The sequence below is a fragment of the Astyanax mexicanus genome, chromosome 19 (assembly GCF_023375975.1).
Source record: "Astyanax mexicanus isolate ESR-SI-001 chromosome 19, AstMex3_surface, whole genome shotgun sequence".
Lineage (NCBI taxonomy): Eukaryota > Metazoa > Chordata > Actinopteri > Characiformes > Acestrorhamphidae > Astyanax > Astyanax mexicanus.
In genome coordinates, this window is record NC_064426.1 from 38,512,644 (window position 1) to 38,582,716 (window position 70,073).

Consider the following 70,073-nt stretch of genomic DNA (forward strand, 5'->3'; position numbering starts at 1 on the left):
TGTCTCATGTGCACTTTGCAATCCATTGCATTTCAATCACATACTGTACACTGCTGCTTTAAGCTTGATTTCCTTTATGTAGCATCATTCTCTAAAGAATAAAAAACAAACTGAATTATTTCACGGACTCACTTGTCACATTTCTGTATCACGAGGATCATGCACTGCTAAAACTTGTGTAAAATAAAAATAATAATAGTAATCAAATAGTGTTGGGCGGTATACCGGTCAAAATTCCAACCTGAATGCATTTTTCACATACTTCCATACCACTAGAGGCGCTGCAAACCACCATGTAGAACAGCACTGACAAAGAAGCAGACACAGCTCGCTAGCTAACGCTGGCCAGTTAGCATAACAAGCTAACACACTGGAGTAATGGTAGCTCAGCTCTGTAGAGTCAAACGATTGTCTCGCTCTGTCCTGCCTGGAGCAAAAAATAAGACCAGTACTTTATCTGAGGAGCTCCTGCTGCTGTTCCTTGCAATATGAGTGATTTTATCCAAGTAAAATAGAAAAACAACAGCACACAGCAAATACTCACTCAGAAAAGAGACTAATGGAATTACACATCGATTCACAGCTCAGAAAAGTTTCCCTCGTCCCCCAGACGAGCCCAGAAACGATCCTGGGAACAGAAATATGAATATTTAAAGTTTAAATATGATATTATGGTAGCATTTTGGAGTAATGGGAAGTCAAACCTCCCAAAAAAAAGGTCTGTTCTGTTTTGCATAAACCAGATTCTTTTAAGAGTCTTTTAAAACCAGCAAATCAAATAAATGAGATAAAACAAATTACACAATTAAATCTATAAAGAAGATTACAGCTTTTTACATGTAAAGCTATGGGGAAAAAATAAGAGACCACTTAAAAATTATGATATAATGCAATATAATCAAGAGGAAGATGGATGATCACCAACCATCACACCAAGCTGAACTTGAACTTGCATTTTAAACCAGGAGTAAAGGCATACATTTATCCAAAAGCAGTGTGTAAGACTGGTGGAGGAGAACATGATGCCAAAATGCATGAAAACTGTGATTAAAAACCAGGGTTATTCCACTAAATGTTGATTTCTGATCTCTTAAAACTTTATGAATATGAACTTGTTTTCTTTGCATTATTTGAGGTCTGAAAGCTCTGCGTCTTTTTTTCTTATTTCAGACATTTCTCATTTTCAGCAAATAAATTCTCTAAATGAGAATATTTTTATTTGGAATTTGGGAGAAATGTTGTCTGTAGTTTATAGAATAAAACAACAATGTTCATTTTACTCAAACATGAACCTATAAATAGCAAAATCAGAGAAACTGATTCAGAAAATGAAGTGCTAAATGGCTAGTGTCGGCCTTGAGCATCCCCCACAGTTCCCTTCACATTATATGTAGATGAGCATTATCCTGTTAAAAGTAAATACCAGAGTGTGTTCTAATAAACGGTAGGAAGAGTGAGATAAATAATGTAAAACATGGTAAAAAGTCCGAACGGTAAACAGGAAGACACTGATAATGTCAGGCTACAGGCCAGTCGAGCTTTATCACAATGTGCACAATTGGAAAACACCAGCCATAATTGATCTACAGCTGGAAACCTAATATCCTCTTCAGTCCCTGAACTACGACACAGTTTCTACTCTTCCTCTACCTCACACACTGATAGCTAATCTCTCACCAACAACACATGCTTAGCCATCACTCAGACAACACATATTGGGACCTGTCTTACTATTTTCTACCATTTAAAATTGCGTTGGAGTTACTTTAGAATAAATCTACACAAATCTATTGTTCGGGTACATTTCTGACATGTTTCTGTCTTAGCAATGAAAAACACAGGTGCGCCACTGACTGATTAAAACCCCGACAACAGTCAATCGTCAGAGTCCATTTCTATCTCATGTAACAAAGGATGCAAATCAACTTTTAACTCAACAATAAACAGAATAAAGAATAAAATAACATTGCTGTTCTCTTAAATGAGCTGCTGGTGTTTCTTCACAGCAGGTCAGTATCTGTCTCTGCTGAGAGACACAAAAGCGCCGCGCTGTTACGATACAAACGCACCAAAGTCCGAGCTTACCTTCTTCTTAAAGGGAATGACGACTGACACACTGAATGACTTTATTTCACATAATGCCCAAAACACACCCGTGATTAATAAAAAAAAAATAGTTCATGCCTTTTGCACATTTTAAGATGCCCAAGTCATATTTTTGCGCCCTCACAATATCAAAGACACACCGACACGCCCTAAATCCAGATGTGCAGTGCACAATTGACATTGACAGGGCCCACACTCTCACACTGTATAATTCAAAAGGTCAATTACACAATCCCTGTTCTTAAGAACTAGGAGAGTGTAGGGTGTAAGAACAGGTCAGGCACACAGCTTTGAGAAGACCATGTTAAACATGTTAAAACTGTACTTATAATGTTTGAATAAGAAGCTGCTGATGATTTTATCATTTCTGCCCAAAAAGGTTTCACAGTCTTGTGAGTGTGAACTAGCTCGTTTACGTTTTACCATTTAGCACAAGCTAAGCATAAACATGGCGTTGACTGCAACAACTTATTTATTTGAATAAAAGTTACAGAGCCCTTAAATACGACCACTCTTAATTTTTTTTTACGTTTACTTTAAGAATAAAGTTGTAATATTGCAAGATTAAAGTCGCAATATTACAAGATTTAAGTTGTAATATTAAGAGATTAAATTAGTAATATTATGAGATTAAAGTTGTAATATTACGAGATTAAAGTTGTAATCTTATGAGATTAAAGTTGGCTGAAAATAGTAAAAATAGAGCTGATGAGATCTTTATCTTTATGTGATAAAGAACTTGAACATGAACATGTTTTGTACAGACCCTAGACCTACAGTACTCTAATTTAAAGTGTAAAAATAGCTATAATTTGTCTCCTTTAATAGGACAAAGTTGGGCTCCCTAAATAGGCCTCATTGCTCTAGCCAACCTTGATCTAGTAGTGGATAAACCATGTTTAACCCCTCCTGATGAGTTTTTTAACTGTTTTTTACCTGTGGCTCCTAAATGGACCCAAACAGACCCCACACAGGCATGTTTTCTGGGTAATATAATACATATGATGGAATTTAGTATGTGATTCTCATAAACACACACTCACACACTCACACACACACAAAGATGAGGCCATACAGAGCCATTTCTGCACAGTCAGCAGATCAGGGACAGCGATGCTGCTCCTGCTGTTACTGGTTGATCTTCACAGAGCTGCTGATCAGCAGAATTTAGAGCTCTGAGCTTCATGTTTCTGTTCTTTATGACCTTCATGCTGGTCTGAGTGTGTAATAAATCCACTTTATTAGAAGCGTAGTGCAGCCTGTGTGTGTCTCAGTGTCCTGTTCTGAACTTCGAGTTCACACACACACACACACACACAGACACACACTGAAGGACATTTAGTATTAACTCTATTGAATCCCTGTTCATTTCAGACACATCACAGTATTTTTTAAGCGTTTTATTTTGACTCTCAGAATTTTATTTCTATTTTTTTCCCATTTTCTCCCCAATTATTAGGACTAGTGATGCCCCAAACACCAGGAGAGTGAAGACCAGCACACGCCTCCTCTGATACATGTGAAGTCAGACTCCGCCTCTTTTCGAGCTGCTGCTGATGCAGCATTGCTGAGTAGCATCAAAGCGCAAACACTCGGAGGAAAGTGCAGCGACTCTGATAGTTCTGATACATCAGCTCACAGATGCAGCCTTATACTGATCCACATCACCCTAGAAGTGATGAGATGAAAGAGCACCATCTACTGTACCCACCCAGAGAGAGAGCAAGACCAATTGTGCTCTCTCAGGGCTCCGGCAGCTGATGGCAAGCTGCATGAACAGGATTCAAACCGGTGATCTCTTGATCATAGTGGCAGCGCTTTAGACCACTGAACCACTCGGAACCCCCCTGGTTAATCATTCTTCATCGTTGTTGTGTCTGCATGAATTAGGTCTGGGCAATACTGTAAAAAAAAAATTATCTGGATATTCTTCAAATATATAATCAAATTTGTTTATGATTATTATTTTTAGTTTTAGTTTTTACATAACAACTGAGCTCCACTGGCTACTGGTAATGTCAAATAAAAAAGGTAAAATTATTTTTTAACACACTAAAAATTGAAGTACAGTATATTAAAATATATTTGTATACCCAACAATGTAAACTAGAAGTGTGCTACTTACAAAAGACAGGAACAAGAAGCATATTTGTACTCTAATGAAAATATATTTAACATAATTTCTTAGTACATTTCTAATATACTCGGTGTATAATTAATAGTGATACAGTTGTAATACTCATTAAATGTATTATAATTTTACTGTAAGCATATTTAAAATATGGGGTTTCATACATGAAGTAGTTTAAATGTTTAAATGTTACTTATAAGTATATTTAAAATAGTTCCATTTTAGCACAGTTAGGTACACTTAGCACAATTTAAGTAAGACTTTTGTACTATTTTTATACTGTAATTAAAGTATAATAAGTACAAAAAAGCTGTTCCATTTTAGCGCTCTTTAAATATACTGATTAATAATAAAGTGGCTACAAGAACACTTTAGTGCACTATAGCATAATAATGCTTAGTATACTTTAATCTGCTTTTTTTTACTAGGGGAAAAAAGTACCAGTGGGAAACTCTGATTTTTAGATAAGCCCCTATTAGCAATAGTTTAAGCTGTACAGGTTGTTCTTAAGTTTAGTTTTCAGGGCAACTTGCACTAATTTTATTAAGGAATAGCAACAAAGCTAATTAAAATGACCCAAAAAGTGTTACTTTGTGAACATATATTGATTTTATGTGCAGATACTTTTAAAAAGTTTTTTTATTTTTATTTTATTTGCTTCATTCTCTTGAAGTAGGGCCGAATAAACCTCCAGTTTTTTTTATGATAATAGACCATAAGTATAAACTAATGGAGTTTTCCTAATATCGTCCATTTTCACCTGAACAAAAAGTCGTAATTATGACCTCCGACCTCGTAAGCAGGAATTTCCGAGGAGGACTTGAAGGCAGCACATGACCTGTAACTTGGTTTCAGTAATAACAGAAACTGCTGAGTAAGCCTGAAGTGTACAGCAGCAGTGCTGATCAGACAGTGCAGTAGATCTACCTCAGGAGGGCAGTACAGTATAAGACTTCACTCTGAGACTGAACCACATGTATTTCATTTTTGTGCACCAGCTTAAAAAGCACTGTGAGAACAAACTAAAAAAAGGCTACCACACTTTTAATGGGTATTTTACATTACAAGAGCAGACAGTGGTTAGTATGATAGTGTAGCTCCTGTCAGCAGAATGTGAGGAATAACAGAACCAAACTGACTATATATACCACTTTAGTTTCTGAAACCATTTATCTGATTTTGCTATTCATTGGTATATATTTGAGTAAAATGAAAATTGTTGTTTTATTCTAGAAACTACAGACAACATCCCAAATTCTAAATCCCAATCCCAACTCCCAAATTCCAAATAAAAATATTGTCATTTAGAGCATTTATTTGCAGAAAATGAGAAATGGCTGAAATAAAAAAAACATGCAAAGAAAACAAGTTCATATTCATTAAGTTTTAAGAGTTCAGAAATCAGTATTTGGTGGAATAACCCTGGTTTTAATCACAGTTTTTATGCATCTTGGCATCATGTTCTCCTCCACCAGTCTTGCACACTGCTTTTGGATACCTTTATGCTGCTTTACTCCTGGTGCAAAAATTCAAGCAGTTCAGTTTGGTGGTTTGATGGCTTGTGATCATCCATCTTCCTCTTGATTATATTCCAGAGGTTTTCAATTTGGTAAAATCAAAGAAACTCATTATTTTTAAGTGGTCTCTTATTTTTATAGAGCTGTATATACACACAGCATCAAGCACACTGTATGTTTGGGTATGGAAAAAAAAACAGCACTGCAAATTTATAATAAACCTAAAGGCATGTACAGAATATTATGCTAAATACCAACTTCTATTTTCATTTAATTTAATTTCTTTTGCATTTAGAATTGAACAGTATGCGCTGAAACACTGCTTCAGTTATGAAACATAACTTCAGTGTGAATGGGTGGGCCTGACTTGCTATAGGCTGAATATATACATAGTTAATATAAAATATAAGTAAATATATAAAAAAAAAATATTTTATTTAAATGTTCTATAGGTTATGGAAAATACAGATATTTTTGTTGGTCAAAAAAAACAACAACATATCACTAGATTAAAAGAAGAATAATTAAAAATACCTTCATAATTATATAGCCTAATAATTAAAGAAAGTGTTGCTACAAACCAAGCTGAACTGCTTTTTTTTTTTTTTGCGCCAGGAGTAAAGGCATAAAGTTATCCAAAAGCAGTGTGTAAGACTGGTGGAGGAGAACATGATGCCAAGCTGCATGAAAACTCTAATTAAAAAACAGGGTTATTCCACCAAATATTGATTTCTGAACTCTTAAAACTTTATGAATATGAACTTGTTTTCTTTGCATTATTTGAGGTCTGAAAGCTCTGCATCTTTTTTATTTTGTTATTTTAGACATTTCTCATTTTCTGTAAATAAATGCTCTAAATGACAATATTTTTATTTGGAATTTGGGAGAAATGTTGTCTGTAGTTTATAGAATAAAACGTCAATGTTCATTTTACTCAAAGATAAGAAACGGAATAACTACTATTAAGCCAGTCTACTGGAGATCCCATCAAATCAAATTAAACCAAATTTATTTGTATAGAGCTTTTTGCAACTGGTGTTGGCACAAAACAGCGTTACAGAAACATGATTACAGGACAAAGAATCAGGTAAAAACATTAAACATACAAAATACAGAATACAGAACCCCCAGTGAGCGCGAGAATTAATGTAGTAAATGTATGGTTTTAATAATGCAGAAGAACATGAGCTAGATCAGAACTGGAACATATAAAGGTTGAATTTGACCAGAAGGTGGCGGCATAGCCATTAATCTTCTTCACTCTGGAGGTTAAATAAGATTAACAAAGCACCTCTTTGTAGTCTCTGCAGATGATCTACTGCTGTATTCCCTGTGTTTCAGTGTTTCAGTGTTTCAGTGGGGTTATTACTCGTTTCAGACGTTTTTACCGTTTGACGATCTTTCGTTTGCTTGTTAAAACATGTGGATAGATGCTGCTGCTGGTTTTACTGTCAGGGTTAACCCAGGTCATCCTGAGACAAAGAACCGACAAGACAGAGCGAGAGAGGAAGAGAAAGAGAGGGATGGAGAGAGAGAGAGAGAGAGAGAGAGAGAGAGACACCCTCATTCCGCTGAGATCGGTGTGTCTGGTTGGAAAGGCCTGACTCATTTTCTGGCAGGTCAGTGGGATTTTTCAGGCCACGCTCTGAGCCAGACAAGGCCAGTGCAGCTCTCCCACCTCAGAGAGGCCCGGACTGGGCAGCCTAATGGCCCAGTTCAGGCCAACAAGTTCATTCAGACTCTCTGAGTTCACTCCAAATTAGGGCTGCATGCGGTTGACAATAACATCCCACACATTTCCAGTCGGGGATGGGTCTGGAGCTGCAGCTGAGTATGATGTAGAGAGCTTCTGTGTCTTCATTCAAGGCAAACTCTTGATACAGCAGCAGCATGTGGACGAGCATTGTTCTGCTGAAATATGTATACAACATACAGGGGTTGGACAATGAAACTGAAACACCTGGTTGTAGAGCACAATAATTTATTGTGGTGACGGACAGTCCTGGTGGAAACAGGAGAGTTGAGGTGCACATTGAATTCTGCCGTGATTTGATCAGCCGTGGTTTTATGTTTTTTAGATACAATCCAGGTTAGCACCCGAACATCCCTTTCAGACAGCTTCCTCTTACAGCGTCCACAGTTAATCCTGTTGGATGTGGTTGGTCCTTCTTGGTGGTATGCTGACATTACCCTGGATACCGTGGCTCTTGATGCATCACAAAGACTTGCTGTCTTGGTCACAGATGCTCCAGCAAGACGTGCACCAACAATTTGTCCTCTTTTGAACTCAGGTGTGTCACACATAATGTTGTGTGCATTGCAATGTTTTGAGCAGAACTGTGCTCTTACCCTGCTAATTGAACCTTCACACTCTGCTCTTACTGGTGCAATAATGTGCAATTAATGAAGATTGGCCACCAGGCTGCTCCAATTTAACCATGAAACCTCCCACACTAAAATGATGACAGGTGTTTCAGTTTCTTTGTCCAACCCCTGTATAACTAATGCAAGCATGTGATTAGAAAAGGTTTAGAAAGGTTGCAGGACACCCTTAACCCTCTGTAACCATTTTGACCCCATTCAATGTTTAAAGTCTCTGTCTCTGTTTAAAGTCATTGTCTTGCTGGAAGGTGTTGCCCTGTATTTTGCTCCATCCATCTTCCCACCATCAACTCTGATCAGCTTAACTGTCCCTGCTGAAGAAAAGCATCCCCACAGCGTGATGCTGCCACCACCATGTTTCACAGTGAGAATGGTGAGTTCAGGGTGATGAGCAGTGTTAATTTTCTGCAACACGTACGTACCATGTACGTATCACTTTTGTTCCACTTCACAGTTTCTGCTCTGGAAAAATAAATAAGAAACCACTTAAAAATGTGAGTTTCTTTGATTTTACCAAAATTTAAAACCTCTGGAATATAATCAAGAGGAAGATGGATGATCACAAGCCATCAAACCACCAAACTGAACTGCTTGAATTTTTGAACCAGGAGTAAAGCAGCATAAAGTTATCCAAAAGCAGTGTGTAAGACTGGTGGAGGAGAACATGATGCCAAGATGCATGAAAACTGTGTTAAATTATAAACCAGGGTTATTCCAAATATTGATTTCTGAACTCTTAAATCTTTATGAATATGAACTTGTTTTCTTTGCATTATTTGAGGTCTGAAAGCTCTGGATCTTTTTTTGTTATTTCAGCCAATTCTCATTTTCTGCAAATAAATGCTCTAAATGACATTATTTTTATTTGGAATTTGGGAGAAATGTTGTCTGTAGTTTATAGAATAAAACAACAATGTTCATTTTACTCAAACATAAACCTATAAATAGCAAAATCAGAAAAACTGATTCAGAAACTTAAACTTAAAGTTTTGATAAAATACATTTATGTTTTTGGTTGTAAGGTGACAAAATATAACAAAGTTCATATAACAAAAATGATCTTGACTGAGAGCCTGACAAACATCTCCAGCTTATTGATCATGTGACGCTCCAATGTAGGCTATATCCTTACTGGTATCACCTAGAAACACACATTCCAGTTCCTTGATAAACACACACAGAGGGCTGTGACCTCAGAGTTTTATAGTTTTATGAGGTTTTCTCTCGTAGGAAGTCCTTCATGACTCTGCAGGTCTCTGTCCGATATTCTACTCTTCCTGTAATCACTGTGTTGTTTTGCTCTTCCTCTGAAGCACAGGTGACATTACGAGGTTTACTGGCCTTTTACCTGGAAGTGGAGGAGAATGTGTGCACACAGGGCAACGTCGTAAAACTGCACCCCTGCAGATAACAATAGCTCAAACATCTTTCACCAGTGTGCAAACACACAAACAGCCCTTCCCCACACACTCGTTTACCATCACACCATCACCGCTTCCACTCCTCTCACACCAGCTTACAAAATACCGCACGAATTCTCGCTCGCTCACCGAATCTGACGCCTCCTCTGAATTAGGTCAGCTTCCTCTTTTGCGGACTCGCCTGCAACGACCCCGACTTCCATATTTCACAGGTCGTCACACCCTCCACCTCTCCTCCACCTCTCCTCCACCTCGCCGGCTTCGCCTTTCTGGGAGCTGAAGCTGAATAACTGTAGAGTCTCGTGCACAAGTTTGGACACAAGTTTAGCAGACATCCCAAGTTGCAAAAGTTTAGGTTACCCTACCACTACCCCAACCCCCCACCCCCCCACCCTCCCCCCGCCAAAAAAATATAAACAATTGCACACTCACCAAAGGCTAACGAAACTTTAATTTTATATTAATAAATTTTTTTTTAGTTTTTTTTTTTTATTTAGAGCATTCAGAGGTAAAATGAGTTTTATCTTTTTTTCTTTTTGGAAGGCCCTGCCTCTGCTTTCCCTTTTTTTTTTTTTTTGGAAAAAAAGGCTTTATTTGCCAAATTGACAGTTACAATATCACAAAAAATTGCACAACATCACAAACATTTGATATCATATTACAATAATTATTAATATTGCCTCCGCCATGATCTGCTTTCTCTCACTCACTGAACAAATCCCGTCCGGGAGGGGGGAAAAACACTGCCCGCCCACACTAAAAACTGATTGGCTGTCTCACAGACTCTTCGCAGAGAACAGGCCAATCAGAATCCTCTCTGTTTTCTCTCTCTCCTTCCCACACGTGATTAGAGAAAAAAAGTCAGTGGCCTGTGTGCGCGTTTGGGGTGCTCGTTCTGAATTCCGGGAGATTATATGTGACTCGCGGGCATCAGGGAGCCACTGCCGAAATGCGGGAGACTCCCGGTTTGTCTGAGTTTAGTAAAACTGCAGGTGTTTGTCATTTTTCTAAATCCTTGGTAAGACTACAGGACTTTTAAACATGAACATAAACTGGACATTTTACACTAAACGAATCCAATATAGAGCACACACTACACGACTGGGCATGATACACTACCAGTGCATCACCAGATTCCTGACCCCATGCACCACCATATGCACATAACTCACATTACCTACGAGATTCAGATTTAGTTAACATGAAGGTGTGGTTGGTGTGGTTCAGTGGATAACTCCACTACCTGCCAGTTAGCTTAACACCACATTGTGCTAAAAACTCATTTAAACTAAGTATAGTACTAAATTCTGGCAACATCCACAACATCCAGCTTCTAGCTAACTGGGTAGCTAAATACATTTTTTGTTAATTATAGCTTACAGTAAGTCCTGCAATCCTAAATTAATAAAAACAATTTAAAAATGAAATAGTTATTGGCTGATCAGGTACAACAGGGCAAGTTAAACATATATAGTTTTATTTTCTCAAACCTTGACAAGTTAAGCTAACTGTCCGTCACAGGCTGTAATTTATTAAGCACACAGTGGGTTTCATCTGTGAATGGAGGGCTTCTGTACTAGCCCACCACGCTCCTCAAAACCAGCAAACTGATTGGCTGTTTCTCCTGAAAGGCAGAACTTTAGATAGATAGATAGATAGATAGATAGATAGATAGATAGATAGATAGATAGATAGATAGATAGATAGATAGATAGATAGATAGATAGATACTTTATTGATCCCAAAGGAAATTTAGCAGCCAGTAGCAGTTACACAACACAGTAGAAACAAACAATAAGTGTAGTACAATATGAGAGCACATTGAGGGATAAAAGACTCTAAACTATAAAATTCTAGACTGACACTTAAAAATATATAATATAAATACAAAAAACTATAGAAAGTGTGGAAGTAATCAGTCGTAGATATGAGGTAGTGCAGTAAAAGAATAAATTAATTGTAGGAGATATCAGCAGATATGATAATATTAAACATAAACCTGTGCAGGTATTGTATTTAAGTTAGGTGCGTAGAGTAGTGTCCAGGGGTGCAAATGTACAGGATGTACAGTAAAGTGACAAGTGTCCAGGGGTGCAAATAAACAGTATATACAGTAAAAAAAGTAAAAGAGTTGCAGGGTGCAGATGTGTAGGGTGTGTTTCCAGTGCAGATAAAAAGGCTGTGATTAAGAAAGCACATATGAGACTTGTTCCTCATCTGTCTTCTCTTTATCCTATTCACACAGCGTACCTGTCTCCTCAGTAATAATACAGCTGAGCTGAGCGAAACGATTCAGGGCTACTGGAAAATTATTCGGGGCTAAAGCCCCGGAAGCCCTGGAAGCCCAGGCCTGGCGATGTCCCTTTGGGAGACTGTGGTTCAGTTCCCAGCCTGGGTGACTGAATGTTGTGCCTTGGGCAAGACTCCTAACACTACGTTGGCTCGCCTATTTAATAGAAATAACCTTGTAAGTCACTCTGGATGAGAGTGTCAGCTAAATGCCATAAATGTAAATGTAAATGTGCATGAGCTTGCTGCAGTGGTTGATTGTGCTGCTAGTTTTGCAGATGCAAATCTAACAACAACAAAAAAAATGTAAAAAGCTCTGTTGGGTAAAGTGGTGGTTTTGATAAAGTGGTGGGTTTGATAAAAGTTTTGGGTTGGGAGTTGTGATTAGCATGGTCTCTACACATACATAAAAAAAAAAAACACTCAGCAGCTACAAATGTTACAGCATTAGTGACTCCAGCTGCCGTAGTAATGCTAACATTAAATAATGGAACAGAAAATTAGAATAATATTAAAAAAACAGTTTGTAATTACCTTTTAATTTAGGCACGGTGTGGCTTTTGTTATAGATAAACAGTTACTTCACTAATATGCATCTAGTAATCAGTAATACACTACATGACTGTCAGCTCCGACTGTCAGCTCCGACTGCAACTGGAAATCAGGGTTAAAATCGGAAAGTAAACTTTTTTCTGCTGTAATATTAATAAAGCAGATTAAGCATTTACCCACAGAAGAGAAGCTTTTACACACAACACACTGAATTTATGAGACTAATAAAGCAATAATGATCTGTTTTTGTCTGGAGTTGCCAGATTATTCAAGCAGTCACATAAACAGCTTGCTATGATATCTTATTCTGATATCGGATTAAAGTTTTTATCGGATTTGGTATAAGAATTTGGCTGAATAATCGGGTTATTCAGCACATGCGTATGAGTAATTCTGTCCTAAGTCTTAGTGGCACTCATGGCTTGAGTATCAAATTCATTCTGTCTATTTACAGAACCAATCAAGTGTTATTTCTCTTAATATTAGTTTGAGAGCATCAGTTGTAAAGTAGTGAAGAGGTAGAGTTACAGGTATACAGTGAATAGTGAATATTTGAGTAATGTTCTAATCCTGATTATGAGAAGCAAGAACTACTCAACTACTCAATACTAAGTAAAGAAAAAAATCATTTAAAGTTCTCATTCCACCATTTTTTCATTTATTTTAAAATGTCTAGTTGTGGTGTCTAATCTAAATGAATTCCATGTAATTCCATGTGTTTTTTTTGTGAAAAAAGTGCTCCGGTGATCTGAAATAACCCTGTTTTAGTCTGGTGGAGGAGTGTGTTGGGGGGGGGGGGGGGGTGTACGGGAGGATTTTGGCTCTACTCATGAATATTCATACATGAAACATATCGCCTCTGATTGGCTAACAGCACTGCGAGGCAGTGAGTCGGACAACAGTTAGTTTTAACAAAAATAAAGACATTTTTACACTAATAACAGTCTTTGCAATGTCATATGTTACTTTACAACATGTGCAATAATGCTCTGCTAAGTGCAGTTCAGCCACTGACCTAGTCTTAGAGTCTCTGTAAAACACCAAATCCACCGGAGATCCTATTTAAACCTATAGTTACTTACACACAGAGGTGGGTAGTCCAGGCCCAGAAAATAAAAATCCAGCGTTTTGTTGGCTGAGACGCAGCAGAGCCGCCCAGGCAGTTGGAACAAACAAAACCCGTGGGTGGATTTTTTTCTTATAACTAGTGTGAACAGAACTATTTGTACCTCACTGGTGGTGTTCCTCCAAAGACACATTCTAACCATTTGTTCCTTAACTCTGAATTACTGGGTAAAGCATATAACACTGATGTGTTATTTTCACAAATACAACAGGAACAAACTGCCATGCTGTTCCTAGCGCTGACAAAACAGTATCACTACCCGGCTTCAGCGCTGCCTGTGGGCGTACCCGAGCCAAGGTGGTCGAGGTTGAGAAAGAGTTTCATGTGCAGCATCATATTCAACTCAGAGAACCCACTGTATTTCACACAGAACAAGAAAAGTGATGATTTTAGTGGAAGGAAACCTCTAAAAGATGAAGGTCCTTTAATCCAAACCATTTTATGAACTTTGAAATTATTCTCAAAGGCCATCAAAAATGTTATGATGAAACTGGCACTCACCAGGACTGCCCCAGATCTGCTGGTCAACCAGCTTAGTGATGCTACACACTAAGAAATGTAAGTACAGATTTGTACTTAAAAGAGTACAAAGCTTGTCGCTGGGGCTGTACCTTATATTGAGGTACAAAAAAGTACCATTTAGTGAAAGGCCTCTTTTGTACCCATGGTTTTTTTGCCAGTAAAGATTATAAAAATGATAAACATTATCATCAACTGAATATGGCTCAAAAACTTGATGATCGAAAATTGTCTGGCTTTCAAATAAAAAAATGTGCAATTAAAATATATATTGTTTATTAGTACAATGATGCAGTATACTGAATGTACCCTTTGGTTGGTTAAATGGTACAAATCTGTACTTATTGCTGTTAGAAATGACTTTGTACTTCAGAGGGAACAAATCTGACCCTGTAAAGACCAGTATTGTACCTTTGAGGGTACATTTATGAAGAGCGTACCTTTGAGTACAAAAAAGTACTCATATCGTACCTCTGTTTTTTAGAGTGTAGTCATGTTGGTTGACCAACTTGGTGAGGGTGTCCATCAAGCTTGGTCTTGCTAATTAAGGTTAATGTGTGACATAATAATGGTTTACATAACAATGTTATTAGAATGTTTTTTAATCAATAAAAATCCATCAAAACTCATCAATACCACATTAATCCAAACGTAAGATATCTACCCCCTTTTCAGTATGAGGTGTTCAGTAATACAGCTGTAGTTTAAAGGGTTAAAGCTGCTCCTGTTAATGAGATTAACACTTATTAGTATTACCAGTATATCTCCTGTACCAGTGTTAGTTCTGCTGCTGCTAATGCTAATGCTAATGCTACTGACCCACAGTGTACTCTGCTGTTTGTGTAGCTCCTGCTAACGTTGTGGTTAGATTACTGCAGTCTGGCCTCGCCTGCACTGACCTGTTGATTCTGCTGGATCTGTGATCTTTCCCCCACTGACCTGAAAGAGTGTGTGTGTGTGTGTGTGTGTGTGTGTTTTGCTGGACAGACACAGTGTTGTTTTTTCCGCTCTTCTTTTCAATATTCGCTCATTTTGTTGATGGCTTAATGCGTTTTCCATCATGCTGTGTGTTTTCGTGTTCATGTTCGCGAGTGTGTGTGTGTAGCTGTGTGTGTGTGTGCAGCTGTGTGTGTGTGTGTGTGTGTGCGCAGCTGTGTGTGTGTGTGTGTGTGTGCGCAGCTGTGTGTGAATGGAGAGAGCTCCTTCAGTATGACTCAAATGACACACACACGCTTGCTCAGAGCACATGGCCTGAAGACAACACACACTCTGCTTTCACGTGGTCGCCTCTCTCTCTCTCTCTCTCTCTCTCTTTCTCTTTCTCTCTCTCTCTACACGTCTTTGTTTCTCTGTCTTTGAGAACAATGCTGTCCATTTTTTGATTTGGCCTATTTTACTCATCATAACCCAGTTTCTTGTCAGTAATTTAGCAGGGCTTTGACCAAGCTGGTTTTCAAACTGAACTGCTTGATTGTTTTTTTGCACCAGGAGTAAAGTTATCCAAAAGCAGTGTGTAAGACTGGTGGAGGAGAACATGATGCCAAGATGCATGAAAACTGTGATTAAAAACCAGGATTATTCCACGAAATATTGATTTCTGAACTCTTTCTGGCCTATTTTACTCATCATACCCCAGTTTCTTGTCAGTAATTTAGCAGGGCTTTGACCAAGCTGGTTTTCAAACTGAACTGCTTGATTGTTTTTTTGCACCAGGAGTAAAGTTATCCAAAAGCAGTGTGTAAGACTGGTGGAGGAGAACATGATGCCAAGATGCATGAAAACTGTGATTAAAAACCAGGATTATTCCACGAAATTTTGATTTCTGAACTCTTTCTGGCCTATTTTACTCATCATACCCCAGTTTCTTCTCAGTAATTTAGCAGAGCTTTGACCAAGCTGTTTTTTTTAAGGCCTAGCTGGTCTTCGCTGCCGGAGCCCTGAGAAACCACAATTGGCTTTTTTCTCTCTCTGGGTGGGTACAGTAGATGGCGCTCTTTCCCCTCATCACTCCTAGTGTGATGTAGATCAGCACAAGGCTGCGTCTGTGAGCCGATGTATCAGAACCGAGTCGCTGCGCTTTTCTCCGAGTGCGCTGACTAGCAGCTGAGTGGGTGGAACTTCCATCTGTGTGTAATACATTTATATAATATATGAGTTTCACATTTTAACTGAATTACTAAAATAAAGTAACTTTTCAAGGATATTCAAAATTTTTGATAGGCACCTCTATCTGATATCTTACTAATGTGTTTTCAACCTCTTAACAAAGGCTAGTTTTCACCTTTATCATGTTTTAAACCAGCTAAACCATAAACTTCCAAAAACAAAAAAACATACCTTATGCTGGACAGTCTCTCTGCAACCCATGCTTTCCCTCAGCAGACTAATCCAGAATCCACTTGTTGCTTCTGTTTGCTGTTAGTTTCAGAAGTTGGCGTGGCCCAGATGTGCTAGATAAAGCAGAAGCATCTATAAATATCCACAATCTGAAAATAGCTCTAACAGGATCTGGTGTTCTGCACGCAGCAGCAACACTTCAAACCCTTCCAGTCTCTCTATTGACTTCTGTAGTTGCCTGGCAGCAGTCTGAAGAAATGTGCAGATCCAACACAGTCAGATCCTAAAGTACATTAATTGACACAAGAGAGTGTAAAAGTGCTTCCCGAATCCTGGTTGGGAGGAAGCAGGGGACAACACAATGTTCATCTGAAAGCAGCAAAAGAGAACTGGATGAATCATGGCTTTTACACCCAGGTGGAAGCTGGCTAACTTACACCCTGTCCAAGGTGCGTTGTGATGCTCATTGCTACCTTACACCCCACCAACAGTCTATTTTCCCGGCTTCCATCTGCGTCGTTTAAATAGCAACGGTTCTGATATTTTTTCCGATAGGTGTGGTGGTCTAGAAATTAGGTGTGTTCAGGTAAATTTCTGGCGTATTGCTATCTTGGCAATGGAAAACACCAGTGCGCCACTGACTAAATACAACCTAGACAGACCTATCAACCTATCAACAGCCAAATGTTCATTGCTCTCTCTTATTGCTGTTCTTGTAAATCAGCTGCTTGCGTACCTTTACAGTGTAAATGTGCAGGTCAGTTTTCAGTTTCCTCTGCTGAAAAGTGTAGGTGCAGAAGCTCTGCGCCATTAAAATTGCAATCCACCAAAGTCAGAGCGCACATGGCTCTTAAAGGGAATGGCAAGTGACAATCTTATTGGTTTATTGCCCGTTACACCCAAAACACACCCTTTAAGAGATTATGTAAGAGAATTAGCACATGCCTTTTGTGCATTTTTTGTGCACACCTTCTGGTGTTCGGGCATTACTTGTGATAGGGGGAGTCCTAATGAGTGGGTTGGGTAATTGGAGTAAATTGGGGAGAAAAAGGGAAAAATTTTAAATAAAATTATATAAAAAATATATATAAAACAAATAAGGTAAAAATAAGAGTTTAAGAGTAGGAATCATAAAATCATAGGTAACAAAAAACAAACAAAAGTTAATAGAACTAATAAAAATTCAACTACAGATGAATAAATAAAACTAAACACATAAAAAAGTAAAATATAAATAAGCAATAACTTATTTAACAAAAAAGAAGTGTATAAAAACTCGCTAAAACAAACCAAGATTAAAAACTAAAAAGTTAACTAAAAACAACTAAAAACATACCAAAGATCATTACAAAAAGAGCAAGTCTGCTAGGTTGTTGTGGTGTGTTGTGTTTTTTTGTGTGATGTATGGTGGCACGCATTACTGTATTTCAGAGAGAAGTTCTTTTTCTCAGTTAATCTGTCTCTCTCCCTTTCTCTCTCTTTCTCTCTCTCTCTCTCTCTCTCTCTCTCTCTCTCTCTCTCTCTCTCTCTGGTTTGGACTACATTCCCGTCTGCTCAGAAAGCCCTTGAGGAAGAAACCGAGTCGTCTCCATTAAGCAGAGCCGCAGAGCCGCTGTGTGTTTTGGCTGGGAGATGGGCCGCGTGTCAGGCTTCTATTATCCTGTTGTTTGTGTGTAAGCCCAGTGTGACCTGTTCAGGGGCTTCCCCCCCCCAAGTCCAAAATCCCAGATTAACCTCTCTCTCTTTCTCTCTCTCTTTCTCTTTCTCTCTCTCACTTGTGTTATTCCAAACCCTTAAATATGTACTGTATCTAAGTGGGTCATCATTAGACTGTAAAATTAACAAAACACACTTAGTTACATAAATATATACATACATTACACAGTTTGCAGAGCAGCATATTCTGCCTTTAATCATTGCATTTTTTTAACAAGACAATGCAAAACCACATGCTGCACACAGTACAAATATGGGTACCACTTTAAAATAAGACTACCTTTATAAAGGGTTTATAAATGTTTTACAATTAGTTTATTAATGGCTACTAATAAGGTTGCAACAATGCCTTAAAAGTCATTAATGATCAGTTATAACACATACGTAGAAAGGGCAACAATGACCTGTTGTTTGTTTAATAGTGAACCCACAGCCATCTATATTGTTGCCTGTTCTATGTATGTGTTATAACTGATTATTAATGATTTTTAAGGCATTAACAACCTGATTAGTAACCATTAATAAACTAATTGTAAACCATTTATAAACCCTTTATAAAGGTGGTCTTATTTTAAAGTGGTACCCAAATATGTATATTATTCATTTTTTTTTAAGCTGAAGCTCACTATAAGATGTAAACAGTGGTTTCTAATAAGCTTCTTGTGCACTTTTTAAGTTATTAATGCTTCGTTTTAAATGTCAGGGCTCCTCAGATTCTAGCAAGGAGGTGTGGAGCTACTTTGATCTGAATAACGGTGTAAAAAGTGATTTATCAGGGTAAATTATGCCCCGTATCACCCAGTCAGAAGGGTGTTTGGAGAAACGGTTAAAATTTAACACATACATAGAAAGGGCCTGTTGTTTGTTTAATCGTGAACCCACAGCCATCTATATTGTTGCCCTTTCTATGTATGTGTAATATGTATATTATTCATTTTTCAGCAAGACAATGCACAATACAAAGGCATGGCTGTGAAGAAAGAAGAGTCCTGAAATGCAGGAATGGATGTATATTAATACATTAGACAAAACAAAAGTTTAAAATCTTGCGTTCGTACTGTCTGCAGTCAAATTACAGTATATATATATATACGTATATATATATATATATATACGTATATATATATATATATATATACGTATATATATATATATATATATATATACGTATATATATATATATATATATATATATATATATATATAAAGTAAAGTTTACACCTCCAGAGCAGCAGTGAATGGCCGGGTTTATGGTTGAGCTGGTCTGGGACGACCTGTTGTGTTGATGGCCCAGTTCTCCGAGCTCCTCTGACAGGCTTTACATAACTGCTCTGGCCTCTGACAAGGTGTTACAGTAACACGTTTCACTCGTGCTGCATGTGCACTCGCTGTCACATGGGGACCAGCTCCCTCCCTCCCTCCCTTCCTTCCTCGTTCACTCCCTCCCTCCCTCCCTCCCTCCCTCCCTCCCTCCCTCCCTCCCTCCCTCCCTCAGGTGTTTGGATTAAGGCAGGAGGAGGAGGAAGCAGGGAGGCCGGTGAACGAGTGCGGGGGCGAGGAGCAGGCTGCTCCTGTAACCCGACCCCTTCCTCGCTGTGCTCTCGGGAAGAGCAGCCAATAATAGAACCCCACTGACCTCAACTGTACAAGAAAAGTGTTCAAGGTCTCTCTATCAATCTCTCTCTTTCTCTCTCTTTTTCTCCTGCAAAAATGCACCTTAAATGCAGACAATGGGCCCTATTGTACACCCTGTGCGACGTGCATTGTGATGCTTATTGCTATCTTGCACCCACAATGCTAAAATAGTGTCAGAGTTTAGGAATAAATCTACACTGATGGGCGTGGTGGTTTGGAAGTGAGGTGTGTTCAGGTCAATCTCTGGTGTGTTGCTATCTTGGCTGCAGGAAATTCAGGTGCGCCACTGACTGATTAAAACCCTGACAACAGTCAACAGTGCAATCATATCCTAACCATGCAGAAATGCGGTGTGCATTGTGCATGCTTAGCTCACATACTCCCCCGCTGGTTACACACACAAATAAACCTATTGCAGATAGCAAACCCAACTTTTTTAAAATTATTATTTATTTCTAATTTTTCCCATTTTCTGGAAACGTGGGAACAGAAATAGATTATACTGGAGAGAGCTCAGGATTACAGTATTAAAATGACTTTAATTTTAAAGTCTCAGTAAACTGGAACACTGTGTGATTTTTTTGTGTTAAATGTTCGCTGTGTAATCTGTGTAATAGTATCATGTTCTCAATCATTCATTATTGTTTATTGGACTTTTTTTTGTTGTTTTTTACGTGGATTAAGCCAGCACTGTCTGTGGGGATTATGCACTGAAAGGGATTTTTAGGCTGATATAGAGATAAAGAGAAAGAACAGAACATGATTTAGCATCAAATATCAGGTTTGAATCTAATTCCACTTGTGCAACGATGCAATTATATAGGTTATATAAATATATAGGTTAACCCTGGTGAAAAAAAAATATATACTTAGTTGTACTTAAAACATATTGAAATATGTCTAAGTATGCTGTAAATATACGAACAGATTTATGTACTTACTTAAAATATATTAAAAGTACATTAATATAACTTTTTTATCAAATGCTGAAAAGTAAACTTTGATCTTACTTTTTAAAAAGTACAATATAGTGTATGAAGTACACTTTTAGTTTAATGTAATTCAATATACTTCTAAAGTACTATATATTTACAAATATACTTTTGAACATTTTTAGCAAAGTGTGTTAAAAACAACTGTTACAGTAGTTCACTTAAAGTACAATGTATCATGTAACTTTTTAGAAAGTAAATTAAATTACTACATTGGTCAAATGTTTTAAAAATATAAATATATATATTACTTTAATATAACAGTTAAAATGTATTTCAATGCTCTGTAATTATAATTAGGAAAATATAAACATAAGTAAATTATAGGATACAGTGTTAAATAACACATTTACATGTCAAATAAAAAATGTAAAAGTAAATTTGTACCACGCTAAAAATTGTAGTACAGTATATTAAAATATATTTCTATACCCAACAAGGTATAGTACTAGAAGTGTGCAACTTACAAAAGACAGGAGCACGAAGCATATTTGTACTGTAATGTAAATAGATCACATATATTTAACATACATTCTTAGTGCTTTTTCTAATATACCTGGTGTATAATACATAGTGATACAGTTGTAATAATCATTAAATGTATTATAATTTTACTGTAAGCATATTTAAAATATGGGGTTTCATACATGAAGTAGTATAAATGGTTTAAATGTTACTAAAGTATATTTTAAATAGTTCCATTTTAGTACAGTTAAGTACATTTAGCACAATTTAAGTAATACTTTTGTACTATTTTATACAGTTAAAGTAGAATAAGTAAAAAAAAATGTGTTCCATTTTATCACTCTTTAAATATACTGATTTATATTAATGTGGCTACAAGAACGCTTTAGTGCACTATAGCATAATAATGCTTATTATACTACTTTTTTTCACTAGGAAAAGGCTATTAGGAACAATAAATGATTATGAAATTAGACTGGTATAAGGAAAATTACTTTAAATCTCAACATCTGTGGTTGTAGAGGTTCCTAATGGAGTCCAGTGATAATCCATCCCATTCAGCTTCAATATTCTCACACAGTTCCTGCAGATTTTGCAGTAAGGCGGTGGTTGGGAGTGTTGATAGTAGTGTCCAATACATCATCCCACATCATTGCATCTTGAGATGACTGCAGCATGTGGACGAGCATTGTCCTTTTGGAAATAGTGCAATGAAGAAAGTTATTTATTTATTTATTTATTTGGCCCAATATTTTTACTTACAATTTTTGAACTGGGAAAATCTGGAAACTACTACAGGAAACACCTAAACTCTAAAACTCAGCTCACTGTTGTCACTAAATCATTTTAAACTTTTAATATTTACCCTCCTTCCGACAGGCTGTACCTGTTTTACTTAATCTGATTTATTCTTGACTTTTGATTTTTTTATTTTAGTTCTTCTCTTACTTCTTTATCTCCTATTTTTTTCTTTCCTTATTTTATTTTTATTAATTTGTATTATTTTTTTTTATTAATTGCTTTTTAACTTTTATTATTATTTCTATTATTATTTCTATTATTTTTTTATTTTTTTAGTTCATTTATTTATTTGTATTTTTATTATATTATGTAAAAGTTAGTTTTAGCTTAATTTCAACTGTTTGTTTTGTTGTATTATTCCTCATTTCTTATCAATTAAACCAAGTGTTATTATAATTATTATTATTATTTTATTCTTATTCTATTTTTATTTTTATCTCTGTTTATTTTTATTTACTGTTATTTTAAAATAATTAAATTTAGTTATTTAATTATTTTCTTTGTCATGTCAATCTCTGTATTTGTAAATGCTCGGCTACATTGAAAATGAGGGTTGTCAAATTAAAGATTGATTAATTGATGGATAGATTCATTCTAGTTTAAACATTTCTAGTTAAAACAATTGTCTTGGCTGGACCAGTGCTGTAATGCTACAGCGTTCATGCTCGCCAAGGTTCTGATTGCTCACACATGGATTGCCTTGTATAAATACACCCCCTGTTACCTTTGTTCGCTAGCTGGGTATTGAATCTAGCTTGCTAGCTCTTCTACTAAGCGCTTGTTTTGATTGTTCTTCCTTGTTACAGACTACATTTTGTGTTTTTTTGACCTTTACTGTTTGATTGTGGTTGATGACCTATTTTTGTATTTAGGTTACCCTTTTTGCCTTGCCTTCTGCCTGTTTGGATTTACCGTGTTTTTTTCTTTTTAATTAGATCACAATTCCTTATTTGAGCCTATCATGTTTAAGTACCTGCTATTTTAGTTCCTTTTATGTTGAGGGAATATATTCCCAGGTAAAAATAAAGGTTGGTTGATTGAGTGTGTGTGTGTGTGTGTGTGTGTGTGTGTGTTTGTTTGTTTGTGTGTCCTCAGAAGATCATGTTTGCTGTGTGATTTCCCTTTCTGCTCACGTGTACAGGCCTTCCAGTCATTTCCTCATAACTCTCCAGGCTTTAATGTTTGCAGGGTGGTTACGTGGTTACGTGACTGTGCACACACACACACACACACACACACACATACACACACACACACACACACTATCATATAGCAGCACATTTGTTGTCAAACACTGATAAGAGTGTGGCTGAATCATTAACTAGTCCAGGCCTGAAAGAAAGAGAGAGAGAGAGAGAGAGAGAGAGAATAAGTGAGAGAGAGAGCGAGAGAGAGAGAATAAGTGAGAGAGAGAGAATAACAGAAACAAAGGTAGGAAAGGAAAGAGAAGGAGGTCAGGTCAGCAGGTACACGTGAGGGCACATTTATGCCACCTGCCAGGAAAACTGAAGCTCTGGCAGGCATCCAAGTGCACACACACACACACACACACACACACACACACACACACACACACACACACACACACAAGAACACATGAACAGAGTGACATACTTACTGTATTTTCGCACTATAAGGCGCTCCGGATTATAAGGCGCATTTTAAGACACAACTAACTAAACTTTACTAAAGCTAAGCTAAGTAAACACAACTGTAATAAAAAAGACTTTCTAAGTCAAACGAGCACTAGATGTTAATCTGTTTAAACGGTTTATTTGGGTGAGTAAAGCATTTCCATTTATTTACAGTAAGCTTAGATTCCCAAATTTCTCCAGCACTAGGGCTGGAGCTTTAGCATTAGCAGCTAACCGCGAAAGAGCTAGCGCTTAGCGCGGTTAATGGGTAATGCTCATCAGTGTTGGGAGTAATGGCGTTAAAACTAACGGCGTTACTTTTTTTCAGTAAGGAGTAATCTAACTAATTACTATGACTGTAACTATAACGCCGTTACCATTTCCGACACCCCGTTACTGCACGTTACTTTAGCCGCTCTATTAACTTTTTTTTTTAAACTTCGCTTTGCCCTGGTCAACCTCTCCTCTTTCCGGTGAACTTCTGGCCGCTGTGTCTGTGGTTTGGTGTGGTGAAGTGAGGCACAATTGTGACGATTTGCGTGCTCTAATCAATTCAGTGATTGCCGTGGACAGCCCAAGTTCCGAATTAAGGACGTTAAGCTCTTTTTAGCTGCTCCGGTTTTTGTGGTGCTGCTGCTTTCTGTTTTAGAGCTTAGATTCTCTGCCCGAATCCCACCTGACCCGAGGACCGACCCGAAATCAGGCTCCTATTTTTATTTTATATAAAGCTCTGGTGTAATAATCACAATGTTGCTAAGTAACCAATTATTATTGTTCACTAAAGCGAACGAAATAGCGAAAACTGAAAGTGAAAAAACATTTGTGTTAACTGAATCTAATAAAAATGATAATTAAAAGGAAAAAACAGAACTAACTCGAACTGTATTTTGTGTTTATAAAACTAACTAAAACGAACTTAAATTACTGATAGAATACCCTCATTTTCGTGTTTAATTTATTTATAAGCGCTGTTGTACAGCGGAGTTGTACAGCGGGAGGTGTTGTGCCGAGCGCGCGGCACCTTGTGGTCTGTTAGTTCTTGTGTAAAGCGCTCGCGCTAGCAGCAAAATACGACAGAAAACACTGAGAAACTGCACAATTATGTATGGGATTACAATATGCGTGCGAGGCAGATGAAAGAGAAACAGGAGATACAGTGTGTGAGCACATTTACCTGTAAGTAGCTCATACCAGAACAGGCAAATCTCTCTCTCTCTCTCTCTCTCTCTCTCTTTCTCTCTCACGTTTATTAGATTGATCTCTCTGATGAGATGTGTGAAAACTAATAAAAACTAGCAAGCCCACCCTAAAAACTTACTGAACAAAAAAAAAAAAAAAATAATAAAATTAAACTATAATAAAAATGAAAAATGTAATCACGTAGCTCTGGGCGCACGTGAACGCCTCCGCCTTTTTTTTGACGGGCGAATAATAAAAAGTAACGCATAGTTACTTTTACTGGTAACTAACTACTTTTATAGTGGAGTATAACTCTGTTAGTAACTCACTTACTTTTTTGGAGAAGTAACGAGTAACTATAACTAATTACTTTTTCAAAGTAATGTGCCCAACACTGATGCTCATGATGCTCCAGCAGTGCTAGTAGTGGTTAGCAATAGTCTACAGTCCTATACACATGTTCCGTATGTATTTAGAGCTCCACTGAGCATACAGGACACGTCATAGTTATATAATAGAATTACAGAGTGTAGGTCTGTATCTGTTCTTTATTATTATTCTACTTTCTCCCTGTTGTTCTTACTCAAAAACCCACAGGAGAGAAAACCACCACAGAGCAGTTATTATTCGTATTATTTTGGCTGTTGGTAATTTTTCTCTGAGACATTGGTTCTCAAACTTTTTAGACCACATTCCACCAGTGACCAAGTACCACCTAAAAGACATTTCACAGAAACACACGTAATTATTACACACATGCTTATATAAAAGAAATTAGACGTTTAATCTACGTACATATACATGTCATCATATATTTTACTGTACCTATTGTTCTTTACCTGTTATGTGGAGCTTTCCCGCTTTTGAAGGCTGTAAGTTAGTATAATAAGGTGCTTGACTGATTATTATTTCTGGATAAAACAATATTTTATCCTACTGAGAATCTCAGAATCAGGATTTACACAGAGTTGTAATAACTTGATGTTTTAATTTATGCTAACTCAAGTTTTTATTCCCCATTACTTAAAAAAAATGAGCAAACCGGCTGCCTTAAAAAAGTTAAGTAAACTCAACTTATCTGGTCTTACAGTAAAACAAAACTAAAAAAAGTTAAATCAACTTCCCCTTTAGTTAAGTTTTCATTACCCATTACTTAACTTTGTTAAGGCAATCGGTTTAATCAAATTTGTAAAGTAAATTCAACTTATCCGGGCTAACAGTGTACAGTGTTCACTTATGTATCTATAAACTGTAGTGCAGAAACTGTAGTGAACTGTTGGTGGATATAGTTTAACATATCATGTGGCGTTCCACAGGGTTTCACTGTAGGGCCAATGAAACTGATGTTAATAATTATTATAAAACTGTAGTTTAGGCAGAAACTCTGCCCATGTGAATTAGTGCATTTGTTTTGAATGTCCTACAAATGCTCAAAAACAACATGCACACACACTCAACCAAGCATGGCTGTGATTGGTTAATGATTCAATGAGCTCTTATCAGTGTTGGACAACAAACATGCTGGTGTGTGGAGGGATACAAAGGAACAGCATCAGGGAAATGTAGGGACATTACTGGCATTACTAATAAACTTACTGTACATATATCATTATACACACACACACACACACACACACACACACACACACATATACAGCCCTGGTAAAAAATAAGAGAGCACTTAAAAATATGAGTTTCTTTGATTTTACAAAATTCAACCAAGATGAACTGCTTGAATTTTTGCACCAGGAGTAAAGCAGCATAAAGTTATCCAAAAGCAGTGTGTAAGACTGGTGGAGGAGAACATGATGCCAAGATGCATGAAACAAACTGTGATTAAAAACCAGGGTTATTCCACCAAATATTGATTTCTGAACTCTTAAAACTTTATGAATATGAACTTGTTTTCTTTGCATTATTTGAGGTCTGAAAGCTCTGCATCTTTTTTGTTTTTCCAGCCATTTCTCATTTTCAGCAAATAACTGCTCTAAACCACAATATTTTTATTTGGAGTTTGGGAAAATGTTGTCTGTAGGTATAGAATAAAACAACAATGTTCATTTTTCTCAAACATAAATATATATAGTATAAATTCAAGACAGATGGACAACCTAGATGGTGGGCAATTCATTGAAATGACTCAACTGGGCAAAATGTCTTTGAGTATTTTGTAGAGGCATGTCTTGTAGTCAGCTATCTCTCACCAAAAGGTACACTACCCCAAAAAAATGGCCTTCAAGAGGCTTTTGAAATCACTTATATGTTACTTCTCTTGTGTTAAGAACCAATGTCTAATCAGAACAATACTATAATTATTTAGGTTCATTTAAGTTATGCAGCAATCTGTAGTTAAATGACAAAATATGAATTGATTTTTAATTGAATAACGTTGCACATTGTTATTGCACGCTGTTGTTGGATATTTGTGTGTGTATAGTAGCTGTAACCCTGAAATAACATGTTCTAACCCAACAGCTGGGAAAAGATCCACAGCCCAGCAAACTGGGTCAATGGGTTAACTCAACTCTGCTGGGTTTAAACAATCCACACTGAGACTGTCTATATAGAGCCAGATGCTGGGTTGCCAAATTGATCCAAAATCAACTCAACTTGGGTTTTGTCTAATCTAGTGATTTTTTTTTTTTACAATACATACATACAGGGGTTAGATAATGAAACTGAAACCCCTGTAATTTTAGTGTGGGACGTTTCATGGATAAATTGGAGCAGCCTGGTGGCCAATCTTCATTAATTGCACATTATTGCAACAGTAAGAGCAGAGTGTGAAGGTTCAATTAGCAGGGTTAGAGCACAGTTTTACTCAAAATATTGCAATTGGTACTAGAGTCATTTTAATGCAATATTTGCTTTAATTTCTGTATACTCTCAGTTCACTTCAGTTGTAGCATGCGCCACTGTTAATCATTCCTCCTACAACATGTGCACTAAAGAGAGAAAGGCCTCCCTGAATGGAGCGTCTGTTGAATGGATGGTGAATGGTGGGCGGCGGGTGATTTCCCTCCTCAGTCTGGATAGTCCCGGGTGAAAGAGTGTCAGCAAACTGTGCAATTAATTAGCGTGATAAGATTTGCAGAGGATTCTGAATGGGAAACGCATTCACCCTATTCTTTTAGACGACTGTGAGGGAAGTGAACGCTGCAGGCTGACTGCCAGCCCAGCGGGAGGGATGTAGGTCAGATTCAGTGGGTTAGAAGAAAGAAAGAGTGAGATAGAGAGAGAGAGAGAGAGAGAGAGAGAGAGAAAGAGAATGAAAGACAGCTTTTGTTCGTCGTTACCTAGAATGACACAAAGGCGGTGGTGATGCACACACTAGCTCTGCTGGAATTCAGGCCTGTATTTGAGGTCACTGCTCTCTGTTCAGATGGACAGACAGACAGATGTTCAGACCAACACACATATTATCAGTGATGGAAAAGTTACTTTAACAAAGTAACCTGATAACTGATTACTAATTACTCCTTTAAAACGTAATTTAGTTACTTTATGAATTACTTTACTTTAAAAGTGGTTCAGCGGGCTAAGCACTGCCACTATGATCAGGAGATCACCGGTTCCTGTAATCCTGTTCATGTAGCTTGCCATCAGCTGCCGGAGCCCTGAGAGAGCACAATTGGCCTTGCTCTCTCTCTGGGTGGGTACTTTAGGTGACGCTCTCTCCCCACATCACTTCAAAGGGTGATGTGGATCAGCACAAGGCTGCGTCTGTGAGCAGATGTATCAGAACCGAGACGCTGCGCTTTCCTCCGAGCGTTAGCGCTGTGATGCTACTCGGTAATGCAGCATCAGCAGCAGTTCAAAAAGATGCAGAGTCTGACTTCACATGTATAGGAGGACGCATGTGCTAGTCTTAACTCTTCTTGTGTTGGGGCATCACTAGTGATAGGGGGCTCCTAATAAGTGGGTTGGGTAATTGGCCGTGTAAATTGGGGAGAAAATGGGGAATAATGAGAAAAAAGTACAGCACATTTACACTTTCATTATTTACAAAAAATAGAAAAAGACACAGAAACACAGAGAGCTCTTAAGAGTAACTACTAAGAGTATACGTTTTTTGGAAACTAAAGAAAACTGGAACAGGAAGAGTCACGTCTGGCTGACCCACATGGCAACAGCTTTAGCATTTAGCTCAGATTAACATGATTAAGGACTGAGTCTCAGTTTCAGCAGAATAGAAGAGAAAAATTAGATATAGTCTAACAGGTGAAGTGATGAGCAGTAATAAAATCATTAATAAGATCAAGATGAGAAAATTAAAAATCAGCTTGTCTTCTTTCTGTTTATTACTGGTAAGAATTACTGGCCTTTCTAAAACTGTGGAAACTCTGGAAACATTTAATTGGAACCCATGTAACACGATCTTACAGTTATGATTAATAAGAGCACATGCATTACTCCCCAGTGTTGCTCTGTGGTGTTATTTTTTTAACGCATGCCTGAACTAAGTGCTCAGTGTGTTCAGTTTCAGCCTGAACCCAGAGCCCAATCACACCAGCAACTGGTGCTTCCATTCTCAGCATTCCTCTCCCAGTACTGCAGCCTGTCATAAACTGCAGTCCGGATACGCCACGGTAATTTACACATGAAAGGGGGGACGGTACGGGGAAACGGGTGAGGTGCTTTAGGTCTATATTAGGCGGCATGCTCAGAGCCCCACCATATTCATCACTGTGTTAGGCAACAGCCGAGGACCCCTCCGGTGGGCTCTGAAAGGTGGCCGATAACAGACCTGCACTTTGGCTCGGCCGGTGAATCATTTCTAAAGGGGCGTCTGAGGAAATTTTCGAAGAAGTTGTTACACAAGATTACACAGAAGTATTGCATGCTTTCTTCTCGCTCGCCACAACCGCAGTTACAACAGCATGAGCTTTTTTTTGTGTGTAACTTTTGTTGAAGCCCACTGTCCACAAAGTCCTTACAATGTTGGGCCTACCTTATTTTTCTATAAGACTATAAGGTGCACGGGAACGTCTATTTTCTGGTCCATTTGAATATATATGGCACACTGGATTATAAGGTGCATTATGTGACACTAGTAAGGAACAGGGGTGTCGCCATGTTTTCCTTTTAATTCAACAAGTGGTGGTGGTGGGGTAGGTTAGCTTAGTTAAGTAAAGCTAAGTTAAGTAAACAAAACTGTAATTCTTAAAAACAAACAAACAAAAAAAAACATTGTCTTTTAAAATCAAATGAGCGCTGGATGTTAAAGAAGAACTCTAGAGCAAAATTATTTTGCAGTAAAACATGAAAAAAAGTACTTACCTTTGATGAATAGCGCACCCCCGTTCTTCCACAGTGTTCAGAGATCCAGAAAGTCCTCAAAGTAGCGCCACAACTCCTTGCTAGAATCTGGAGAGCCCTGACATTCAAAACAAGGCATTAATAACTTAAAAAGTGCACAAGAAGCTTACATAGACTCCGGGTAGCGTAGCAGGAGTAATGGCGGCGCTCTGAGCTGAAGCTCACCTTATAACAGTGGAAAAAGCAATTTATCGGGGAAAATTATGCCCCGTGTCTCCCAGTCTGAAGGGTGTTTGGACAAACTGGTAAAATTTCTGGATTTTGGAACGCTATGGGAGAACGGAGGTGTGCTATTCATCAAAGACAAGTACTTTTTATCATGTTTTACTACAACAAAAGTCTACGTTGAATTAGGTGAACATTTGTAGCATTATACACATTCAAACTGAGATCTTTGAGTTGATTCAACTGATAATAATAATTTAGTTGGTTTTCATTAACCACTTCTTTTCTATTGGCTTCTGGCACCATTTATTTGCACACTGGGTGCCTAAACTTAGACATATATAGATCATACAGCTCTGGAATAAAAATAAGAGAGCACTTAAAAATGATTAGTTTCTTTGATTTTACCAAATTGAAAACCTCTGGAATATAATCAAGAGGAAGATGGATGAGCCATCAAGCCATCAAACCACCAAACTGAACTGCTTGAATTTTTGCACCAGGAGTAAAGCAGCATAAAGTTATCCAAAAGCAGTGTGTAAGACTGGTGGAGGAGAACATGATGCCAAGATGCATGAAAACTGTGATTAAAAACCAGGGTTATTCCACCAAATATTGATTTATGTTTCTACTCTTAAAACATCTTAAAACTTTATGATTATGAACTTGTTTTCTTTGCATTATTTGAGGTCTGAAAGCTCTGCATCTTTTTTGTTATTTAAGTTATTTCTCATTTTCTGTAAATAAATGTTTAAAATGACAATATTTTTATTTGGAATTTGGGAGAAATGTTGTCTGTAGTTTATAGAATAAAACAACAATGTTCATTTTACTCAAACATAAACCAGTAAATAGCAAAATCAGAGAAACCGATTCAGAAACTGAAGAGATCTCTTGATTTCTTTCAGAGCTGTATATCATGATTAAATGCATGGCTGCATGGATTTGATGTTGTAGGCTGTAAGAGCAAGCATCATTTTCTGAGTTGTTAACTGAACTATATTAAAACTCCTTTATTTTTATATTAAATTCTGGAGACTTCTAGTAAAGCTATGATAATACAATGGTGGTCATTTTTTCTAAAGTTTAACAAAGAAAATGCTACTTTTGTGGGTTTCTACATGGTCTATGCATTCACCAACATCTTGCCATGATTTCTGATAACCCTCCGTTTATCCATTCTGACTCTGGACACCCTACCCCTCTACCTCCACATCAATTAGGATACCCCACTCCCAGGCATGAGCTCACGGATCGGAGGGGTGGGTCTAACTGGTAGAGGGTAGGGGTTTAAATGGGATTGGGCCTTGGACTGAACCACGGCCTAAATTAGCACTATCTGCTTACAAGTAGTGTAAGAGTGGAGCTCTCTGAGCAGCAGGTGGGCCAGAGATTAACAGATCAGACTGAAAACTCTTTTGAACATCTGCTGTCAGTCACACCAACCAGAAACCTCAGCTGTGAAAGAGAAGCCTGGAATTATGCCAACTTCTCCCAAAGGTCACATAACACACACTTCAGTCCTCCCATATGGATACAAAGGAAACTCGGGTCGTACCCTCAGGAAACCTGACAAGAGTAGTGCAGTATTAGTTTTCTGATTTTTTATGATTGACTTTCACAAGAAGGGTTTATTAATAAACAGAATACTGTAAAAATGATTTTTTGACATATAAAATTATAATTAGGTTTATTTAAGTAATATCTACAAGAATAATCAAGTACAGTCTAGTTACTTAAGAAGTTCACAGAAAATGATATACTCTACTTGGTGTTTCTTTGTAATTGTTTGTCCTTAAATACATTTGTACTTTTGAGTCTAAATGCTAAAATAAAAATTTACAACATTTTTGTAATTTTTTCTTTGTTCGAGACGCAAAACTGAAACCTGCAAAAAAAAAGGTCTCTTAAACTTAAAAAATAAATAAATTAATAATCCAGCAATTTTTTTGGGTAAACTGCTATCTCAATATTTTGACATACAAAGTTATTATTTCGAGATAGTAAGTCATTATTTAGAGATACTGAGTCTTTATTTTGAGATATTATCTCATTATTTTTAAGATTCGATTAGTTTTGAGAAACTATCTTAATATTTTGAGATACTAAGTCGTTATTTTGAGAAACTATCTTAATATTCTGAGGTACTAAGTCATTATTTTGAGATACTATCTTAATATTTTGAGATACTAATCATTATTTTGAGATACTATCTTAATATTTTGAGATACTAATCATTATTTTGAGAAACTATCTCAATATTTTGAGATACTAAGTCATTATTTTGAGATACTAAGTCAATATTTTGAGATATAAAGTAATTATTTTAAGATACTATCTTAATATTTTTAGATACTAAGTCATAATGAGTTAGCAGTTTACTTAATAATAATTTTAAAAATGTGCTGGATTATTTTTATTTTTTTAGGTGGCGGGAATGGGCTTCCATACAGTGGCGATTTTCACCGAATGTTCAGCGGTTGAAATTACTCTAAATCTATTTATTTTTTTCTACCCTATTTAGTATGATTTTTTAAGTGTTTATTAGTCCTGTACACAATTGCAAACTATTTGTAATTTTATTTCCATCGTAAGATACAAGCAAACTTTGTCTGACAATCTCCATTTTATAGAATATCATGTGGTGCGACTATCAAGAAACTACTACTTTGGGACTTTTATGTTGAAACCAATTTAAAGACAGGAAGTTGCGTCATTTACCAGTTTGCACTTTTTAAGTTATTAGTGCTTTGTTTTAAATGTCAGGGCTCTCTGGATTCTAGTAAGGAGGTGTGGAGCTACTTTATGCCCCGTGTCTCCCAGTTTGAAGTGTATTTGGACAAAGTGTTACAATTTCTGGATCTTAGAACGCTGTGGGAGAACAGAGGTGTGCTATTTATCAAAAGTAAGAACTTTTTATCATGTTTTACTACAACAAAAGTCAATTTTAGACCGGAGTTCTCCATTAAAGAGGGCCTAACACAGCTGATTAAAAATTCAGGTGATTTGCTTCCTGTGGTTCTTAAAGGTTGTACCAATTCTTATGGGGAGGGTTTCACCCCTTACTCGTCTAACTCTGTACCACTTAAAAACAAAAAAACAAGGGTAGGAGTTTTCTCTCTTTCTCTTTTTTTTATCTCTTTATCTTTCTTTCCCTTCACCTGTATTTTGTGCTTCATTTCAGCATTTAGCTTTCAAACCAAAACAGGAAATGAGCAGCGTTGCTGAGAGCAAGAACCTCAGATAACACCTTGTCTGATTTGACCATCAGCAGAGTAAAGCTGATTTACAGCAATTTTACCCAGACCACTGTGCACCCTCTCCAGGTCTCAAACCTCACTATTAAATCTGATTTACTCCAGCTTTCTCAGGGTTCTTGCTCCATTTTAAAAGTCAAATTTAATGCTTTTTAAGCCATTTTAAGGAACTCAATAAATATAATTTAAGACACAAATGTAGTCATAACTTCTTAAGTAGAAAATAATTTATTGTATTGAAAATGTAAAATGTAACATTTCCCATTTATCAATTGTCTTTATTAATTTTGTTCCATTGTGATTTATAACATGTTAGCATGTTAGCTAGCTCACGTTATTGTTAACTAGCTCTCTGCTAACCCTAGTTTTCTCCAGGGTAACATAGCTAACTCGCCACTAACCTTAGTTCTAACCTTAGTTCTCTTCTGTTAATGTTAGCTAGCTCTACCCCAACCTCCCAAGTAACGTTAGCCAGCTCATCGCTAATGGTAACTTGGTCTCCGCTAATGTTAGCTAGCTCTACGCTAACCTTAGTTTTCTCCACAGTAACGTTAGGTAGCTCACCACTTATGTTAGCTAGCTCTACGCTAACCTTAGTTCCCTCCCCAGTAACGGTAGCTAGCTCGGCACTGATGTTAACTCCGCTAACCTTAATTCTCTGTACCCATTAACATATTAGCTAGCTCACCGCTAATGTTAGCTAACTCTACGCTAACCTTAGTTTTCTCCCCAGTATCTCTGCGCTAATGTTATTATGAGTTTTCCCACTGGCATTAAATGCACCATCTAAAAAGTGTAATACCTACAGCAAATTTACAGTAAATTTAAGACTAATTAAAACATTAATTTCATTGTGATGCTAATGTTAGCTAGCTCTCCGCTAACCCTAGTTTTCTCCCTGTAATATAGCTAACTAAGAACCCATGGGAACCCTGTTTCTAACTTACAGCTTCTTCACTGAGCAGGAGATGCATCTGAATCTTCCGCTTTATTGTTCTTAATATCTCCTCAGGTCTGGAGCTGCTGCATGTGTGTTTGCATCCTGTGTGATGTTTTCTGTTTTGGAGCGTTTATAGATTTGACGCACAATAGCCTACACGTCTTCCTGTTTGCTGCAGACTGAAGATGTAACGTTATTCCTCTCAACTCTGGATGTGTGTTGTGAGTGAATAAGCATATGCATATGTTATTGTTATCACGATTAAAATAAATGACAGTGTCTTTTCCTGTTTAGATTGTATCAGTTGTCAGCAACTATTATATATGTCTCCTTCTTATTCTTCTTGAATCAAGAGTTTTATTTATATTAAGAGGAAAAAAAAATAGTCACATAGTTCACAATTGCATTGTGTGATGGTCCATCCCAGATTCCACCGAGCCCAGTAGAGAATACTGGTTACTGATTCTGGACACGGTGAACATAAGGCTTCTGTTCTGCACAGTAGATTATTCAAAATAATAATAATACTAATACTACTACTACTACTACTACTACTACTACTACTACTACTACTACTACTAATAATAATAATAATAATAATAATGTCTTGATTATAATACAGTTTTGCACATCTTAGCTTAATTTTCTCAGTCAGCTTTATGAGGTAGAGTCACCTGGAATTCAGGCTTTCAGTTAACAGCTGTGCTGAACTCATCAAGATTTAATTACTTGAATTTCTTGTCTCTTAATAAAGTGTTTGAGAGCATCAGTTGTAAAGTAGTGAAGAGGTAGAGTTACAGGTATACAGTGAATAGTGAATATTTGAGTAATGCTCTAATACATATTATGAGAAGAAAGAACTACTCAACTAAGTAAAGAACTTTGAAAGTATCCTCAAGTGCATTCGCCAAAAAGTCCAGCAAAAATGTTATGATGATGAAACTGGCTCTCATCAGGAGCGCCCCAGGAAAGGTAGAGCAAGACACTGTAAGAAACCACAAGTTAACAGCTCCACATCTCTTTCTTTTATTCTTTCCACCATTTCTCTCTTTATTTTTCACCATCTGTCTGTATGTCTGTCTGTCTATCTATCCTCACTTTCTTCTCTCCCTTTCTCCAATTTTAATACCCTCTTTCATTTTCTCTCCCCATCTATCTATTTCTTCCTCTGTTTTATTTTCTCTTTCTTTCATCTCTTTCTTCCCTTTTCTTCCTTTTTTTCTTCCTTTCTATTTCTTTCTGTCCATCTTTCTCTCTGTACATCTTTCTCCCTCTCTCTCCATATTTTTTCTCTCCATATTTATAATTTTTTTCACATTTCTTGTTTCATTTTCTTTCCTTTGTTTCTTTCATTTTCTATCTATCTATCTATCTATCTATCTATCTATCTATCTATCTATCTATCTATCTGTCTGTCTGTCTGTCTGTCTGTCTGTCTGTCTGTCTGTCTGTCTGTCTGTCTGTCTGTCTGTCATTCTGCACACGCCGTTGTATCTCTGTATCCCTGCGCTGTACAGGAGCGCTTTGTTCTTTTCACTTTTATTAATATTCCTCCGCTGTCTAACACCATCCGCTTGGGGTTAGCTGAGAGCCGATAAAACACGGCAGATAAAAGCGTTAAAGGTGGTGCAGAAACTGGGATGAAAAACGAGAAAAATGAGGGTGAAAGGAAGGGGGAGTGAAACGCTGGACACGTGTCTTTGATCTGAGCTCGCGGATTCATAGAAAAGCAGCCAGGTTCCTCAGAAGCGACAAGCGAGGGGGGCGGGGCTACGGGAAGATGCGGCATGTGAGTGGGAGGGGTCATGCAAATAGTGGGCAGGGGCAATAGAAGTCAGCACGGCCCCTACTGCACTCTGATTGGCTCGCCTGTTCGTCGCCATAGGAAACGGGTTCACTTCAGGTTCTGTGGGTGAAAAATCTTGTTTGCCAGAGGGAGGGGCGGGGCCGGAGATGAAGAGGGGGCGGGGCATGAGAGGGATGGACATGACCTACATTCTGCTTTGGTTCCAGACCTGTGTGTTAGACTGTCCAGCCCTGGAGCTAGGGTGTTTCTCAATACCAAGAACAAGAAGAACGGACTTGTGTTCTCCATAAATTACATTACAAGAACAAACTTGTAAGAACACAATAACTGAGGACACCTATTAAGATGTGATATAATTATATTATTATTATAAAACCCAGAACTCAGTTCTTAAGTTTGTTTGTTGGTGGTTGGGTTCAAATGGCCTAAAACTGATGTTTAATGGTCAAGATGGTTGAAAAGCTGCTCATCCAGAATAATATATACCCTATACTGGTAAACCAACTGGTTAACCAGCTCTTGACCATGAAAGAGGTTGTGGTTGTGCATGGTCTTGTTGGTAATGCTGGCATCTCATAAGATAACACCTCTCAACTTATACAGGTGTGGTCAATCCCAAGCTGTCTCCTGAGCTAACAACACTTCATGATCAATTTACACTATATACTGGTATTCAGTGCCTTTTGGTATCTAATGTATCTAATGTATATAGTGTTTATTGACACCATGTAAGATGTTTATTATAGTATGAATGGGAATTTGACCAATTATGGATGAAAGTGGCCTTGTACAGCAAAATATTCCGAAATATTTTCCTAAAATAGCTCATATTTTACCAGTTTATCAACATTACAGATAACAACTCATTCAAGTTTACTGGTAATCTTAGCTAAATTAATGTTAATAGAATGGCATATATCATCGCTGTCTAAAAAAAAACATATCTTAAAAAATAGTAATTTTACAGGAAAAGGAAAAAGCCTTTTATCAGACTCTTATTAAACATCAGATAAGAAATCAAATTCAAATATATTAATAAATGGAGATACATGTTTTTCTTTGGGACAGGGATGATGTACTGTATAGCAACCTCTGTTTCTTGTAAAGAACTCTAAAATAGACCATATTTTACTCCAAACCACTCTGAAATACACTATTGCATCAGGAAACATGAGCTTTATAAATGTATACACATAAAGAAAAATCTGTGCAATTTACCATATTTAGCACAATCTGTTTACCATCACTGTGTGTGATATTACATAGACTTATTTATTACTTATTATTATTTACTGTTAACATATGTGCATTATCACTGGACATTGCTTACCACTACATACACACATATATACTGCAGAAGCATCATATTTTAGTATTTTGTGTTTTTTGTATATGTAGGTTTTTAACATTGCAACATTTTCATGCTGCAGGATTATGGAGGATAATGGATTGTCTTGTCTTGTCTTGTTTTGTCTTGTGGTGTCGTGTCATGTCTTGTTTTGTCTTGTTGTGTCGTGTCTTGTCTTGTCATGCCTTTTCTTGTCTTGGCTTGTCTTGTTGTGTCTTGTAGTGTCATTGCTTACCAAAGCATTCAAACATATATAATGGTGAATCATCATATTTTTAAATTATTTTTGTATTTTTTGTATGTCGTCGCTGTCCTATCAAAAACACTTTTTGTCAATTTTTGTCAATTTTTTGTTTACAACATAATTAATATAAATAATAAAATAAACTCTTTTTACATTGACTTCCATTGAAAGTTAACAAGGTTTTTTTCTCTTTCCTGTAAAGTTGGGGTTTTGGAGATAAGTGTTTTTCATTGGACAGCGACGATATGTAGGTTTTAATTTGTTTTTAACATGGCAACATTTCCATGCTGCGGGATTAAAAATAAAGCATTGTTTTGTTGTGTCGTGTCTTGTCATGTCTTGTCTCATCTCTTCATGTCTTGTCATGTCACGTCTTGTCGTGTTGTGTCGTGTCTTGTCATGTATTGTCTTGTCAAATCTTGTCTTGTCGTGTCTTTTCTTGTCTTGTCTTTTCATATTGTCTTTTCGTGTCTTGTCTTATCTTGTCGTGTCTTTTTATGTCTTGTCTTTTCATATTGTCTTGTCGTGTCTTTTCTTGTCGTCTTTTATATTGTGTCTTTTCGTGTCTTGTCGTATCTTGTCTTGTTGTGTCTTTTCATATCGTGTCTTTTCATATCGTGTCTTTTCGTGTCTTGTCTTATCTTGTCTTGTTGTGTCTTTTCTTGTCTTGTTTTCATATCGTGTCTTTTCATATCGTGTCTTGTCGTATCTTGTCTTGTTGTGTCTTTTCTTTTCATATTGTGTCTTGTCTTGTCGTGTCTTGTCACATCTTGTGTTAAATTGCCCTTACATTTCAGAATCTTATTGTTTTATCGATTATAGTTTTTTCGCATTCAAATTTAACTAATTTTGTTGTAGCCAGCTTATATTTTCATTTTGCTCAAATGAGTGATTTTTAGCTATTCTCTAAAATTCTTTTCTCGTTCCTAGATGGGAATATGTTATGTACATTCTCTCTCTCTCTCTCTCTCTCTCTCTTTCTCTCTGCAGCACCTGTTGCTATGCTGAAAGGTCAATGCAACTGGAATGCTTCCACATTCAGCTAACTGCCATTTGCCGTTTATGGGGGGTTGTGGTAGTGGTGTGTGAGTGTGTAAGTATGTGTGTGTGTGTGTGTGTGTTTGAGTGTATGTTTTCTAATGTGAGCAGCCGGTTAGTTCATTATGGTGGTGAATGTTTCCACAGAGTAATCGTATAAGTAGAGTTGTATAAGGGAACAGTGCAGGTTAATACAGTAGCAGGCTGTGACTGTAGGAATTCACATGACTGAATAAGCTCTCTTTCCCTTCCAACGCCCCCCTGAACTCACATGGGCCGGCTGACCTAAATTACTAGCTGGGAATCGGGATATAAAAACAAAAACAGAGGTGTATCTGTAATACATGCGCACGTGCACACGGGGGTTTGTTTGTTAGTTTTTCATAGGCTGTACATAATTATGTATATATTCTGTATGATAAACTGTGTATTTCTATATAAAAGGAAGCACATAAAACTTAAATGTAACCCTAAACTTTATTTTTTTTACTAACAAAGAAATACTTTTTTTCCTTTTATATCCTAAAAAATCTACAAATACCAGCACACACAGTGACTGGGCCTACACTGTAAGCATTTGTTGTAAAGTTTACATCAAATTCCTGCAAATTTTACTGTAAATTTTACTGATTGTAAAATATGTTGTATGAACTTTTTTTTTACTAATATTTGTCCCTACATATATACAGCACACTAGAATAATTTCATTGCAAAATTACAGTAAGTCTCTGCCAACTAAAACTGCCAGTATGATTTTAGAGTATGACATTGTAAATTATTTCCCTGTAAATAAAACACTGCGATCCAGTTTATCTAGGAATACAGTACTTTTTTACAATAAACTATTTTCTAATTAAATATGAACAGTAATTCATCTACATTAATACTTTTGCACATGTATCAACTGATTTAAACCATGTACTAAAGTTGTACTGTAGTTTTTTAAGGAACAGTCTGTAGGTTTTGGAGATTTGGAGGCCTCTCTGGTGATAATGTGTAATTGCACAGAGAGCAGAGTGGAAGAGTACTTTTAAAGCAGGTTAGTGGCCTGGCCACATCACCAGTAATTCTAGGGACATTATTGAAACACTTTAAGTGTATAAATATACTGTTGTGTCTTGTATAATGTACTAAATATATATTTACCTGGTTGTTGCCCTTTTGAGGGGGGGGGGGTTGGTTCTGGGGAAATGGCAGCCATGTAAACTTCTGTTCTTCTAGTATTACTTGGAGCTACAAGGTGCTACAAAGTGAGGGGAGGGGACTCCTTACTAAAACACCTGTGGGAAAGAAAAACTTACCATCCAGTGACGGGTCTAAAAATCTGTATGTAAATATGGTGTAAATAATGTCTACATTAATGTATGTAAATCTGTGTGTTCATGTATATGGGTGTGTATAGCTTTGAAGCAGCCCCTACTTGTAGTTTATATTGGGTATGGCCCAATTAAAAGGGCTGGTAAAGCCCTCTGTGCGGGAGGTCTAAAATGGGAAGGCATTTTGAGCCAGTCATTCTGCTGAAGCTTTAGTTGCCTGCATGACAAAACCTCCACAGAAACACTGGATTAAAAGTTGAACAGTTTACTTCTCGAAAAATAAGTTGATACAGAATTGTTTTTATCCAAAAGGGCAACCATTCTATTCTACATATACAGCTCTGGAAAGAAAATAAGAGACCACCTAAAAATGATGTGTTTCTTAGATTTTTCCTAATTAAAAAACCTCTGGAGTATAATCAAGAGGAAGATGGATGATCAGAAGCCATCAAACCAAACTGAACTGCTTGAATTTTTGCACCAGGAGTAAAGCAGCATAAAGTCATCCAAAAGCAGTGTGTAAGACTGGTGGAGGAGAACATGATGCCAAGATGCATCAAAAACTGTGAATAAAACCAGGGTTATTCAACCAAATATTTTATTTTAAATATTTTGTCCACTCCTCACTCAGGAATACTATTACTTTTAGTTGAAAAGAAAAACTGCTGCTTTAATGCTTGAAGGTAAATGGATATATGTGCACTATAAATACAAGATGCTATTGTAGATATTTATTGCAACAAAATGCAGCAATTATTTACAGGGTACTATACTGTATATGTAGGGAGATTTTTTTCACACACACACACACACACACACACACAGAGAGAGCACTGTATTGCACAACAGGCAGTAAGACGTTGTGTAATCTGCCTCCTCTCGTAGTGACATTTAGTAAATAATGCAGGAGCTGCTAAATCCTATAAGCCCTGTGATTAACTCACACATGGGCTCTCGGGTCATGGTCAGCTCGTCAGGTCTGATCTGAGGCCTGATATAACTGGTGCTGCCTTCAAATTCAGACTGTGCTGATGGTTTATGTCTGGTTTTATGATCGGTAACTTTCAGTCAGCATCCGAATAGACACTGGTGGCCCTATTTTAGTGATCTATAGCCAGTGATGGGAGTAACGGCGATGAAATAAACGGCGTTACTAACGCCGTTACTTTTTTCAGTAAGGAGTAATCTAACTAATTACTCTGACTGTAACTATAACGCCGTTACCATTTCTCACATCCCGTTACTGCACGTTACTTTAGCCACTCAATTATTATAATTATTAAAAACTTCGCGCATACAGACAAATGTGTGTGTGTGTGTGCGTTGTGTGTGTGAGTCATAAGGGAGGGGAGGATGAGATAACCGCCTAAGCAATGATTGTTGTCTTTGCTGTCGTGCACTCTATTCATCTGGCTTATGAAACACGCTCTGAGAAGGTGGGGGCCGGGTGGATGGGGGGGTGAAGTTTATGGGGGCGATTATCACAAAAGTAACGCAATAGTTACTTTTACTGGTAACTAGTTACTTTTATAGTGGAGTAACTCAGTTAGTAACTCTAGTTACTTTTTTGGAGAAGTACCTAGTAACTATAACTAATTACTTTTTCAAAGTAACGTGCCCAACACTGTCTATAGCGCATTGGCCAATTGCTCATCACCCAGCTGGATTTAGGGTGTGATGGTGTTTCTTTAGTATCGTGAAAAAAATACTTCTTGCACAGCTCAAAATGTACAAAAGGCATGTACTAATTATCTTAATTAATCATAGGTGTGTTTTTTCATGGGCATAATGTCTAATCAATATTATGAGAAGCAAGAACTACTTAACTAATTCAACTTAAGAAAAGTTAAAATTGAGAACTTTGAGAACTCTGAAAGTGTCCTCAAGTACATTTCTAATAGATGCACACGTGATTTGTTTGTTTTTCATAGGCTAAAATCATTTCATTGCAAAATCATTGAGTAAGTCACTGCCAACTAAAACAGCCAGTATGATTTTGAGAATGATTGTGGTATTGTATGTTATTTCACTGTATTATAACAGTAAATGAAACACTGGGATCCAGTTTGTCTACAGTAAAATAATAAAAAAAGTGTTTACATCTAAAGAATACAGTACATGTTTATTTACCATAAACTTTTACATAACTTTTATTTTTTAAATAAAAGTTAACAGTAACTGATCTACATTAATACTTTTGCACATGTATCAACTGATTTAAACTGTGAACAAAAAAAATGGCTGTAGTTTTTAAAGCAACAGTCTGTAAGTTTTTTAAGATTTAAGGGATTTGGAGACCTCTCTGGTGATAATGTGTAATTGCACTTCTGGGGACAACACTGTAGGTGTACAAATATACTAAAAATACTCACCGGGTTGTTGCCCTTGGGGGGGTTCCTGGGGAAATAGAATAGTGGCCATGCACTACAAAAACTCCACAGAAACAATTAGTTAAAAGTTGAACAGTTTACTTCTCAAAAAATATGTTAATACAGAATTGTTTTTACATTAGATTACATTACATTACATTTGGCGGACGCTTTTGTCCAAAGCGACTTACAATAGTGAAGTATTTTATCCAAAAGTCCTTACAAAATTTAACCAAAAATAAAAAGAGCTCAAGTGCAGTCGTCAAAAAGATAATCGAAAATGTTGGTGAAATGATGATGATGGAACTGGCACTCATCAGGACTGCCCCAGGAAAGAAAGACCAAGAGTTTTCTCTGTTTAGAGTTACCAGCCTCAGAAACCGCTAACCGCTATTGTTAAAAGCTCCCCAGATAAGGGCATCTAAATGCTTCTTCACAGGTTTTTTTTTGTTTGTTTATTTAACACTTTTAAGTTACTACATGATTCTTTATGTGTTCCTTCATAGTTTGGACCCTGTTCAAACCAAGAACTCTGATTGGTTGACTGAAGTCTCAGTGTACAGCTTGGACGTGATGACAGGAATGCCACAGTGGGTGCGAGTGTGCCACAGGATTAAAGGTACTTCCTCTGACTAACACTGCTGTGACCTTGAGTAAAGCACTTAAACCACAGGTGCCTGAGTTTTGAAGCAGATATAGCTTTTTCACGTCACTCGCATGCCTCCACTCACGTCAGACTTGTTTTGATGGTTATGTTACAGCTGAGCGGAATCCGGATTAAGCAACAGAAACCAGTGTGGACACAAACAAGCGTTCAAAAATACAGGACCAGTTAATTTTTTGAGCCCTCCTTTTCTCATTCAATGTGTTTTTTGCATTGTAAATGTAGAATATTAATATTGAAGACTATATTAAAGCTATACAGGAACATCTGTCGAATCTGTAGAACACTAAAGAAAAAGTGTTAAACAAACCAGAATATGTTTACTACTTTAGATTTATCTTTAAGGACAGATCTGCACACTCTTGGTGAGATTTTAATCTCAGTGTCTTCATGAGGGAGAGTCCCCTGGAATAGTTTTCTCAGCGTCTTGAAGGAAGGAGTTTCATGTCTTTAATATTAATCTACAATGTAGAAAATAAATTAAATAAAGAAATAAAGAAAAACATAGAATGAGAAGGTGCGTACAAACTTTTGACTGGTACTGTATTTGGGGTTATTAAAAAAAAAGCAATGAGAAATTATGAAGTTGTGACTATCACATATATGTAAAACTTCAGATTACATAGTAATAAATATTTTCCATCTTAATCACTTTTTATTTCCTGTCATGCATGCATCCTCCTTTTTGTTTAAAAGTTTTAGTGAAACTCAGCACTTACTAAAACCCATTTGAGCTAGAGTTGTTCAGTAGACATGTTGAATTGTTCATGGTGACTGTTTCAAAGATTGATCTCAAATGGTTGATTTCCTCAATTTTGTAAAATTTTGTTATATATATTTTTACTGCAACAGGCAAGACAAAGAAAGTTTATTTATATAGCACCTTTCATACGAAACAGTCACTCAAAGCAGTCTAAATCGCTGCCATTATGATCAGGAGATCGCTGATTTGAATCCTGGTGATAACTAAGGTTGCGCCTGTGAGCTGATGTATCGGAACCGAGTCGCTGCGTTTTCCTCCGAGTGTTGGTGAGCGCTGTGACGCTTCTCGGTATTTGGCAGTTGGAAAAGAGTATATAGGAGTATATGTGTATAATAATATTGTATTGTTACACAGTGTTTGTATGATACAGTATTTAAACATCTATGCTCTGCAAACAAAAGGCACATTATACACAGTATACTGCAGATATTGACCCAGTTTTCAGTTCCCAGCCTCGTGGAAATTGCTTTAAATTGAATTAAAACAGTGTTTCATAATTTAATCTTGTATGTACTTTCATTGCCATTTCACAGAATCAGTCCAGTGACATAAACAGTCATAGATTAAATCAGTTCATTTAAAGGTTTATTATATAGTTCATGGCGTGTTCCAGGGCTGGGGCTGTATAATGTGGAGTAAATAAGATGTTATGATGTTATGATATGGTGGTTATGTTGATTGATTGCAGAACGCCTTTCAGTTTATTAAAAACGTGATGAATCATTGTGAAACGCTGCCCTGCATCATTTTCACCAACGTTATTTACGTTGGTTGGATTATGTGAATGACGTGATTCGGTAAAAAGCCACAGAACATCTGGAACATCTATAACTGAACAGAAAACACATAAAAAATAACTGTACTCTTGAGTTCCAGTGGAGCAACTGATGCCACAGCCAACCACTGAACAGAGTATACAGTACAGGTCAAAAGTCTTTGGTTTGGACACACCTTCTCTTTTTCAATGTGTTTTCTTTACTTTCATGAATATGTAATATTGTAGATTCTCACTGAAGCATCAAAACTATGAATGAACACATGTAGAGTTTTATGTACTTAATAAAAAAAGGTGAAATAACTGAAAAAACATGTTTTCTATTCTAGTTTCTTCAAAATAGCCACCCTTTGCTCTGATTACTGCTTTGCACACTCTTGGCATCATTCTCTCAATGAGCTTCAAGAGGTGGCCACCTGAAATGAAAAGTTTTCCAGCAGTCTTGAAGGAAGGAAGGAGTTCCCAGAGGTGTTTATTAGCACTTTTTGCTCCTTTGCCTTCTTCACTCTGTGCTCCAGCTCACCCCAAACCATCTGGATTGGGTTCAGGTCCGGTGACTGTGGAGGTTCAGCTCATTTTTTGTTAAGTACATAAAACTCCACATGTGTTCATTCATAGTTTTGATGCTTCAGTGAGAATTTACAATATAAATAGTCATGAAAATAAAGAAAACGCATTGAAAAAGAGAAGGTGTGTCCAAACTTTTGGCCTGTACTCTATACATTAGGGAGTGTGTTTTTTTTGGGGGGGTATTTACATGCTAATTGGCATTATTTGTATTGAAACAGTCCAAAAAAAAGAAAAACTGGTATAGCTTCCATACAGAACTCCAGAAATACTCCTGAATAACAACGTTAATACATATTAATCACAGAAACACATATAATATAATATACCAGTAAAAAAAAATTGGGCATACCTTCTAATTCAATGTTTTTATATTTGTTACCTACATTATAAATGAATACTGAAGTAATCCAGACAATAAAGGAACACATAAGGAATCATGTAATAACTTAAAAGCGTTAAACAAACCTAAATATGTATAGCATTTAGATGCTCTTATATCTGGGGAGCAGTTAACTGGTTTCTGAGGCTGGTAACTCGTACAACAGAGAATTTTTCTGGCAAAAAATTCAGGTAAAAAAAAGTAAGAATGCTGTTTGTCTGTCTGTCTGTAATTCACAGAAAAAGAGACTCTATGTAGCAAATACCGGGCTATAAACAAATATACAACTGCTAAATGAGCAGTCTATATATTGTAAACTTTCAAATGATTAATGATTTTTTTTCATCTTAATTTTTTCTTTTGTGTTTGGTGTTTTCTTTTTTTTTTTTGTTTGTTTCTTTTTTTTGTTTTATATGTTTTGTGTCAATTAAATTTGTAATAAACACATATATATACTGTATATATACATATATGTGTGTATGTATGTATGTATGGATGTATATACATATATGTATGTATATATATATATGTATATATGGATATATATATATATATATATATATATATATATATATATATATATATATATATATATATATATATATATATATTAGTTAGCTAAAAAAGGGTAGGCAAAATAAGCTAATAGCTTCAGCCTATACCTTTTCGGTTGTTTAAAGAGGTTGTTTAAATGCAAGATAGAGGATGTGATTTTGGCAAAAGCCGAAATAAAAAAACTACTACTAAAAAATAAATAAACTCAAATATGTATAGCTTTTTCTTATTTTCATTGCATTGGAAGCCTGTGTGTAATATTATATACTTCATATTGACCTTTTTGTTTTGCAAACCATCCTTAAACAGAAAAAAACATGATTAAAAATGTTCTATTCGAATGGGATTAGTATCTCAGGGGGACGTCTGTGAAAAATATTTTACACTTCTACTCAGTGATAATGCAATTGAAAAAACAGGAGGACCAGTGAGTTTTTTTAGGCTTTCTTGGTCACATGACATTGCAGCGTTCAGTAGCTCCTCCATTTTCACTCGCTGTTGTGTTTTTTATACATGGATCTCTGTGAAAATGCATGCCCGAAGTGTAATTACGGTGTGCAGCAGTGGACAAAAAGCTATTTTATTAAACGCAAGGTGATAAAAATCAGATGTGCATCCGGACAGGAATAAAATTATAGGAGGACTACGGAAAATTTTTTTTTCAGCGAAACGAATACATGGTCGTTCTGGATGGGAATAAAATCACAGAGGAACCCCTATAAAAGAGAAAATTACCCCAGAACCCCCTGAGAAATTAATCTCGTCTGGATAGGGCTTAAATCACATAAAATTATTACAAATTAGCTGTTTCTTGTCCATTGGCTGCTTAATGGTTATGTGCAACAGAATATTTAAAAATAAAGAAAACGCATGCTGTCCATTGTAATGGATGCGGGGTCTAAAAAGGTCAAGAGGGCAAGTAATTCAAGTAATTAACTCTTGATGAATTCAGCACAGCTGTTAACTGAAAGCCTGAATTCCAGGTGACTCTACTTCATAAAGCTGACTGAGAGAAAAATCCAGCCAGATGCAAGTTTGGATAAATTTAGTATTAATTTACAATGCAGAAAACCTTTTTTTTTTTTTTTTTTTTTTAGACATCATAGTACATTTGTCTCGCCAAACCCCGCCCACTCCAGAAAAAGAGTCATAAAAAAAGAGCTCAACTGCCTCTAGTGTTTGTATGCAAATGTAGAAGAAAGAAAAAATAATCACGTCTTAAATAAGCGTGTGTATATTTAGGCCAATGGATTTGTATTGTTGTGAAATTGTTGGAGTCGTTGAACCGGTTGGTCGGCTCGGCTCGCTGCGTAACAGCCGCCTCATTGTTTACAGTGCATGCTCCCTGTCTCACTGTTGTGTAACATCACTGATAAGCATTATCACAAGTCGTTTCTACAGGACTGACACTCTGCTGGAGATCGCTGCCGGTCGGTTATTGATCTGATGGTATGTTGCATCATTAGTGATGAACACAGTCCCTTTTATGTTATGTGATTCTGAACTTTAGACCCTCTTTATCCTCTGATGTAAAGAAGAGCGTAAAGCAAACAGAACTGGTTAAAAATAAAACCTGCTGTATGGATGAAAGAGTGGGAGAGCCTCTCTTATCTTATCTCACTTTAAATAAGCTTCAACGTTAACTCCATCTACCACTGCAGGCCTAAATACAGCTCTGGAAAAAGTTAAGAGACCACTTCAGTTTCTCTGAATCAGCTTCTCTGATTTTTATAGGCTATTTATAGGTATATGTCTGGGTAAAATGAACATTGCTGTTCTATATATTCTATAAACTACAGTTTCTAAACAACATTTCTCCCAAATTACAAATAAAAGCATTTATTAAAATACCAATAAAGAAGATGCAGACCTCAAATGATGCAAAGAAAACAAGTTTATATCCATATATGAGTTTTAAGAGTTCAGAAATCAATATTTGGTGGAATAACCCTGGTGGTTTTTAATCACTGTTTTCTAATCTCAGCATGTTCTCCTCCACCAGTCTTACACACTGCTTTTGAATAAATGTATGCCTTTACTCCTGGTGCAAAAATTCAAGCAGTTCAGTTTGGTTTGATGGCTTGTGATCATCCATCTTCCTCTTGATTATATTCCAGAGGTTTTCAATTTGGTCTCATTTTCATTTTTTCTCATTTTTTCCAGCGCTAAATAGTTACGCAATAATAATACAGATATATGAAAACAGATTGTATGAATACAGATTATAAGATTATGAACTACAACTGCAAATCAGATAGAGTTGTGAAAGTATGAACCTAAGATTTTTCATATTTTATCTCCTAAAATTTCATTTATCAGCATTATATACTTCCATTCCTGTATTTCAGGCATGCAGCACATCCAAAAAAAGTTGTAACAGGGGCAATTTAGATCTAGTAATGAGTTAAAAAAAGAGTTAATGATGTGATTTCAGACAGGTGATGTCAACAGGTGATTATACTCACTTATTGCTAGCTTTTGTATTTCCACTTGGGTCTTGACTACTAAAGAATCCACCCATCCATTTTCTGTGAATCAGCTGAAAGAATCATTTGGATCCTCCCTTATTGTGACATCACAATTAGGAAACCTGCATAGAACTACCCTGGCTCCACCCCTCTCCCGTCAACCCCCGCCAGAGCCCCGCCCACTAGATCAACCATTTAGGAACAGGATTAGTCAGCAGACTTCGTCTGAGGGAGGGATCTGTAACTACTGTCAGTGGCGAGTTAGCAGATGAGAGGGGATGTACGTAATTTCAAATAATACGTTTTGTGCTTCTATCACAGTAAAGCATGAAGTAGCTTGTTCGTGTTTTGCCATTTAGCACAAGCTAACACTAACCTGTGGTAAACACATTAAGCTTATTTGTGACAATAGTGACAGAGCCCTTAAATGTCTGAAACTGGTAAGAATAGAGCTGGTGAGATCTCTCTTTATCTTTTTGTGAGAGTGATTTTGTGTAAAGGACTTCATTCATATATTTTGTATAGCTCCTAGACCTGTTCTAACTTGTGTAAAAAGAGGTATAGTATGTTTCCTTTAAGACGTACCTAAATATATTTTTAATATTTTGATATTTTAGCATCCCAAACAAAAATCTGAGTCTGTTACAGTTACAAAATTTAATTCCTGTCATTTTGCACTTTTTGTAAAAGGTATGGTCTGAAAATAAATGTCATATATTCATTTCTAGCAGGTTGTTTGTGTAAAAATATAAAAATAACTGATCTTGTTTATGTAGTTTTGAAGTTATATAACTGTAAATGATATGCAGAGAGCGTGACGCTCCTCTGTTACATGTTCCTGCAGTAGTAGGTCAGTGTGTCACAGCCGAGGGGCGGACTCTGTGAATCTGAGGGACTGGTACAGCGGTCAGACTGGTACACTGCAGGCAGATGACATAAGTGGAGAGCTGTTGTTTAGGCGGGGGGGCAGGAGGGGCAGAGGGGTTGGGGCAGGGGACGGGTAAGAGTGGCACAGGGGGGGCAGGAATAATCTGTTCCAGGAAGGAAACAGAACAGGATAAGATAGGCCACCTCTTTGTTTTCCTTCATTTGAGTTAAACACTCCCCAACTCACTCCCCGACACTCTCTCAATCTCTTTTTCTCTCACTCTCTTTTTCTCTCTCTCTTACTCCACGATACTGTATCACTCTCTCTCTATATATATTTATTTTTCCTCTCTCTTTCACTCTACAATACTGTATCACTCCCTCTTTCTCTCTCTCTCTCTTTCTCTCTGTTCCTCTCTCTCACTCCACAATACTGTATTATTTTCTCTCTCCCTATTTCTCTTTCTTACTCTCTTTCCATTTCTCTCTCTCACTCCACAATACTGTATCACTCTCTTTCAACACACTCTCCATCTCTTTCTCTCTCTCTCTCCATTTCTCTCTCTCACTCCACAATAATTTCTCTTTCCCTCTCTTTCTCTCCCTCTCTGTCTCACTCCGCAATTTTGTATCACTCTCTTTCAACACACTCTCCATCTCTTTCTCTCTCTCTCTCTCCATTTCTCTCTGTCTTTCTCTGTTTCTCTCTCTCTCACTCCACAATACTGTATCACTCTTTCTCTCTCTATTTCTCTTTCCCTTTCTTTCTCTGTCTCTCTCTTACTCCGCAATACTGTATCACTCTTTCTTTCTCTCTATTTTTCTTGTCCCAATCTCTCTCTACCATATTTCTCTTTCTCACTCTATTTCCTTTCCATTTTTTTCTCTTTCTTGCTCTCTATCTCTCTCTCTCTCTCTCCAAGTCATTATATCACTCTCCCTCTCTCTCTTTATTTCTCTCTCTCAAACACATACTCTCTGTCTTTCTTTCGCTTGCTCTCTTTTTCCATATCTCTCTCTCTCTCTCTCTTTCTATTTCTCTCTCTCTCTTATTACATGTCATAGTTATATCACTCTCTCACAAACACACACACTCTCTCTGTTTCCCTCCCTCTCTCTTTCTCTCTCTCTCGCTCTGTTTATTCTCCACTGCCCGTCCCTTCATCCTCCTCCCTCCCTCCCTCCTCTTATTTTCTGACCTAGTTTCTAATAAGAGCCAGGGTTGCATAATGGGGGAATTTGTTTTGCAACTAATACTCGGGTTTCTGCTGCAGAGCTGTCTCTGTGGGTATGTTCGCAGAAATTGGGGGAGAGCAGGGGAATCAGATTCCAGACGAGTGCTTGTTTAGGGAGATAAATCAGAGATAAAAGCTGATTCTGCGTGACAGTACTCATCACCCGGCTGCTTGCTGGAAGATCCACCAAATAAGCATAGAAATCTGCAGAGTATCCCAGTACAATGACACAGGTTTCTTCAACAATAGCAACTGAAATAAATCAGTTTATTTTAAATTCAAACCCTCATACAGTATAGCAGCAGAATAAGGCTTTAAAACTGATTTCAGGGAGAATTAAAAACAAGGAACTGCTGGGATTGTTGGACACAGGAGAAATATAAGATGAAAAATGGGCGGGGCTCTTTTGTCGTTGAAACATACCGCATTTTATGGACTGTAAGGCGCACCGTATTATAAGCACATTTATAAGCAACACTAGTAAGGAACAAGGGTGCCGCCATGTTTCCCTTATCAACCTAAATCAGCAGGTCTTGTTACTGGGGGTGCCAAAGGAAACAATTCTTTATAATTTTTTTGGAAATAAAAAAAAATAATAATTCTTAAAAAAAAAAAGAAAAAAAAATTTAAACAAGTCAATCGAGCTCTGGATGATAATCTACACAGAGTTCTCTCCTGAAAACTGTTTATTTGGGTGAGTAAAGCGCTTCCTTTAATTACAGTAAGCTTAGATTTCCAGTATTTTAGTGTGCATTTAGCAGCAGCGCTAGCCAGGGTTAGCAGCAAATTAAGATATCAATTCAGTTTCTGAATCAGTTTCTCTGATTTTGCTATTTATAGGTTTATGTTTGAGTAAAATGAACATTGTTGTTTTATTCTATAAACTACAGACAACATTTCTCCCAGATTCCAAATAAAAATATTCTCATTTAGAGCATTTATTTGCAGAAAATGAGAAATGACTGAAATAACAAAAAAAAAGATGCAGAGCTTTCAGACCTCAAATAATGCAAAGAAAACAAGTTCATATTCATAAAGTTTTAAGAGTTCAGAAATCAATATTTGGTGGAATAACCCTGGTTTTTAATCACAGTTTTCATGCATCGTGGCATCATGTTCTCCCCCTCCACCAGTCTTACACACTGCTTTTGGATAACTTTATGCTTTACACTCCTGGTGCAAAAATTCAAGCAGTTCAGTTTGGTGGTTTGATGGCTTGTGATCATCCATCTTCCTCTTGATTATATTCCAGAGGTTTTCAATTTGGTAAAATCAAAGAAACTCATCATTTTTAAGTGCTCTTTTATTTTTTTCTAGGGCTGTATATGAGGAATCAACAATGGAGCATCCAAGTAAGAGGTTACCAAAGTAGGAATTATTAGCATTTTAATACGACTCTTAACAAACAATGGCAAACATGTCTCTCTGTTCTCTTGGTCCTCTTTGTTTGGTGTGTGTTTCAGTGTGTGTGTTTCAGTGTGTGTGTGTGTGTTTTGGCGAGGGGTGATCCTGCACTGCACAGACCGCAGTGTTGTGCAACATATGAAAGCTGGCCAGAATCACTGCTGTGTCTCTGCAGCCCACAGCGAGCAGCGTGAAGCCCACCCTCAGCCAGAGCTCCGGCCTCCGACCCACCAGACCGTTAAACTCCATTTATTACACTTATTCTTTCTCTCTCAGTCATAAAGCACTGTAACAACTGAATAAATCACAAATCACATCAGAAAATGTGGAATAAATGGATTTGTGTTTGTCTGGAGAAGAAGAGAAGATGTTTGATTATGATTCATATCTCACCTCATTACATCATAATGAAACAGTGATTCTGATAGAGCATGAAAACATAATTCATTATTAAAGGACCAATATGTACCAAATGAGAGCGAGCTTGTAAAATGGATAACCCAATCCTATTACAAAACAATAGAATAGAGAGTTGTCTGCCACACCCCCTCCTCTTCTCTAGATGTGAAACTTACGTACAGTGGCTTGCAAAAGTATTCAAACCCCTTGAACTTGTACGCATTTTGTCACCTTACAATCACAAACTGAATAATAATAATAATAATAATAATACATTTTATTTGTAATGCACTTTACATTTCAAAGAAATCTCAAAATGCTACAGCATAAATGGCAATAAAATCAGAAGCAAACATTTAGGAACAAGTGAAAAAAAAAAGATGTTAAATGTATTTTATTAAGATCTTAAGTGACAGACAAACACAAATATTGCATAAGTGTAAAGTGGAACAAAAATGGTACATGGTTTTTAAAATAATAAATATCAGAATAAATAAAAATCTGAAAAGTGTGACGTGCAAAAGTATTCATTCCCCCCTATACCCTAATACTTATAAAAGCAACGAGTGTTACTTTTCAGCCACTCAAAGCGCTTTATCTGTAGGCCAAAAAATGTTTCAGCTTTGGTCTCATCTGACCGCAGCACCTTCCTTCACATGTTTGCTGTACAAACAGCACTTCCTATGTCTTTCTTTCAACAGTGGCCACTCCTCCATAAAGGCCAGATTTATAGAGTGCAGGACTTATAGTTGTCCTGTGGACAGATTCTCCTGATCCACCTGAGCTGAGAATCTCTGCAGCTCCTCCAGAGTGACCATGGGCCTCTTGGCTGCTTCTCTGACCAGTGCTCTCCAAAATATACCCCACACTATTTCAACATCACCACCACCAGCCTGAACCAGCTGTTGATACAAGGCAGGATGGATCCATGCTTTCATGTTGTTGATGCCAAATTCTGACCCTACTATTGGAATGTTGCAGCAGAAATCATCAGAGACTCATCAGATCAGGTAACCAGGTTTTTCCTATCTTCTATTGTCCAGTTTTGGTGAGTCTATGTGAATTGCAGCCTCAGTTTCCTGTTCTTAGCTGCAGGAGCTGCACCCGGTGTGGTCTTGGTCTTCTGCTGCTGCTGTAGATCAACATCCGCCTCAAGGTTGGACGTGTTGTGCTGATGTTCAGAGATGCTCTTCTTCTGCAAACCTCGGTTGTAACGAGTCGAGTGGTTATTTGAGGTACTGTTGTCGTTCTATCAGCTGGAATCAGTCTGACCGTTCTCCTCTGACCTCTGACCTCTGGCATCAACAAGGCGTTTGCTCCCACAGAACTGAACTGCAGCTCATTGGATATTTTCTCAGATTTTTTTGGATCATTCTCTGTAAAATCTAGAGATGTTTGTGCGTGAAAATCCCAGTAGATCAGCAGTTTTTGAAATACTCAGATCAGCCCGTCTGGCACCAACAACCAATCATGCCACGTTCAAAATCATTTAAATCACCTTTCTTCCCCCATTCTGATGCTCTGATGGTTTGAACTGCAGCAGATCGTCTTGGCCATGTCTACATGCCTAAATGCATTGAGTTGCTGCCACGTGATTGGCTGAATAGACATGTGCGTTAATGAGCAGTTGAACAGTTGTACCTAATAAAGTGGTAAATAAAAATAAACCATAAAAATACTGGCTGAAGCTCTGCTGTCAATATGATACCTGATACCAGCCAGAGTTTAAGCTCATCATGTTTTTTAAATATCTGGTTTCTGAGTTAGTGCAGAAAATATGATATATATCATATTTCAGTAATTATATATCGTATTTCAGTAATTCAGTTCAAAATATGAAATTCATATATTATATAGATGTGTTACACACAGAGTGATCTATTTGAAGCGTTTATTTATTTAATTGTTGATGATTATTATGGCTTACAGACAATGAAAACCCAAAAATCAGTGTCTCAGAAAATTTGAATATTATATAAGACCAATCGGTACTTTTAGCAGAGTGGGCAGTGTGCCAAGTCCTGCTGGAAAATGAAATCCGCATCTCCATAAAAGTTGTCAGCAGAGGGAAGCATGAAGTGCTGTAAGGTTTTCTGGGAATTTCTTTAACATTTGTGTTAATGAGCAGTTGAACAGGTGTACCTAATAAAGTGGTTAATAAAAAGAAAACATAAAAATACTGGCCGAAGCTCTGCTATTAATATGATACCTGATACCAGCCAGAGTTTAAGCTCGTCATGTTTTCTTAATATCTGGTTTCTGAGTTAGTGCAGAAAATATGATACACATCAGTTCTTATGACAGACTAAAACCACACAATGTACCGTAAGGTATTTAATCACATAATAGGTGTTGTGTTGCAACTGTCTGTCTTGTTCTTGATTTGTTTGCGGAAGGGTTGTTGGAGCATGACAATAAGTGGAAAATCGCTGGGCCGGTTTTGGAACAGGTGAGTCATTACACCACATCATGTTCCTGTGAAGGAGGTTGCTTCCTTGAATTTGATAGCTGTGCTGAATGGCATGTACAGAATGATCTGCTGCTTAATCTTTCCGTAAAGCTGAGTCATGTCCGGTGAATGAAGAATATAAACAATATCCCAGGCTTTATATATATATATATATATATATATATACATAGCACTGAAAAAATAAGAGAAATGAAAAAGGATGAGTTTCAAATTGAAAACCTCTGGAATATAATGGATGAGTACATGACATCAAACCAAACTGAACTGCATGATTTTTATGCTTTTACCAGGAGTGAGTTATTATAAACATACGCAAAAGCAGTGTGTAAAACTGGTGGAGGAGAACATGATGCCAAGATGCATAAAAACGATAATTAAAAAAACAGGGTTATTCCTCTTAAAACTTTATGAATATGTACTTGTTTTATTTTCATTATTTGAGGTCTGAAAGCTCTGCATCTTTTTTATTATTTCAGCCATTTCTCATTTTCTGCAAATAAATGCTCTAAATATAGAATATTCTTATTTGGCATTTGGGAGAAATGTTGTCCGTATGTGTAAATAGCAAAATCAGGTTTGGGAGACATGTCATCTGTCTTATATTAACCATGTCCAAAAGTGGCTTCTGAACTTCTCTGGATCATCACATAGCATTGTAATGTAATGTAGTCAGACTAATCAGTCATTCAGCTTTTTAAAGAGAGATTATGATAAATTACCAACATAGCTAGCTCTGGGTTAACTAGCCTTAGATAAAGCTTAGTTTTTATGTATACAGGAGAAAATTAGCCAGCTTTGCATCTGTCTTGTAGTCCTTCTGGACTCCAAGCTGTCATTGACTTGCAAACGTATTGCTGATATTTTGCTGCTGAGGCTTCAGCATGCTATTCGCTTGCTAAAGTGTTTCATACCTGGCAACCCGGCATGTGGAAAAAGGAATGTGCAGATGTTGTTTATAATTAAAGGCTTTCAAAATAATATATACTATATAATAAATAGTGACCTGCTATCTCTTATCAGCACAGTACTACAATTCAATTCTATGTGCAGAGGGAGATATTTGGGTATTCTTGTCTCTGATTGGATAAAGCAGGTCAGATGAAGCTGCAGTAGCTCGTTCTGTGTGCTCTGTCCTGTATTACAGTGTTGTGTAGAGCTGAGATTAGAGTTTGGAAGCTCTGAGGTTTACACTGTGAGCGTCTGGGAGTTATCTCAACCGCCTAAGTCTCTGGATTTCCTCACTGTCAGTCTACAGTAACTGGGAGTAACACTGAGGCCTATCCCACAGACCTTCTAAGAAATAATTAGTGTATGCAGATGTGATGATGGATTTGATCCAGTATGATTTTTCCTCCTTTTCTGTATTTTTACACACAGATTATTCCATGGATAATACGAGGTAATTGTGCTCTATATACATTTTTTTTAGCAAAACCTTAACAAGCACCAAGCAACACCATATCAACTGGTTAGTGACCACTTAGCACCATGGTAACCATTTAGGGACCACTTGGAAACACCTTTGAAACTAACAACTATACCATAGCAACACCTTCAGCAAACACCTAGCAGCCACATGTCAAGCACCTTGAAACACCTCAGCAACATCATATCAACAACCTAGCAATATCATAGCAACAACCTAGCAGCAACAACCACTTTACAACTCCCTAGCAACCGTATAGAAACACCTTTACAAACAAAAGCAAACCTAACCACTGCCTAGGAACACTATATCAATCAGCTAGCAACCGCTTGGCATCCACCTAGCAACTTTTTGAAATCAAAAGCAAACCACAGCAACAACTTGACAACCACCTAGCAACACCTTATCAAACACCTAGCAACCACTGGGCAATCACAGAGCAACCACCTAGCTACCACCTGGCAACCCCATAGCAACCACCTAGCAACATCTTTGCAATCAAAAGCAAACCATAGCAACAACTTAACAACCACCTAGCAACATCTTAGCAAACACCTAGCAAGTGCTTAGCATTAACTCAACAACCACCTAGCAACACATTATCAAACATCTAGCAACCATTTATGACCACTATAACAATCACCTAGCAACAATATAGCAAACACCTAACCACATAGCAACCACCTAGCTACCACCTGGCAACCCCATAGCAACCACCTAGCAACATCTTTGCAATCAAAAGCAAACCATAGCAACAACTTAACAATCACCTACCACCACTATTGCAAACCACCTTGGATATGAAGTCAACAACTTAACAACCACCTAGCAACACCTTAGCAGACACATAGCAACCATTAACCGCCACTATAACAATCACCTAGAAACCACTTGCCAACCCCATATTAACCACCTAGCAACACCTCATCAAACAACACTATTAATAACCAACTAGCACCTTGGGTATGATATCAACCACCTAGAAACACCTTAGCAACCCTTGAGCAACATCATAACAACCACCTAGTGACACCCTAACAACCAGCTAGCAACATCATAGCAACCACATAACAACAGCCTTTCAACCACATAGCAACACTTTTACCACCAAAGGCAATCCAAAGCAACAACTTAACAACCACCTAGCTAGCGCAACCACTTGGCAATACCACAGCAACCACGGTTTTGCACAGTTTACTACATGTTTCCATGTTTTGAAGTGTACTGCAGGCCTGGAATGTGAGAATTAATGTATAATAATGAATTAAAGGACGCTGACCAGACTAAATATTAAATATTGTGGGTTGATACTGTCTGATTTCTCTCTGTAATCAGATTCTCTTTGTTTTGGTGCATCTGTCTGTCTACTTCTGTCTGTCTGTCTGTCCTGCGGCACTGTCCTGCTCCACTGACCTGCTGCCTGAGGCGAGTGGGAGCGAGGCAGGTAAACTGAGAAGCCCCTCCACGCTCCAAACTTTCCTCCACACAAGCCTCTTTGTGATGCACCACCTCTCTCTCTCTCTCTCTCTCTCTCTCTTGCATTCTTTCACTCACTCTCCCTCCCTCCCTCCAGCCCATCCCTCGCTCGCTCCCTCCCTTCCACACTGACCTACTTTTCCACTGACCTGTTTATGCAGGCTCCCGGCGCTCCAATCAGGTCGCAGGGAAACGGGGGAAGCGCAGCAGAACCCGGGCGTTGGGGAATGTCACCTTGCCCATGCTGCAGATGCCGTGTGAGGGTGCGGTAAGTCTGGCCAGAGCTGTGCGGAGTGTGGGGGGCATAAGGCGTATACCCTGTAAACCCATAGATTATTTAAACTCAAATGATTTAAGTCTGTTTTACATAAAATGTTGATATTTCTAAACAATACTCAACCATTTTGAGTTAGCTGAACTTAATTTGTGGGCACATATACTGTACTATTCAAACTGAGATCTTTGAGTTGAACCAACTTATAATAATAACTGAGTTTAGTCTGTTTTGCCATTAGCAGCTTATTTTCTATTGGCTTCTGTCACAATCTATTTGCATACTGAGTGTGTCCAACAGTTTCTGACTAACACTCACCATCAGTGTGTAGTGATTCCCCCTCTGGGCTTCCTTACAAATAAATCAACTTCCCCTTTAGTTGTAGTAACTTGATGTTTTATTTTATGCTAACTCAAGTTTTCATTCCCCATTACTTAAAAAATGAGCAAATCAGCTGCCTTAAAAAAGTTAAGTAAACTCAACTAATCCAGTCTTACAGTTTAACAAAAATAAAAAAAAAAGTTAAATCAACTTCCTCTTTAGTTGTAATAACTTGATATTTTAATTTATGCTAACTCAAGTTCTCATTCCTCATTACTTAAAACATTTGAGCAAACCAGCTGCCTTAGAAAAGTTAAGTGAACTCAACTTTTCAGATCTTACAGTATAACAAAAAAAAAAAAAGTTAAATCAACTTCCCCTTTAGTTGTAATAACTTGTAAATACTTGTTCTAAGTTATGCTGATTTACGTTTTCATTACCCATTACTTAACTTTTTTAAGGCAACCGGTTTCCTCAATTTTATAAAGTTAATTCAACTTATCCGAGCTTACAGTGCAGACATATGAGGTGTAGGTGAACAACAGAGGAAAAGGGCGGGCATCACATTCACCAGGAAACGTTCTTCAGATGTTCAAGAATGGCCCAGATGTGCCAACTTCAAAGACTGTGCATTTGAGTCCCTTTCACAAGCGCACACACACAGACACACACAGAGACACACACACAGACATACACGTGTCCTTGATGTTTTGAGCATGACCTCATTCTATATGCAGGAATAAAGGATTAGGGAATGGCAGCATGTCCCAGTGAAAACTAGTCTCTCCCTCTCTCTCATTCTCTCTCTCTCCCTCTCTCTTTCTCTCTCTTTCTTTCTTTGTCTCTCTTTCTCTTTGTCTACATCTCTCAAATACATCACACTTCTACTCAGTGATAAAACTCCTGCATCCGGACTGCAATTGAAAAAACAGTCAGACCAGTGAGTTTTTAGGCTTGGTCACATGACATTGAGTTCAGTAGCTCCTCCATTTCCACTAGCTGTTGTGTTGTTTTTTATGTGGATCTCCGTGGAAACGCATGCCCAAAGTGTAATTACGATGCGTAGCAATGGACAAATAGCTCTATTTTATTAAACGAGACGGAGACGAAACTCAGAGATGTGCGTCCGGACGGGACTAAAATTACCGGAGGACCACGGAGTTCAGAGAAAAACAGTAGATAATTCAGCCTGTAATTTTCTCTCAGAGGACGTCTGAGAAAAACACGTACATGGTCGTTCTGGACGGGAATAAAATCACAGAGGACCTCCACCCATAAAAGATATAAATACCCCAGAATGCCCTGAGAAACTGATCCTGTCCATATAGCTCTTTTTAAGTACAGTGTTTGATCATGAAATAAAACTAATATAAATAAAATGAAATAAAACTTAACATATATCTGCAAAACACATGCCTGCAGTCCACAGGCAGATATACATACAGTATAAATAGTTTGATTAGACACTAGGTCTTGCCAAATGTGGGCTTAAAAGTGCAGAAACTACTTTTAGGCAGTGTACCTCCTGGTGAGAGATCAATGACTGGTAGACATGCCTCTACAACACACTCAAAGATTTTAAGAGAGGGCACATCATCTTCTGAGAGAAACAGGACTTGGGGACTTCAACCACCTACCAGCCACAATGGAGACCATAGCAACCACCTAGAAACCACCTAGCACCAGTATAGCAACCACCTTGGATACGTGGAATTAATGTGTACACCTGGTTTTAGACCACAATAATGTATTGTGGTGATGGACAGTTCTGGTGGAAACAGGAGAGTTGAGGTGCACATTGAATTCAGCCGTGATTTGATCAGCCGTGGTTTTATGTTTTTTGGATACAATCCGGGTTAGTACCCGAACATCCCTTTCAGACAGCTTCCTCTTACAGCGTCCACAGTTAATCCTGTTGGATGTGGTTGGTCCTTCTTGGTGCTATGCTGACGTTACCCTGGATACCGTGGCTCTTGATGCATCACAAAGACTTGCTGTCTTGGTCACAGATGCTCCAGCAAGACGTGCACCAACAATTTGCAATATGGTATGTCACCCATAATGTTGTGTGCATTGAAATATTTTGAGCAGAACTGTGCTCTTAGCCTGCTAATTGAACCTTCACCTAATTGAACCTCACATGCTCTTACTGGTGCAATGTGCAATTAATGAAGATTGAACACCAGGCTGCTCCAATTTAGCCATTCTCTCTCTCTCTCTCTTTGCCTCTCTCTTTTTCTCTCTATTAATTCAGTGTAGTTTTATCAGCATGACTGTGTGAGGTACAGTGTTGCCAAAGCATTATAACAAATAACAACAACAACGACAATGATATGAACATTCATAACAGACAAAATAATTACAGCATTTGGAATGTGTTTAACAAAATAATCATTATGATTATTATAATAATAGTTATATAATAGTTATGTAATTAGTAGGGTAGGGATCCTCAAGATATTATGGGTGTTGTGTTTAGGTGTGTTACCCACTGTCTCTCAGGCTGTGACATGCAGTTACGTATTTAACAGTAATAATATTGCTATTACTACTAAAGGCCTCGGCATACTTCCAGCGAAACGAATTTCGTGAGCATTGCACGAAGTCAAGCGCGCTTTCGCGAGCTTTCGAGCTGGCATACTTTCTGCGGCTTCGCTTTGCCTGTCTCGCATGCTCCACAACTGCAGGTGGTGCTGTTACGTTAGTAAAGCTTAGTTTCATGACTACCGCAAAACCATCGCACTCTGTCTAAACAAGCTCCGGTATGGCAACATGTGAAATACTCTAGGTGTATAAACATACCCTAGAAGATTTCTTCAAAATCGTCCATGTTTGTTTTCTTGGCACACCTCTTTTTTAACGACCAATCACAGCCTTTGTCGCGTTGCGTCTTCGGCCGTGGAGTTCGCCCAGCTTCCATGTGCACGACACGGCGAACGAAGCCCCTGTGCGACGTCCGCGCCTGTTCGTTTTCTCCACAATTACGTCACATTGTTCGCTAGAGCCACGCGAACGTCATCTCCGCATGAAGTATGCCGAGGCCTTAATAATAATATAATTATATTAATTATAACTAATATAACAATAACTGTATATCTATTTTTCTCTTTCTCTCTCTTTGCCTCTATAGCTGTGTGTGACCGAGTTCTGTGATTGTGTAATATTGTGTAACAGGTGATCCGGACGCTGGTTATGATTTTACGGGCATACCTGCTGTCATTTTTTATTTTTATTTTCATTCCAACCATTAACTTCTTGCTGTATTATTCTCTCTCTCTCTCTCTCTCTCTCTCTCTGTCTGTCTGTCTGTCTGTCTCTCTCTCTCTGCCTCTAGCTGTGTGTGACCGAGTTCTGTGGTTGTGTAATATTCCCTGTGGTAGCAGGTGATCCGGACGCTGGTTCTGATTTTACAGGCAGGCGGAGGAACGGAATGTAATTGCTCGGAGGTTTGAAGTGTAGGTCTCCGGACGCTCTGTTCTCGGGCACCTGTTGCCTTAGTTTTTGGCAAGACGAGTGGTTACACACCCAGCCAGTCCTGCAGCTCACTATAAGTGTGTACTCTCAGAGGAAGGGGCCAGAAGTTTGTGTAACATCCTCATTTATTCCGGGCTGTGCAGATATAGCGCAGATAGCACGCTCAAAGTCCTCAAAGTCCTCAAAGTCTTCAAAGCTCTCAAAGTCCTCAAAGTTCTCAAAGCTCTCAAAGTCCTCAAAGCTCTCAAAGTTCTCAAAGCTCTCAAAGTCCTCAAAGTTCTCAAAGCTCTCAAAGTCCTCAAAGTCCTTAAAGTCCTCAAAGCTTTCAAAGCTTTCAAAGTCCTCAAAGTTCTCAAAGCTCTCAAAGTCCTCAAAGCTCTCAAAGTTCTCAAAGCTCTCAAAGTCCTCAAAGTTCTCAAAGCTCTCAAAGTCCTCAAAGTCCTTAAAGTCCTCAAAGCTTTCAAAGCTTTCAAAGTTCTCAAAGTTCTCAAAGTCCTCAAAGCTCTCAAAGTCCTCAAATCCTCAAAGCTCTCAAAGCTCTCAAAGTCCTCAAAGCTCTCAAAGTCCTCAAAGCTCTCCAAGTCCTCAAAGTCCTCAAAGCTCTCAAAGTCCTCAAAGCTCTTAAAGTTCTCAAAGTCCTCAAAGTTCTCAGTCCTCAAAGTCCTCATAGTCCTCATAGTTCTCAAAGTTCTCAAAGCTCTCAAAGTCCTCAAAGTTCTCAAAGTTCTCAAAGTCCTCAAAGTCCTCAAAGCTCTCAAAGTTTTCAAAGTCCTCAAAGTCCTCAAAGCTCTCAAAGTCCTCAAAGTCCTCAAAGTCCTCAAAGTCTTCAAAGCTCTCAAAGTCCTCAAAGTTCTCAAAGCTCTCAAAGTCCTCAAAGCTCTCAAAGTTCTCAAAGCTCTCAAAGTCCTCAAAGTTCTCAAAGCTCTCAAAGTCCTCAAAGTCCTTAAAGTCCTCAAAACTTTCAAAGCTCTCAAAGTCCTCAAAGTCCTCAAAGTCCTCATAGTTCTCAAAGCTCTCAAAGCTCTCAAAGTCCTCAAAGCTCTCAAAGTCCTCAAAGCTCTCAAAGCTCTCAAAGTTCTCAAAGTTCTCAAAGCTCTCAAAGTCCTCAAAGTCCATAAAGTCCTCAAAGTTCTCAAAGCTCTCAAAGTCCTCAAAGTCCTCAAAGTTCTCAAAGCTCTCAAAGTCCTCAAAGTTCTCAAAGTCCTCATAGTTCTCAAAGCTCTCAAAGTCCTCAAAGCTCTCAAAGTTCTCAAAGCTCTCAAAGTCCTCAAAGTCCTCAAAGCTCTCAAAGTCCTCAAAGCTCTCAAAGCTCTCAAAGTTCTCAAAGTTCTCAAAGTTTTCAAAGTCCTCAAAGCTCTTAAAGTCCTCAAAGCTCTCAAAGTCCTCAAAGCTCTCAAAGTTCTCAAAGCTCTCAAAGTCCTCAAAATCCTCAAAGTTCTCAAAGTCCTCAAAGCTCTCAAAGTTTTCAAAGTCCTCAAAGTCCTCAAAGTTCTCAAAGTTCTCAAAGTTCTCAAAGTCCTCAAAGCTCTCAAAGTCCTTAACGCTCTCAAAGCTCTCAAAGTCCTTAATGCTCTCAAAGCTCTCAAAGTCCTCAAAGCTCTCAAAGTCCTCAAAGCTCTCAAAGTCCTCAAAGTCCTCAAAGTCCTCAAATCTCTTAAAGTCCTCAAAGTCCTCAAAGTTCTCAAAACTCTCAAAGTCCTCAAAGTTCTCAAAGTCCTCAAAGTCTTCAAAGTTCTTAAACTCCTCAAAGTCCTCAAAGTCCTCAAAGCTCTCAAAGTTCTCAAAGTTCTTAAAGTCCTCAAAGTCTTCAAAGCTCTCAAAGTCCTCAAAGTTCTTAAAGTTCTGCTACATAGGTAGTAACCTCGTTTATGCACTCTTCAATGCTTGGCTCCATGACCAGAGAGAACATGCCAGAGTGAAATTTATGTAATAAAATATAGACATCTACTGGATTCTTTCTCGTTTTAGACTATTAGCAAATAACTATGAGCTATGAAAATTATGTGAAACATCTAGCGTCATGTTCCATGACTTTTGCCATATACAATAAAATCTAAGGAGCACTGCACTGAGCTGTGGGATATGTGGTAGTGGGGTCTCCAGCATTTCCACCTACTGCACTCTCCTGTCCACTGTGGGGGTAATTTAAGCCATATATGATGTATTCAAGGAATTTAAATATCAGAGTAAAAAAAAATAGCATAGATTTAATTAGCATACTCCTGGCAAGGCTTCAGTCAACCTCACTCACAAGATATCACCTCAGAAAATAGCTATCCATGAGTTTTGGCATGCTAGTAAATATCTATTCTGTTACAGAAATCTACATTTGTTCCTGTTTTTAATTCTTTTTTTTTTTACATCGTTTGAAACTTTCGGCTTAATCAATAGTTTAATATACTATACTATATACTATAATACTCAACAATTACCTGTAATAAAGTATTTTTATCTTTACTTCTTTAATAGGAAGTGCTGTTTTCCTTCTCTCATAAAGTGGCTGTTTTGTACAGGTATAAGTATAGGTATTTTTACCATATAGGTATTATTTGTACCATAGTGTATACTGTGATATTTACCAAATATTGATTCAAATAAATTAATATATTAATTTATAATTGTCACACTTTCCAAATTCCTTAACAGATTTTTCCACTATAAAAAACTGTAACTCCCAGAATCCACCACTCATAACTGTATCTCAACCAACCAATTAGCTAGCACCTGATTGGTAGATCAGCCTCACCTGAGTTTTAGTTCAATTCAACTGTTAACTCATGTATAAATACTAGAATGACTTGTACTGTATACTAGTACTGTTTTTAGTCTGTCTGCTCTGACTTCACACATGTGATTCACACATTAAAGACTCCAACTCCCAGCATGCACTCACACTGGACCTTCCAGACCCTGCTGATCACGTGACACTACAGTGTTCACGCTCTCCGAGCTTCTGATTACCCACACCTGTCTGTGTTTGTATAAATACCTACATCTAGTTGAATCTACTCGCTCTTCTTCTAACAGTTTCTTTTGTTTGTTTTCCTTTGTTACTGACTTGTTTTCGTAGTTTTTGACTACTCTTTTGCCTTGCCTTTTGTACCGTTTGTTGTTTACCATTGCCAAACATATTTTTCTATTAAGACTATTCTTTGAAGTCTGTTTAAAGCCTGTAATAGATCTGAATCTGTAGTCTATTTTTTATTTTTCATAGAATCAGATGCTCAGTGCTGAAAATACACTCCTGATATGCTGAGAAACGTGTGATACAGGTCATCCCGATCACAATGACACATTATAATGCAGCTCATATTACTGATAAAGATGAAGGAAAGTAGGTAAAGGAGAAGGAGAGACAGTGATTAATTCAGATATACAGTACTGATGTGTTTAATCCGGTTCCTCTTTCAGTTGATGAATCAGGCTTTGTTGTAGTGTTACGCTGCTACAGTATAATCTTACACTTTGCATAGTGTTATAATACAGGATTAATAACTTTACATGCGTGGGTGTGTGGTAATACGTGTGTGTTTGTGTTGTTTGTGTGTGTGTGTGTGTGCTGGCATACGTGCTGTGCTGGAGTTGAGCAGCAGGCTGGGTAAGTAGGGCAGTGTTACATCAGAGCAGCAGCAGTATTGTGGGATAATGTGTGTCAGTGTGTCAGCGGTGTCTGGACTCAGGGCGAGGAACAGAACGTACAGTCTGAGCCGCAGAGCTTCACCTGGACAGGAATGCTGCCCCGATAGAGATCAACAGCATTCCATCATTCCAGTCTTTATAGTGTATTTATTACTTCATTGTTCAGATTAAAGAAGCATTTAATCTGGTTTAGACTTAAAGAGGAAAACCTTATAACCTTATATTATGTGGGGCTTTACAGGACTCTGCACTGTAGATTAAAACTAAAGTCATCCAAACTATGTAGAAAAATATAAGGAATTATTAAATAAACCAGAATATGTTTTACATATTTTAGATTCTCCAAAGTAGCACCTCTTGCTTACACTGAAAAAAATGACTGTCATCTACACTAAAACAAAAATGATGCGTAAAATTTACTTTAAAAAAGTTTCACAACTTTTTGCATTTTCTTTTTTAAAGCTCACCTTCCGCGAAAATCCGATTTTTCTTGTTTTTTGTGGAATACAGTAGGTCTCTCCGAGTTGAATGTGTACACCTGCACATTAAACTGTTTTGCAGCCCCCATTGTCTGCAGGAGCTAAGCAAAGAAATCCCCCCTCCCCCCCTCCGAAAAACGGGTGAATTTTGAATTATCTTTCTGCCTACGTAGGCAGAAACTCACAGACCAGCCCACCTTGGCTCGAGAAACTCCCAGAGGCGGAGCTGAAGCGACGCAACATCACCGCTCATCAGTTAGGAGGTGGGAGGCAGTGAGCGGCAGAGCGGTGGAGGGGCGTCGCAGTGCTCCTAGCCAATCAGAGGAGAGATATTTGCATGCTGTTTGCATGTATGAATATTCATGAGCAAAGCTGGAATCCGGTCATTTTGGACACACCCCTAAAACAGTCCATTAAAAAAGAGCTATACAGAGACACCTGAGCACTTTTTTTTTACAAAAACGGCTCACATGTCATTCATTCATACTAGAGACCACAACTAGACATTTTAAAATGAAAGAAAAAACGACGGAAGGTGAGCTTTAAAGTAAATTTAATTTCAGATAAATTTAAGTAACTTCATGTCACATCCTGGTCTCGTCTCGTGTCTGTGTGTCTTCCCCACGTGACCTGTGCTCCCCTGTGTCTCCTGTCTCAGTACTTTTCCACCTGTGTCTCATTTGTAGCTCTGCCCCTTCCCCAGGTGTTTCTAATTATAGTGTTTCCTGTTTCTTTAAATAGCCCTCGTCTACCACTTTGTCTCCGTCGGTCTTTGCACTAACCCCTGTTGTTTGTCTCTCCGTGTCTCTTTGTGATTTCAGCCTTAGCCCTAGCCCTAGTTCCTTGTTCCCATCTTCTTGTTTCTTGTTCCCTTTAGTTCCCTGCTTAGTTTATTTATTCTTGTATAGTTTAGTTTTTCCCTGTCTAGTTTAGCCTCTTGTTAGTTTTCCTTGTATATATCCCTGCCTTGTTTAGTATTGTATTTATTCAGTCCCTCGTTTGTTTCTTTGTTTATTTACTCCCAGTTTATTTTGCTATTTATTATCTCTTGTTGGTTTAGTTTATGTTCTCTGGTTTCTCTCGTTTGTTTTGGTTTTTGGTTATTTGTTTATCTAGTTTAATTGATTTAGTTCACTCCCTTGATCCTTGTATATATCTCCCTGTTTTATGTTTAAGTGTTTACTTGTTTCTCGTTTCCTGGTTTATTTATATTTATTTATTAAATTATTATTTATTGATTTCACCCTACCTGCACTTGTGTCCGCCTCCTCGTCTCCCTGCCTGGGTCATCCGTGACACTTCAACTCGGTTTCAAGACTTAAATGTTACATAGAGTAAATAAGTGAACTAAACTTCAGTCAATCCTTTCTTTTAGTAAACTTTATTAATTTCTGCATACAGTATTACCTAATTACAATTACTTCATTTTTGCAATATTACTCAAATAATTTATGATACATAATATATTATAATTCCTGAAATTTAAATATTTTTAGTTAAAACACACATATTACACTGTCTCAACACATGGATGGCATGTAATACATTCTTTATATACTAGTATACTAAAAATAATGTGTTACATGCCATCCATGTGTCGAGACAGTGAGATTTGTTAACAAAATAAATCTTTGAGATTATGTAAATATTTGAATGTGTGTTTTACTAAAATAAAGGATTGATTCAGTAAAAATAAATGTAAAGTTTACTAAAAGAAAGGATTGACTGAAGTTCAGTTCAATTATTTACTCTATGTAACATTTAAGTCTTGAAACCGAGTTGAAGTTACTTAAATTTATCTGAAATAAAATTTACATAAAAAAGCAAATGCAGAAAGTTGTGAAACTTTTTTAAAGTAAATTTTACGCATCATTTTTTTTTTTGTGTAGATGACAGTTTTGCACATCTTGGCTTTTACAACATGAATGGGCCATTCCACAGAATGGGTGCCATTTGCTTGTTGTAACTCTTACAAATTAAATGTTTTTATTAATCTTTTTTTCAACTCTTAATCTAATAAAACATCTATTTTACTATTCAAAACATGTACTGCTCAATCTCAGGCAGCTTTATTTAATTTTTTACAAGGTTTCTAAAATTAAGATAACTGAAGGTGGTTATAAAACTCATGTGACATTTAAAAAGCAAAAAGCAAGTCCACTAATACCTTTAATTTTCTCTTAAGAAATCTTGATTTTAAAGAAATGGTTGACTGCATGTTTAAATAATTGATCTTTATGACAATTTTTTGTTTGTTTGTTTTATATTTATGACAATTATTACTGTCACTCATTCCTCTTACTGGAACTCACTCCTGTTACTGGAACTCATTCCTCTTACTGGAACTCACTCCTGTTACTGGAACTCATTCCTCTTACTGGAACTCATTCCTGTTACTGGAACTATGTTCTGTTACTTTTAATGTTTTGAGTAACAGGAATGAAAGTAACAATAATGCGTTTTTAGCAGAGAATTAGCAAAACATGAAAAATAGCTGAATAGCGGCTATGCTAATAGCATGAAGACAATGAGCACATTATTTAGGTAACAGGACTGAGTGTTGAGATTGAGCTCCTCAGTGATTACAGTTACAATAAGATCACATATACAGAAAAAAACAAATGAGGGAACTTAATTTTGGTCTTCCCATGATCTTCAAAAGAACCAGCTGATGTCACTTCCTGTTATGGATGTGACTTGTAGAATGTTCCAAATGTTTTACAATGGGGTTAATGTGTTAACATGAAATATTTTCTTTTAACTTAAATATTATGGATTTTTTATTTAAAATATATATATATTTTTTAAAGCATAGATGGGACAATCAAAAACATTGAAATGATGAAACTGGCACTCATCAGGAATGTCCCAGAATAAGTTCATCAGAGTTATCAGACTCACAAACCGCAAGTTAACAGCTCCCCAGGTAAGAGCACCTAAATGCTTCACAGAGTATTTTGGTTTGTTTAACACTTTTAAGTTACTACATAATTCCTTATGTATTCCTTCATAGTCGCAGTGCAGAAAGACCAATAGAGCCTGGGTCTTATTGCACAGGGTGGTATGAAGTTGTTGGACCTGTTTATTGCAGTTTATGCAATTTTACACTCCTGACTCACATGTAGCTTTGATAAACTAACACATAATAATGTATAACAGCTTCACTTCCAGGAATAACACAACACTCCCACATTCCAGGTACTGCAGCTATAGGGTCCATAGGTCCAAACCTGAGTGCATCCAGTGCAACCTATTAATTTACAATGCAAAACTTTTTTAAATAATGAAAAAACATGGAATTTAAAACAGGTCCAAACTTTGGACTGGTTCATACACACACACACACATATATATATATATATATATATATATTTTTTTTTATTATTATTATTTTTTTTTATTAGCATTATATATATTAGCATATATATATAATTATAGCATTTTGAACTGAGACTGGTCTCAGACTATGCAACAATTTATAAATGAGTTATTAATGCTTATAATACTTTAATATAAAAAAAATTAGGTTACATTTGGGAGGATTAAACTTACTTAGATATCATTTTGCATTTTTACTAAATCATTGCTGTCACAATTTACAGTAGATCACAAATAATTAATGATTAATATATGATATTTGGGTGAATATGATATAATTACAGTATTGATATGAACAATATAAAATCCACAGAAGAAACAAATGTGTTTAAGTAAACCTGTCACAATAATTACATTATCGCCTTATTTATTGTACAATATATGGACTTATTGAAAAGAGGTCATTAATGTGAATAACATTTTTTAATGTCTAAATGCATCATATGGCTATT

The 70,073-nt window shown here is 37.3% G+C and overlaps 1 long non-coding RNA gene across 1 annotated transcript; it reads left to right on the plus strand.

Annotated features, from left to right (window-relative positions):
- The first annotated feature begins 33,039 nt into the window (after nt 1–33,039).
- On the plus strand, nt 33,040–52,891 carry LOC111191051 (uncharacterized). The gene is made up of 3 exons (XR_002649338.2): nt 33,040–33,191; nt 43,112–43,224; nt 52,199–52,891. It is a non-coding gene; the product is annotated as an uncharacterized LOC111191051 (long non-coding RNA).
- Nucleotides 52,892–70,073: the final 17,182 nt, after the last annotated feature.